Source organism: Diabrotica undecimpunctata, chromosome 11, assembly GCF_040954645.1.
Source record: "Diabrotica undecimpunctata isolate CICGRU chromosome 11, icDiaUnde3, whole genome shotgun sequence".
Taxonomy (NCBI): domain Eukaryota; kingdom Metazoa; phylum Arthropoda; class Insecta; order Coleoptera; family Chrysomelidae; genus Diabrotica; species Diabrotica undecimpunctata.
Genome location: NC_092813.1, coordinates 31,034,313 through 31,106,401, shown reverse-complemented (window position 1 = coordinate 31,106,401; position 72,089 = coordinate 31,034,313). Strand labels below are relative to the sequence as shown.

At 33.6% G+C, this 72,089-nt stretch overlaps 1 protein-coding gene across 1 annotated transcript; it reads right to left on the bottom strand.

The window, feature by feature from the left end:
* Positions 1-44,111: 44,111 nt before the first annotated feature.
* On the bottom strand, positions 44,112-61,777 carry LOC140452848 (uncharacterized). Its single transcript, XM_072547179.1, has 6 exons — positions 61,768-61,777; positions 49,849-49,941; positions 49,407-49,529; positions 46,312-48,365; positions 44,500-46,020; positions 44,112-44,201 (listed from the first exon to the last, which is right to left on the bottom strand). The coding sequence occupies exons 1-6, from the start codon at positions 61,775-61,777 to the stop codon at positions 44,112-44,114; spliced, it is 3,891 nt and encodes a 1,296-aa protein (XP_072403280.1).
* Positions 61,778-72,089: the final 10,312 nt, after the last annotated feature.

Below are 72,089 nucleotides of genomic sequence, written 5' to 3'. Positions count from 1 at the left end.
CTCTCAAGGATAAAGATTAACCATGTCAAGGATTGTGCAAACTTTCAATCAAAAATCTCATTACATGCATCGAATGAAGATGACACGGAAACTCAAGAAAACGAAGACGACGATGAAGAAAATATAGAAAAAATGTCCGAAAAACTTGACAAGTTTATCGAACTGTATAGAACTAAGTCAATAATCGATTATTCTAAAATTTAAACATCGAATACGGACTTATCAGACAAATCCAACAAAAATATTGTTACATTTTTTTGGCAAAATAAACTTGAAGATCTCCACGAGAAAATATTGAATGGCATATTCGAAAAAAACATGGAATATAGTAACGAAGAATTAATATTGTACACAGCAAAACTGTAAAAGATCGAAAATATTTTATTATACCATTACCGTTTGATCCCGAACGAGTAATATCACATTTGTTTCTTGTATTTTTTGCAAAGAAAGATCAATTCGATGAAACAAAAATATATTGTGTCGAAAATAATCTCGAACTACCTATCCTAGAAATATTTTCTTATATTTTTGCTGACAAAGAATTAAAATTAAGAATCTATCAAAATATAATTAAAACAGCCAGCGAAGACGAAATCCCTCAAATTTTAGATCATTACCATTGTGATAAAAATAATTTACATCGAGGAATAAACGAAACTGTCAGAAGAATATAGCAGAAATACAATTGAAAGAATTTAACAAAAGATGTAGATAAATTTGTAAAAACATGTGAAATTTGCCAAAAAGTTAAAATTTGCAGGAAAAACTCCAAATCACTATTCGAAAGAATAAATATGGATATATTCGAATACCCTACTAGGAACTATGCTCTAACTATTCGTGATGAATTGGCAAAATTCACGCAAGCCTATCATTTGGAAGACAAAAAGGCAGTAACAGTAGTCAAGACACTCCTACTCTTCTTTTAACACTATGGAAAACCACTAAGAATTCATTGTGACTGCGGTCGAGAATTCGAGAATGCTATAATCAAAGATCTATGCGAATTATACGACATCAAACTAACATTTTCTAGTGTTAACCATGCACAATCTAATGGATCTGTAGAAAGATTTCATGCCACACTCTCAGAAATGATTAGAGCAAATCAAGCCGAGAACCCAAACAATCATCCTTTCACTATACTTCCTTATACAATAAATGCTATAACAACACAAAAAATAAGACCCACAGTTTTACACCATATGAACTTATATTTGGGCACACTGCAGGCCGACCACCAGAAACTCTATATAATCAAAAAACACTAATGAGTAAATATATTCGATACCTGAATAATCGCATGGAATATTTTTACAAAGTAGCAGAGCAAAAACAGAAAGACAGGAAGAAAAGGCGAAAGTAAGATTCGACGAGAATATTTCAGAACGAAGACCTGATTTTAAAATTGGTGACAAAGTTTACGTAAAAGAATCCCAAATTAAATCAAAATCGGATAATCTTATTAATGGACCTTTCGAAATTCAAGAAGTTTTTACAAATTCCGCAATTATCCTTTACCAAAAAAATAAACCAAAACTCTAAAGTAAATTTTGACAGACTGAAACCTTATATTGAATAACTTTCCTTTACGATTCTATGGACTCCTTTCTATCGTCCAATCCCAAATTCTCCTCACTCCGATTAATAACACAATTGGAATATTTTTTCATGAAAAAGGAACTATACGAATATCTAACGACAAATGGACCTTACTTGTTTACAAATAATGATTCCCTATCAAAACTACAATATCCAACAATGACAGAATTTTGGAAAACCTATTAGAAAAATTTATTAACGTGGATACACCGAGAAAACTTGCCTTTCAAGCCGAAGTACAGACACATGTTAGTCTGCTAAAACAAATCTCAAACTCGATTAACTTAAAATATAAAGAAATAAACTCTGACACAGTATCTTATAATAAACGCCTAAAACGTGGTTTAGTAAATGGTATTGGAACAATCTGGAAATCTATTACTGGAAATTTAGACGCCTCTGACGGCGACTATTTTAATAAATGTAGAAACAAGATAAGGTGCAAAAGTAGTCCAAAGATGGAAGCCCCAAGGAAACAGAACAAGAGGAAGGTCCCGTAAAAGATGGATAGACGACGTAGAGAGGGATCTTAAAACCATGAACATCAGGCAGTGGCGAAGGAAAGTATCCGACAGGGCAGAATGGAAGAACATTGTTAAGCAGGCCAAGACTCACAAAGGGTTGTAGCGCCATTAGAAGAAGAAGAAGAAGATAAATAAGATAAATTCTGATGAAACTCAAATTGAAAATCTCCTAAAAAATTAAATATCTGTTACCACTTCAGTTATAAGAACTTTTAACACTACAATTCAAAAATTGCAGATAGACGAAGAAACTTTTAACAAAGACTTAAAAACTATCAAGACTACACTTCTGGACATTAATAATTACATCTTCTTTTACCAAGCCCAATTACAAATACTAGATTTATGTGAGTCCTTAAAGGAAAGCTACGTATTTTTAGAAAATTATTTAAATGATATTATACTAAATTCTATCACATTCTCTCGCCTGCAAATTCTACATAATTATATTATTTCACCCATAGACTTAATGGACGCATTAAAAGAAATCTCACAGTCATTACAAAATAACGTATTGCCTCTACCCACTTATATGTCAAATATAGCTCAGTACATTGACATAATAAAACTACAAGCTTATCAGCTTGATTCAAAAATTGTTTTCGTTCTTGAAAGTCCGTTAGTTGATCCCGAAATATTCACCTTATTATATTAATACCAATATTAGATAATCAAACTGGTTTTCATCATATACTTTCAACTGTTCATAAGTACATAGCGCGAGATGATGATTCAATTTCATATGTCTTACCTATGGACACCGAAAATGCAAACAAATCAGTCAAAAGCAAAGAATGTTTACAGACATTCTTCCGTATCCCATAGACACAGATACTATATGTGAAGCCCAGCGAAACCTCTCAGCAACTTACCAAAAACTTCCCAGATGTCCATGCCCTTGGCACAAGGTTACAATGTACAAGAAATTGACCGAAATTTATGGTTACTAACCACTTCCGATCCATTACCAGTAACAATCATGTGCAAGAAAAGACGTCACTACACAAATAATCAAAACAAATTCATCGGCAGTACCAGAATTCATGCTAGAGACCTAATTGAATAATATACAAATATCATGTATAGAAATCACCCAGTTAACATAGCCTACAGATGCTGTGACCATTTTGAGACAAAGAGTCACCTATCAAAATTGAAACCACTAAAACTCAGTAAGATCAACGTAGATGACTTAAATATTGCACAACACAAATTGGACCAATATTCAGAAGAACTGGACCATATTATGAGCCAATCATTCATTGAGGAACATCTACCCTTATTCACTATATTAACCTTATCCCTGATTATTATCCTAGTTATTTTATACCTTTTCTGCAATACCAAACCAAAATATTCCCAAAAATTGCAATCTTCTTGTCCCAGAAATTCTATTAGACAGAAACTTCAAAGCTTAACCTCCTTCAGAAGAAGACCCAATGTCCAACAACAAAGCGAAGCAGAAACACCAATTACTCTGTAAAGGTCAAAGCAATGGCATTGACTTTTCACTAATAAGGGGAGCTGTTATATGAGAAAATATTAACCTTGAACTAGTTTAAGTTCGCCGACGTTAGATTGCATCATCCCATTCCCTTAGAAACCGCTGAGCACGCAGTAGAACTTTGTACAAACCGTTGGCCAATATTCATGGGAACAGCGATTCAGCACTTCATACCAAACCTATAAATTACCATTTTCAGATGCCGGAACCACTCTTAGCTGCAACTTCGACGAGTCCAGTTATTGTAGTCATTTTAAATTAATTTAATTTTGTACTATTTAATGTATAGCAAATAAAGTTCTTTTTTTAAAAAGTTAAATACGTGATTAGTGATCTAACATATATTATATAAGTATAATTGGTAAAAACAAAATTAGAAATATACCTTAAAGTTACTGTTATGGTTCTGTTATTGAACAAATTTGGTACAGTAATAAACACATCTATTACATGTTGGTACAACGGTACAACCTAGACAGTTTAAACCATGAGTGTAAAGCTACTATATAAAAAACGATTAGACCAAAAATTAAAAATTGGTAGTTTTGAAAATTCCGAAGAACACTACGAACACATCAAAATGTCGATTCATTTAGCAGCAGAAAAAGCACAGGAGAAATGTGAGGAAAATCATAAAGGAATAAATCAGTACTGGTGAGATGAAGAAATAGAGAAGGAAATTAGAGATAAACGTCGGAAATACCAAACATTATTAACAACAAAAACAGAAAACGATAAAACAATTTACAAAGAAGCACAAGCCAAAGTAAGAAAAAAGATAACTCACAAAAAAAACGAATCATGGAAACAGAACTGCCAAAAGATCAACACCTGCATAAAGGGTAGAAGCATGGAGAGTTGGAGGTTAATTAAAAGTATAAAAAATAATAAGAAGAAAGACGTTATACACCAATAACAACAGAAAAATGGGAAGAATACTTCAAAAAATTACTAACAGAACAAAGACCAGAATTTACTAACATAGAATACAACACGACAGATATTCATAAGGACATAAATTCATCATCATTACAAAGAGTATATCAGAGATGGAAGAAATAACCAAATCCCTGAAAAATGAGAAATCCCCTGGTCCTGGTGACATCCCTGCAGAAATAGTGAAAGCCGGCAGAGACAAACTCCAGGAACAGTTAAGAATACTCATTCAAGACTGCTTGAATGGGACCGAGTTACCAAAAAAATGGAAATTATCTATCATGTCAACTATCCACAAAAAGGGCAGCAAGGATCAGTCTGAAAATTACAGAGGAATTGCGGTAAATAGCACTATAAGTAGGATGAATGGGAAACTTATTAAGAACAAAATAGTAAATGACTATAGAGATTACGAAGCAGAGGAGCAAGCTGGTTTTAAAGCTGGGCGATCCACAGTAGACCACTTGTACTCTATTACACAAGATATTGAGAAAAAAACAGCCGTCAATAAAGAAGTTCACCTGGTGTACGTAGACTTACAAAAAGCATATGACAGTGTACCCCTCAGTGAACTATGGTCAACCCTACAGCAAACCAACATTAAGCATGGTTTTATCAAAGCAGTATAATGGAACGACTGCAAAAATTAAAACTGGATCAAAGATATCTGAGGCATTTAAGGTCACGAAAGGACTAAAGCAGGGTTGCTCTATTTTGCCTACCCTTTTCAAAATTTATCTGGAACAAGCACTCAAGTTGTGGAATAGAAAATGTAATGGCATGGGAATCCCTCTCAATGACGAGACTACACTGTACACCTTATGTTTCGCTAATCACCAAATACTGATTGCTTAGGATCATGACGACTTGAGTTACATGACTCGGAAGCTAATAGAAGAATATAACAAATGGGGTCTCGAAGTCAACATTAAGAAAACTGAAACCATGTGTATTGGAGGGGCAAAGCAGTCCCTCCGATGGAGTAGAAATTAGAAATGTGATGAATACAAGTACCTGGGTATGAAGATAACTCAAGATGGAACACTCGATGCTGCTATAAAAGACAGAAACATACAGGGTAGAAACGCCATATTCATGATGAACGGCATTCTGCGGGACCAAACAATATCTAAAGCAAACAAGCAACTCATATACAACACCATACTTAAAAGTATAAGCACATATGGCAGTGAAATTTGGCCAATAAAACAAAGAACAGAAAATCCGTTACTAGCAACAGAAATGGACTTCTGGAGAAGAGCAGCAGGCAAATCAAGAAGAGATCGGATACCAAATGAGAGAATACGAGAAATGATGGGAGTCAAGCATACAATAGTTGATGACATAAAAACAAAACAGTTAATATGGTACGGCCATGTACAGAGAATGCCAGATGACAGGTTTCCGAAACAGATTTTGACGTGGACACCACAAGGAAGAAGAAAAAGAGGAAGGCCGAGAAGAAGCTGGAGAGAGGGAATTGAAAAAGAACTAGAGGATAGAGAAATCCCTCCAGGCCTATGGTTAAATAGAGGAGAATGGCGGTTGGGAGTCGGAAGGCGTCGGAGAACGCTGTAAACCGATAGTAGTAGTAGTATTAGTAGTATTACATGTTGAAAACAAAGTAAAAACCTTAAAATTACGATTATTATTTTTGAGCCTCATTTGAGCTGCTTTCTACCAAAGCCACCACATGACCTCGATGATACAAGTTTATATTATTAGTTCCATACAACACAGCAGTAAATTGCTAATTTTTATCCATGAAATTTTCCTAGCTAAAAGAGCAAAATGCATTGGCTTTTTGCTACGTACAAATAGTGCCTAAGGAAACCAATAAATTCTGCAAACTGACTCTGCAAATTAACTGGTAAAAAAGTACAGCTGACCGACAAGTAGCTGAAATTGCTAAAACCAAAAAAATATTTACCTACGCTTTAAAAATAATTTTACGATTCAGTTAGAGAACAGATTTATAACAGCAAAATAAAAAAAAAAAACAGAAATTTGAAACTATTAATTGTTTTTGCCGTATTGCACTGTTTTCTACGGTTCAAGCAAAATAAACTCGACCAAATATACAAGTTTAAATTACCAGAATCATACAACACAGCACGAAATTGCTAATTTTTATCCATAAAATATTTCTAGCCAAAGAAGCAAAATACACTGGCTTTCTCTTAAGTGCAAATAGTGCCAAGGAAATCATAATATTCTTCAAATCAACTCTGCAAATTAACTGCTAACAAATGTAGAAAACTCTAGCTGGCCGACAAATAGCTGAAATAGTTAAAAACAATTTTTTTTTAATATTGTTATGGTTCATTTATTTAACATATTTGTAACAACAATATAAAACACATAAGAGAAGAGTCAGAATGGAACAGATAGCAAAATAAAAAAAACAGAAATTTAAAAATTATTATTTATTCTTGCCGAATTTTGAACTGACAATACCAAATACAAGAATAAAAATAATTTATCTACTATAAGTTATATCTAGAACCTAACATTTGTTTGTACCATTAAAATAAGTCATTGATTTTGCGGTGTGTGAACTCTTTTCTACTGACCAAATTTAAAACAAATAGATCAAATACATGAGTTTAAATATGGTAACTAATAGAAAACAGTTCGATTAAAAGTTGATTCGACGTCTGTTCTCCTAGTTAATATAGAAAAATTTAATGGTTTAACTCACCATTCTCATAAAACACAGCTCGAAATTATTTCGATTAATATCCAGAAAATTTTTCTAACCAAACGAAAAGAATCCAATGGCATTTCCTGTCTTGCAGATAACGCGTAAAGAAACCAACAAATACTGCAATTAGATTTCGCAAATTACCTGATAAAAAGATGTAGAAAGATGTAATTGACCAAAGAGTAGTTAAATAAAATTTGTAGAAAAATGGTATCTTAAAACCACCGTAATGGTATTTTTGATTCGACTTATCCTATATCATGTAAATGATATTACAGGATGAATAAATTATAATTAATATCCAGATTTAGCCATACGGCTCACACTCTCTCTAAGGGGAAAATTTACTTATCCCAGATACCTACGGCATCAAAAGGATTGGCCTCTGGTGGGACTCTTTCCATGTTATCGAGTCCTAGGTGACTTGGTACATCGGTGTATCTCTCAAAAATTTTCGCATGCATCTGGACGTCGAAAGTAACACAGCTTTCAGCATGATCTTATATAGATGTTCATTTAGACCAAGTTTTCTAGGAGGTTCTTCGGGACGACTCCAGTGGTCCAGAAAACTGGTCCAGCTCCACAAAAAATAATAGGTATCGTCTGGGTACTTTCCATTCTCCATTGTCTCCTTATTTGTATTTCCAGATCTCTGTACTTGGAGATCTTTTTGTTGTACTTAACATGCAGATTATTGTTGTTACTTATCGCAATCGATTAGTGTTGTTTGTCTTGTTAGGTTATTAACTAGCACGATATCTGGTCTATTATGTGTTACAGTTTGATCTAAGAGTACAGTGAGATCTCAGTATAGCTTGTAGGTGTCATTCTCAAGCTTACACTCAACAACGTATTGATAACATGGGCGATGAATTGTTTATCCCAGTCCCAGTTTAAATGCTATCTCTCGATGGAGGATCTTCCCTACTGAGTCACGCCATTCCTTATATTCAGTTGCAGGGAATGCCTGATAGCCCCCGATAAGATGTTGGATAGTTTCTTGGGCTTGACATTCATATCGGCATTTGTCGTTTTGGACCTGGGGGTCTTTGACGATATATTTCAGGTAATTTTTGGTTGGTATAACATAATCCTGAATGCCGAGTAATGAACCTTCTGTTTCAGGGAACATGTTTCCTGATGTCAGCCAATAGTTACACGCTATATTGTCGACATACTCTTGACTGACTTCATTCGGATGTAGCCCGTGCAGAGGTTTACCCATCCAGATGCGCATTTTTTCGTTGTTAGTAAGATGGTTCGTGCGCATTTCTTGTTCCCTCAGTTTGATCGGTGTTGTGTCATCTACTGCACAAATCGCGCGATGAAGAGTAGATATCTCCGCCTGCACCTGAAGATAAGTTTGTAAATTAGTAATCTGTTTTTCTAATTGTTCGCTTATACCAATAAGTCCTCGTACTCCTAAATACCGCGGTAATGTCGTTCTTTTTACTGCACTTCGAGGATGGTGTTTTTGTGCCTTTGTAAGGTGTGTTCGTACTTTCCGCTGAAGAGTTTCTATATCCGTAATAATCCCAAATGGGTAGCTAAGCGCCTTAATCAAATTTTTACTATCAAAATGTGAGCGAAGTAGCTGTTTTACTCTTCGTACGAACTCTGATGTTAATTCGATTTTAATTTGTTTATGGTCAATTTTCCGCGCTTGCTTTACTCCTAGATATTTTTATACATGCCAATTTCGCCTGGAATCCTTTGGGCTGAACCTTTTCCTTGACCATATTTAGTACACGACATTTGTCTAACCCAAAGTGCATACTGATATCATTTGAAAAAGTTTCTACAGCTTTTAGCATTTGATCTAAGTGATTTCGAGTGGAAGCCATTAATTTCAACTCATCCATATACAACAGATGATTAAGCTTCGCCACTACAGTATTGTTGTTTTTAATGCCAAAACCTGGGTCAGTGGAGTTCAGTAGCTGGGATAGTGGGTTCATCGCTAGACAGAACCACAATGGACTCAGTGAGTCAACTTGGAATGGGCCGCGGTTAATTGCTATATATTCGGTTTCGATATTGCTTTCACCAGGTATTTGGAGGTGGATTTTAGTCTTAGAATCTCTCATTATATGTCTTAAAAATGGCACCATATATTTATATTATCATCGACTTTATATATTTTTAAGATATTTGCCAGCCATTCATTCGGCACTGAGTCAAAGACTTTCTTATAGTCAATAAAGGCAGTGAAAAGGTTCCTTTTTTTGGTGTATGCCTGGTGCCTGTATTTTTAATATATCTACCAGCCATTCATGCGGCACTGAGTCAAAGACTTTCTGATAGTCAATAAAGGCAGTGAAGAGGTTCCTTTCTTTGGTGTATGCCTGGTTAGAAATGACTAAGTAGATACTAAGTTGTTCTTTGCGACCTGTGGAACCCTTAGCGCATCCTTTCTGTTGAGATTCTATGATATTGTTTAGAGCGTAGTGTTGGTAGATACGTTGGGCTAGACAGGATGTGACCAATTTACACAGAGTTGGAAGACACGTAAATGGCCGGTACTTGGCTCTTTACTGATCCTTTGGTATTAAATAAGTTGTTCCCTGAGTTAGGACTGATGGTATTTCCTGCGAATTAGAAATAACACGATTAATTAGTGTTGACAAGCACTAATGAGCACTCCAGAACTTCTTAAGCTTAAAGTTTTGAACTCCGTCTGGTCCATGAAATTAAGTTTAGGGTTAGGGGAAATTAGTTAAGGGTTCGTAGACAGTTGTACAGTAGTGTTGACAGCTGTGCATCGTATCTTCTATCCATCCAGCATTGGTTTTAAGAGCAGCTGGTGTGGAAAGTTGATTTCCCCAAAACTCCTGAATTTCTTCTTCGCTTGTTTATGATTTATTGGCACTTTCGACAGTGGAATTGAGTTTCATATAGAACGCCTTCTCGACATGCGCAAAAAGCGCATTCTTACATTTCCGGCTGTTACTAACTTTGTACCTCCTTAGTCGTCCTGAATAAAAGGAGAGTTTTTGTTTTTATATATCCAGGCATTGTTGGGCTGTGTTGTTTTCTGGATCATATTGCGAGTGTCTTGCAGTGCTAGCATTATTTGATCAGTTTTTTTTAATAACTTTTCTACTTGTTGTTCCTCGTGTATATTCTATCATTTGGCCAATGTCCCTACGCAATAATTCAATCTTGTTTAGAAGCTGTTTTAGCTATTTGTATGGCAAGCTCAGGAATTTGCTCATGTATTTATTTCATTAGGAACTTGATTCATATTTACCTCTTGGTGATTAATCTCCCATTTGACTTCGCTTCTGATGGTATTGATCAGCAACTCGTTGTTTAGTTACTTTAATTTCTGGGTACTCCCTGCAAAATTCGGCATAAAGGTTTTGTCGATACCCGATCGTTTCTTGACCGAGGTTTGTCACCTGGTAATAGAAGTGCAAAATATTTTCATTTATGGACGCAGTTCATTTCATGCGCTACCTGGGTCGTCCTGCTTGGGTGAGCGTCGGCTGATGTTCCATCGAAGCACCTTCAGCGAGTCGAGGTCTTGGTGTTATTTGGCTCGCTTGTGGTTGTTCTTGTTGTTGTTGGGCTGTAGCTAATTGCATGACAGTGCAATTGTCGCATGCTGTCACGTCTTAACACAAACTATTTAACCCCATTTTTATGAGTGTGCATTTTATACCTACTGCCAGGTGTCAGTTTTTGTTCCACGACAGGTATCCCTGCTACCCGCTGGGTATCGGTTCGAAGAATACCCAGAGAGCATACCTTATTCGGACCGCGTCTGATAAAAGAACTGACAAAAAACTCCCACAGATTATTATTATTATTATTATCCCAGATTTAGCCATACGGCTCACACTCCCTCTAAGGGAAAAATTCACTCATCCCAGATACCTACGGTATTAAAAGGATTGAGCTCTGTTGGGACTCTTTTCGTGTTATCGAGACCTAGGTGACTTTATTTGCTGGAGTATCTCCCAAAAAACGTCCATTTGGACACGACGGTGGTCGCTGGTGGACGCGACGTCCATCTGGACGTCGCGAAGAGTACAGCTTTCTGCATGGCCATATAAAGATGTTCATTTAGACCCAGCTGTTTTATGTTAGCTAGGAGGCTTTTGGGAATACCACCAGTAGTAGATAGAATAATAGGTACTGTCTAGGTACTTTCCATTCTCCATTGTCTCCTGATTTGTATTTCTAGATCTCTATACTTGGCGATCTTTTTGTTGTTTTTAACACGCAAATTATTTGTGTTAGGTATCGCCACATCGATAAGTGTTGTTTGCCTGGTAAGTTTATTCACTATTATGAGATCCGGTCTATTATGTGCCACTGGTTGGTCTGTGAGCACAGTTCAATCATAGTATAGCTTGTAGTTGTCATTTTCAAGCATTCTGTCAAGGATATATTGATAATAAGGAAGATGGTCGGTTTGGAGAAGTCCTAGTTTTTCAGCTAGTTCTTGGTGGATAATTTTTCCTACTGAGTCATGGCGTTCTTTATAATTAGTTCCGATAAATGCCTGGCAGGCCCCGGTAAGATGTTGGATGGTTTCTTGGGCTTGGCATCGATATCGGCATTTGTCATTTTGGACATGATGATCTTTAACAATATACACTCATGGACAAAAATATCGAATATTTTGGAATTTTCAAATTTTTGTTTTTTCAAAATAAATTCTGGTCAAGCAAGTCGTTTATTGTAAAATAGAGTTTATTTTAACAATGTTAAATGAACAATTTTAAGTTTTTATGCTGAGAAAATTGTGAAAAAAATAAATGTTTAATATTAGGTAAATAAGGGTATTTTACTCTAAACTTAAATGATAATTTAAATTGCTTAAACAACTGGTTTAAACTGAAAGAAGTACATGATCAGTAACGAGTATTCCCCCCTCTAGCTCTTATTAATGCTTGCATCTTTCTCAGCATGCTTGCAAGTAAATTTTGGACATATTCTTAGGAAATTGCATTCCATTCATCCTGTGCAGCAAACCGAAGCTGCTCTATCGTATTTGGAACGGGATTTCTTTGTCTTATGCTGTATTTTAGGTGATCCCACATGTGCTCTATTGGATTTGAATAAAATGAATTGGACCGAAAAAACGGTCATCAATTGCAGTTGTGCACCTTGGGCGTCCTTGACCAGGTCTTCGTACAAAATTTCCTGTTTCGCGGTATTTTTTTAGAGTATTTAAAACTATAGATTCAGTTCTGGTGAGACGTCGTGCGATACCTTTTTGTGCATATCCTTCCTCGTACAAAATTACAATATGTGGTACTTGGACTTCATCGTAGTGCCGAATTGGTGGGATACTTGTTTTAAACTTAGTTAAATCAAAACAATATTTAATAAAACTTAATAAATTAAACTAAAAATAACCGAATTAGTATGATTTTTCCTTTGCGTGAAGAAGGATTTTTACGATAAAATGTACGAATGACACTAACCACTGAATAAACGTCAAAATAAACATCAAAATATTTCAAACCAGTTGAGTACATCAGTCTACTATATGAGTATTATCAGTAATCTAAAATTATTTTGAAATAATAGTGACTACAAAAAAAAATTCCAAAATATTCGATATTTTTGTCCATGAGTGTATTTCAGGTAATTGTTAGTTGAAATAACCTGATCCTGAATGACAAGTAGAAAGCCCTCAGTCTCGAGAAACACCTTTTCTGATGTCAACCAATAGTTCGACGCTATATTGTTGACATATTCTTGGCTGATCTCATTGAGCTTTGGCATTGGCTCTTATTGGCTCTCATTGGCGCTTTTTTTCGTGCTTAGTCAGATGGTTTATGCGCATTTCTTGTTCCCTCAGTTTTAGTGGAGTTGTATCATCTACTGCGCAAATTGCTCGATGTAAGGTAGATGTCTCAGCCTGCACCTGAAAATAAGTTTTTAAATTAATAATTTGTTTATCCAATGGCTCACCTATATCCATAAGTCCTCTTCCGCCTTGATACCGGTAATGTTGTTCTCTCTACTGCACTGCGTGCATGATGTTTTTGTGCCTTTGTGAGAAGTGTTCTTACTTTTCGCTGAAGACCCTTTATATCCGTTTTTGACCACTTTATTATACCAAACGAGTAGCTCAGCACGGAACACGCGTACGTATTTAATGCCTTAAAAAAATTTTTACTATTAAAATATGACCGATTTAGTTGTCTTACTCTTCGCACGAACTCCGAAGTTAGTTCAGTTTTCATTTATTTATGGTCAATTTTGCGCGCTTGTTTTACTCCGAGATATTTGTACATATCATTTTTATCCATTGTCTCGATGTTTTGGATCTTGCATATCGAAGCCTCCGGGCTGAACCTTTCTTCTGACTATATTTAGTATACGGCACTTATCTAGTCCAAAATGCCTACTGATATTATTTGAGAAATTTTCTAGTTTCTAGCATCTGATCTAGGTGGTTTCGAGTGGAAGCCATTAATTTTAAATCATCCATATACAACAGATGATTTAACTTCGCCATAACAGTGTTGTTATTTTTGATGCTAAATCCTGAGTCAGTGGAGTTCAGCAGCTGAGATAGTGGGTTCATCGCTAGACAGAACCAAAGTGGACTCAACGAGTCTCTCTGGAAAAGGCCCCGGTTAATAGGGATATCTTCAGTTTTGATATTGGTTTTATCAGGTATTTGAAGGTAAATTTTTGTCTTTCACTCTGCCATTATATGCATCAAAAAGTTTACGAGATTATCATCGACTTTATATATATATATATATATATATATATATATATATATATATATATATATATATATATATATATATATATATATATATATATATATATATATATATATATATATATGTCGATCGGATAGCCAAGCGGGCTGGGCGGCTGGCTTCTCCTTCGCTTCACTGCGAGAGATGTCAGTTCAATCCCCAGCTCGGTGTACAGAAAACAAAAAGGCTAACGCAGCAGTTTAAAATTCTAAATGAATCTGCGGCTTAGTCTAGAATATGCTGGTATCTGATCGGCCTATGGTGGAGCAGTACGGCAAGAGATAAGGGCTTGCGGCTTCGTTATACTCCTCCATAGATCCCTACCGGAAGGGCGTGTGCCGCCTAAATACCGGGTATATATATATATATATATATATATATATATATATATATATATATATATATATATATATATATATATATATATATATATATATATATATATATATAGAAAAGAAATTTAATCTTTGCAGATTAGTTAAATAGTAAACCCTTAAATATTGGGGAAATCTGCAAGAAAGACTATAATGTGTATCAATTGTTTCGCCGAACGTTTTCGCCAAAGAGAATTAATTTGGCTTCTTCAGGGCTGAAAGAGAATAAATTATAATTAGCTACCATATATTATCTATTAAAACATTATTGGTCTTACCGTAACTTAGAATTGTAGAGTTAGAATATTAAAAAACTTAGCTAGTAACATAGTGGTGTTTTTTGTTACTATGTGCAAAAAAAGTTTTTTTTAAGGTTTGAAATGTATGGTAGCTTTGAACTTGACACGTAAAGGCTTACCCAAGGTTAATCGAAAAACCCAATGTAACTACATTTAAAAGGAGGTAATTCTTTGAATTGTTGGCAATAACTAAATTTTTGATTTTTAGATAGTTTAAAAGTGAGGTTCTGTTTTAGCCAGAACGCAAGCGCTGACAACTTCATTGTTCTTATGAATCTTTATGTCGTTAAGGTTCATTGGTAAAAAACGAATGAATTTAAATCCCAGTATAGGAAAATATTATTTTGATTTACTTTATTTAATTATATTATATTGTTCATGTATTATTGCATCTTATTGAGATGTATCTAAGAAAAGCAAGGGAATGTTATATATTATTTTGTGTTAATGAAAATTAATTATACAGGTATGTTAGTTATTAATGGATATATCAATCAAGTTAGTTATCTGTGATATAGTATTGTTCTTGGTATCTGATTTAAGTAACAAGTGGTATATATCGCTTAGATTCTTGATGTCACTCTTCACATTAATGGAGAAATCGTTAAGGAAAATATAAGACATTTCAATGAACTCTCTTTTAGATTTATTGTTCTCACGGTGGAGAATTGTGGTGTTAGTATAGTCCATGAGGTGACCAGTGGAATGGACATGTTTGGCTAATGCACAACGGTCAGGGTGAAGTCGAGAATCACTTTTGTGTAGTGTAATACGTGATTTCAATAATTGAGATGTTTGACCGATGTAGGAATTGTTGCAAGAGAGACATGGAATGTTGTAGACAATATTACTAAGCCTATCTATGGGAGTCTTATCTTTTATCTTAGAATAAAGATTATTAATTGTTAGGGCTGATCTACAAGCCACATTAAGTTTAATGTTGTTATTATTATTGCCAAAGCTATTTTCAACACTTTTCAGAATCCTTGTTAACCCCGGAGTGATATCTCTGAAATATGGTAATGAAAAATATTTGTTTATAGGAGTATCCGAGACTGGGTTCCCACTTAAGACATCAGGATCAGCATTGTTAGTCGCGAAGGAAGGTGTAATATCTTCATCATGGATAGTATTAAACAAAATCTTATTAACTAATGGTGTTGGATGAGCGTTTGAAATAAAAAGTTTCTGTAGGATTTGTAGGTTTTTTGTATGAAATGAAGGATCTGAAAGTTTTGTTACTCTATTTTTCATCTGTTTGATTAAGTTGACTTTGGTAGAATTGTTATGGTATGAGTTGTAGTTAAGGTATCTACCAGAATGGGTCGGTTTTTGATACCAATCTATTTTGATGTTGTCGGTTTCCCTGATCATCCTTATGTCGAGAAAGGGGACGGACCAATTACCATCTTCCCTCTCTATAGTGAACTGGATGTAGGGGTCATAACCATTAAAAGTATTTAATAGTTCATCTACCTTGTCATTGGGTATGGCCAAAATGATATCATCAACATATTTTTTAATAAATGGAATATTAAAGGATAGTAAAGGAATGACTGAGTCTAATACATAATCCATAACGTAAGTTGCAATGATAGGAGAAATCTTAGCTCCCATAGGGGTACCGAAAGTTTGTTGATAGAATTTATCATTAAATAAGAAGTAAGTGTTGTTAAAGAGAAATTCGACGATGCTGATGAATCTGTCGTAAGATATGGAACAACAACCTCTAATACGGTACCAGTTGATCTCTATTGATGTCAAACATATTCCTAGATAAACATTGCTGAATAAGGATACAACGTCAAGGCTAACGAGGACATAATTTGATGGTAGTATGTAGCCATTATATTTATTTACCATCTTAAAGGAATCTTTAATGTAATATTGACTTTCATAATTATATGCATTAGTAAGTATGTCTATAACAAAAGCTAAGATATTTTCAGTGGGTGTTCTAATGGAAGCTACTATGGGACGAACCGATAGTGTTGGTTTGTGGATTTTTGGCAAAGCATAAAACTTTGCCATGTTCTAATTATATGTTGTTAGTTTTTTCTTTGTGTTAGGGTCAATCTCATTGGAAGAGGCTAAGGATGCGATTAATGTATTGCATTTCCTTTGCAGAGAAGAAGTGGGATTGGATGTAAGTGAAACATAAGATCTATCATTATCTATAAGAGAAGAACACAGTTGTAAGTAGTGAGTTCTTTCTAAGATAACTGTAACATTACCTTTGTCTGCTTTTGTCACTAAGAGCTCAGGATTATATTTAAGAAATTTTTTAGTTTTATTATATAAGTTATGAAAAAAAGTATTAGATGATTTAGAAGTATTCAAAATGTGATTAGTGATAATGTTAGTGGTTCTTGATCGGATTAAGTTTTGTTCTAATTCAGATGGCAATGAAGAAATTATGTATTCTAAGTCTGCTAAAAGTGTTTTTACTTGAAAATCTTTTCCTAACTTTGGTTCGATGCTAAATTTATTTCCTAATGCCAAGAAACCTAGAATATCATCAGGAATAGTTGTGGTAGATAAATTTTTAATCCATTTTGGATCAGTTTTAAGAACAGATTTACAACAGGACTGATATAGTGAGTTAATTTTTTTGATATTATCTGATTTAATTGAATAAAATATTTTATTATATCTAATAGATTGAATATGTGAAAATTGCATCCAATCATATTCCGAGGTTGATCTAATGATTTCGGTTTTTTGTTCAGTGAGTGATTTTTCTAACTGTTTGAGAACTCTATGATTGGTTGCAATCTCAACATTTAAAAGTTTGATATCTAACCTGATAATTTGTTGACATCCCTGCAATTGCCAGAAACCATTTCTGTGAATATAGTTTTGAACAGAGGAGGTGGCATGAACAATGTGTTTTGGTGTTATACCTTTAGAACGACATGACAATAAAAAAAGTCTCCGATTCCTTTCTTTTGCTAGTCTGACATTAGTTTTTTGGTAATCCCTGAGCAACCTCAACGCCTCAGCACCATAATTAACCCGTATGTTGTTATAGAACCCCATGTTCCTCTAAAAAGAAAAGAAATTTAATCTTTGCAGATTAGTTAAATAGTAAACTCTTAAATATTGGGGAAATCTGCAAGAAAGACTCTAATGTGTATCAATTGTTTCGTCGAACGTTTTCGCCAAAGAGAATTAATTTGGCTTCTTCAGGGCTGAAAGAGAATAAATTATAATTAGCTACCATATATTATCTATTAAAACATTATTGGTCTTACCGTAACTTAGAATTGTAGAGTTAGAATATTAAAAAACTTAGCTAGTAACATAGTGGTGTTTTTTGTTACTATGTGCAAAAAAAGTTTTTTTAAGGTTTGAAATGTATGGTAGCTTTGAACTTGACACGTAAAGGCTTACCCAAGGTTAATCGAAAAACCCAATGTAACTACATTTAAAAGGAGGTAACAAAAAGTAAAGAAAAGAAGAAAAGAAAAGAAAAAAAAGAAAGTTATAACACATATTAAAAATCAATGTAAAATAACATTTGGGTCCATGATAGAAAACAACTTCTCATATATTTAAAGTTAGTATATTGCAAATATTACAGGATTGATTGTTATATAAAATTTCATTAAAATAAAGGACATCTCACATATAGTTCAGTTGAAATTCTATGTATTTTATTCAGGTCATATTACCTATCCCGATTAGGAAGCCAATTGGAAAATATTTTGAATCCACGATCAAAGGTAAATAGTACAATTTAAATAGCCTGAGATTGTAATTAATTAATGCTGATTTATTGTGATTAATTGGAGATTAGATCATTTAATAAATATAGACAGGATTTTTCCTAAATAAGCAATATAATACAATTTAAATAGCATAACAAAATGGCCCCCAACGTGTAAAGCTTTGAAAAATATTTCTAGTTGGCAAATTTGAAAGGATAGGAGTAGACGAGCAGATATTTGAAAGTTTATATGCCGGGGATAAAGTGAAATATTATGTAAAAATTGAGGACATAAAGATTTATATATTTTTTTTAAGATACAATTTACCATAATTGATTTATTTGTGTGATATTTACATTTGATAATTTTACCATACTTGAATTATTTGATTGATTTTGACATTTGATATTTTACCATTTGATTTATTTGTGGGATATTGAAATTTGATACTCGTACTCAAGAGTTATTACATTTGAACAGGAAAAGTCCCGTTTGTTGCAACAGACCAGTAGAATTTTATATTTGGCGCGGATATTATTGCACAAATTTCAAAGTTTCATATTTGGCGGGGATAAATAATCTAACGAACATGTCGACCACAAGGAGTCAAAGCAAAACGCAAGAAAGGTAAGAGGATAAGATAGAAGAGGAAACAATTATTGATGAAGGATCGGATAATGAAGGAAATACTACAATAATGGAGGAAAGAAAAGAAACAGGGATGTTAGAAAAATTATTAGCTATGATGCAAATACAGACACAACAAATACAAGAATCGTCACAAAAAATGGATAAAAATCAACGGGAAACAAAACAAACAATGAGCAATATAGAGCAGCGTCTGGAAAACTATGAACAGGAAATTAAAGGATGTGTTGAGGGGATAAAGAAAGAACTGATACAACAAATAGAAGAGATTAATGAAATTAAAAATAATATGAAAGAACAAGAAATGAGAATTAAAGATAATTTGGAGGAATTAGAAATAAAATTTGAAAATGCGCTACAAGAAGACCGGAAAGAAACGGAAAGGAGATTTAAACAAATTGCAGAGATGGAGATAAGAGGAGTAGAAAGAAAGGAAGTCATCGTACATAGCACAGAAGACGTAAAAGTACGATTTGGCGGGGATATAAGGAAAATACACCCAGTGCCTTTTATAAATAACCTAAAGGAAAAAGTCAAATACATAGGACCGTTTGCAACAGCAAAGGAAACCATCAGAAACCATCTCAAAGAAGAGGCAAATCTTTGGTTTGTCAGCAAGGAAGAAGAATTGGACAATTGGCAAGATTTTGAGAGAAGATTCTTAAATTATTTCTGGGGAAAAATCCAGCAACTACAAGTAAATAAAGAGTTACAAAATGGAAAATACCATGAGAGGATGGGCGTATCAGAAAAGATGTACGCATTACAACTCTATAATAATGCAAAACATTTGCAATATAATTATTCATCAGAACAATTGGTAGAGTTGATATCGCGACATTTTGAAGATACCTTGGAAGACCACATAAATCTCCAAAATTACAAGGACATTGACAGCTTATGTCAATTTTTGCAAATGAAAGAATCACGTAGGCATGAAAGAAGAGAAAGAAGACCGCAAGAAAATTATAGACAAAGAGAAAACCAAGAATATAGAGATAGAGGTCAAAATTTTAGAAGAGATTATACAAGACGAGAATTCATACCTAGACGGGGATATGAAAATAGACCAAACGGAAGAGAGAATTATGAACCCAGAACCCAGAGATGGAATGAAAACTGGGATCGGGAAAATCAGAGTAGAAATAACCGCCCATACCAAGGAAACAGATACAATAACCCACGGAATGAACAGGAATCTCGCGGTAACCGATACGGGAATGATAGACCAAAAGAGAACAGAAGAGAAATAAATAATATGCAAAGAGAAGAAAATGAATATGAGAGAGAAGATGACGGGAGAGAAAACACAAAAGAACAACAGGCGTGTTTTCAAGAAGGCGCTCACTAAAAACGAAGAAACAAACAGGAATTTTTTGTCACCCCAAGGAATTTATTAAACTGGCAGGAAACAATGAAAAGAGAAATGGAGTTAATTTAAAATTTGTGGATGGATTTATAAATGAGAAACCAATTAAAATTATGATAGACACAGGCTCTGAAATAACACTGGTCAACAGAAAATTAATCGAAGAAGTAAATTTAACAAGTCTAATTTATAAAATACCTAGGGTGAATTTAGTGGGCGCAAATAAACGGACATTGGCAGCAATAAATGAAGGTATACGAGTAATGGTACGATTGAAAAAAAATATGTATGCACTTCAATGTGTAATAATGCCGAATATGTCACATGACATGATTGTAGGCGTTGACGAATTAACGGAAAAACATGTAGTGATCGACTTCAAAACCAATACGATGAAAATAACAAAGGAAAAAGAAGAAGAACAGGATAAGGAACAAGAGAAACAAATTACGGATGAATCAGAGAAAGAACAAACGGTGGAAATGAACCTGGCGACGAAGAAAGGAAAAGGAAGAAAGAGGGGAAAAGGTCTGAAAAAGATCAAAGAAAAAAAAACCTGGGATTCCTCAAAAGATGAGACGAGCTCAGGAGAAGAAGATGGAAAAATTTTGACAAGAAATAAAAGCAAAACTTGGGATTCCTCAAAAGAAGAGACGAGCCCAACAAAAAAAAAAACAAAGGAAAATGAAGAGGACACAATGGAGACAGTGGTGTTTGAAGAAGACACGGAGTACACGGTGAATATGTGCGAAAAATTTGATGGGAGAGACAAAAAATTGATATGTGGAGAAGGCAAAGAAAATGATTTGCGTATAATTTTAAGAGACTATGAAACGCTGATAAATGAGGAAAACCGAGTGGCCACAAAATACGAGCACTCATTTGAGGTGAAAAACTTTTCTGAAAAACTGAGGGAAATTTTCGATCGAAGACTTATCCAATTCCTTATAAGTATCGGCAAGAAGTAAAGCAAGAAATCAAAAAAATGTTGGAAGATCAAATCATTGAGAGATGTGACTCACCCTATATTAACCCAATTGTGATAGTGAAGAAGAGCAGTGGAGAGTTAAGACTCTGTTTAGATGCCCGAAATATCAACCAACACACACTATCACAATATGAATCACCGTTAAATGTCGAGGCCATTTTTGGAAGAATCACGGGATCACATATCTTCTCAAAAATTGATCTAAAGCATAGTTTTTGGTTAATACCTTTGGCTGAAAAGTGTAGAAACTACACTGCCTTTTCAATTGATGGTATAGTATACCGATTTAAAGTAGTTCCGTTTGGATTACAAAGCGCCTGTGCAGCACTTGTACGAGCTTTGCATACCATTTTGAATCACCATGAAGAGTTCATCGTCCATTACATCGACGATTTAATAATTTTTTCACAAGATATGCAGAGTCATGTGGAACATATCAAAATAATTTTGAAAGAATTGGACACAGCGGGATTAAAACTAAACATTGAAAAATGTCAATTTTTTCAAAAGGAAGTGATTTATTTGGGTTTCAAACTTGACACCGAAACTGTAAGTCTAGCCGAGGACAGAGTAAAGCTCATCGACGAATACCCAAGACCAACAAATCTAAAAACATTGCGAGGGTTTCTCGGTACGATAAATTATTTCAAGAAATTAATTCCCGATTTAAGCCAAAAAGAAATTCCTTTAATAAAATTGTTAAAGAAAGGGACAAAATGAAATTGGAAAGAAGAACAGGAGGAAGCTTTCAAAATATTGAAACAAGAATTTGTTAAAGGAACAAAAATATATCACCCTATTTACAATTTGCCGTTTATACTCCGTACGGATGCGTCGATACAGAAATTTGCAGGAGTGTTATCGCAAATACAAAACGGCCAAGAGGTTCCGATATGTTTTATATCTCGAGTGACTAAAACACATGAGAGAAAATACAGTGTCACCGAGTTGGAATTCGCCAGTGTACTATTTTGCGTAAACAAATTAAGGTTTTACTTATTGGGAGCTAAATTCACCATCGAAACGGATCATGCAGCATTGATACACATCATGAAGAATCGATTGGTAAATAACAGAATACACAGAGGCATTCTGCTCTTACAAGAGTATGATTTCCAATTTCGATACATCAAAGGGAAAGACAACATAATAACTGACGCTGTAACACGGGACGAAGATACAGGAAAAAAGGAGACAATTACATTACATGTGGGATTGAATATATTGACACAAGACGAAGGGATATTTTCGTTAAATGAGATAAGGACCGACCAGGAAGGCCTAGAAGAAAGAGAAAAGAGAAGAGCAGAGCTAGAAAACGAGATATTTTTTAAGAGAATAGACAGAAAGAATTGGCAGAAAGAATCATCAAGAAACTACACGAGGAAAATGGACATATTGGCAGTAGAAAGGTATGGCTTGTATTTAGGGAAAACTACATCAGTCGACAAGATTACCGCATTGCAAAAGAGATCACACAGAAATGCGAAGTATGCCAGAAATACAAGAGCAGGAATTTTAAAAACGAAAATATTGCAAAGAGCATTGTATCCCGGAACAACCTGGACATTATAGCCATCGACATGTTAAGCGATCTAATTGTGACCACGCAAAGGAACAAGCATATTCTGGTGATGGTGGATGTGTTCTCAAAATACGTAAAATTATATAGTTGCCGCACCACAAAAGGGGAAGAAATATTGAGAAAAATAGACAATTTCATCGCTACGGTAGGAACCCCAAGAAAAATTTTACTAGACAATGCAACGTACTTCCGAAATGATCGTTTCAAGGGACGGCTTAGAGAACGGGGAATCGAGACGAACTTTGTAAGCATCAGGCATCCCCAAAGTAATCCTTCTGAGCGATTTATACAAGAGGTAACGAAATTTCTTCGCATTGCAACGGATGGTCAACATCGGCGATGGGACAGAAAATTGGGAGAAATAGAGATGTACCTAAATTCCATGCCAAGTACAGTAACGAAAGAAACACCAGAATACATCATGAAAGGCGTCATGCCGATAAGACCGTGGGAAGATCCAGAACAAAGAGAGTATCGACAGGTTATAGAAACCGTTCAGAGGAGATTAAGAAGAAGCAATGAGAAATACATCCAGAGACAGGGTCATAATAGGAAACGAAGACCAGTAACTTTCCAAAAGGGTGACAAAGTAATGGTAAGAGCATTAAGAGTGTCAAATCTTCAGACCGGTATTTGCGCAAAATTGATGCCTGTTTTCGAAGGGCCATACATAGTAAACAACGAAGATGGAGTAAACAGCTATGAGTTGAAACATATGGATTCTGAAAAGATCAGAGGTATTTATAATATCCATGATGTATATAAATATCACGAATGAAGATGTAAATTTGTATAAAGTAGATAGTAGGATAGGATAATACGTAGCATAAGTACAGCTAGCATACAGGAAGTGCGTTTAGTTTGCCTCGAGAAAATTTAGTTGCATAAATTGATAAATTTTATCAATTACAAAGGCGGGGATTTGTTGTACTTTTGAATGTCCATAAGCAATAAAAAACCGATATACAAATTTTATTACTTAAATAAAAATTAAAATTATTGATATTTCATAAAGACACGGGCATATAAATTTTCAAACATCCTGTATAAGACAAAATATATATTTTAAGTTGTTCGAAGAATTGTTCATTAGGCCTCAGAGACAAGACTTTCAAATATTATCGATAAGAAATTTAAATAAGTCGGTTATTGTGGAATGGATTTACCCGGAATAAAAGTGTATATAGAAAGTGTTTAAACAATAGACCGGGATTTGCGGTGGTTTTTCTCCCCGAAAGATTATATCGGTAAAAGTTTATTAACAAAAGACATTGAATTGAGAAACAGGTATCGTTTGTAGCTATTAGTAAGAAATACTTGTAAAGCAGATAGATTTAGTTAGAATAATTAAAGAAGGTTGTTTTCTGGAATTACCCGAATGACGTTTTATAGAGAGAGTTGGTTGGTAACGATATACGTCACAGAGGTGGATGATTTTTATTGGTCAATTTTTGAATGCAAGGAGGTTGGTTTTGGCTATGAGATAGGAGAGAGAAAAAAAGGTTGGTTAGTCAGTTTTAGTCGTCCAAGAAGGAAGGAGCTCTGTGATTTGTGTTTGTTTGAAGTTCCGAAGACGTAATTTACCGGGTGTGTTTATTTGCTGTGTAAAAGCTGACCAGTGTGAGGAACGGGGTACAGAGAGATAGAAAACCAAAGGGTATAAGAATATTAATAGCAGACGAAGCCGGAAACATTTGGAGTTCTAAACAGGCGCGGAGATTACTTTTTTTGTATATGGCTGGTTAGAAATGACTGAGTTGATAATAAGTTGTTCTTTGCAGCCCATGGAGCCCTTAGCGCATCCTTTCTGTTGAGGCTCTATGATTATTATTATTATTATATGTTGCCGACTACTGAAAGTAGCTTGAAATATAATACTCATAATTAAACGCCTGCTTCTATGATTAGAGTTAATTATTAAATCTTCGTACTGTGAACTGCTTTCTGCGAGACCCATGAAATAAACTTGATCAAATATATAAGTTTAAATCATTGATCCTATAGAACACAGTTCGGCATTGCTACGCTTCTACCCATAAATCCATTGTCCTTGTCAACGAGGAAAGTTCAATGATTTATCTCACTCCCTCAATAATTTAAATACCTGCAAAGAACAGCGTCATATCTAACCAACATCTTACATCTTCCCATTTCCATCGAACATAGTTTGAAATTGTCTCAATTAATATCCAGATAACTTTAATAAAGAAACGAAAAAATCCAATGGCATTTTCTTTCTAGCAAATAATGCTTAAAGACACAATAATTATTGCTGCAGATTGATTTTACAAATTAACTGATAAAAAGATGAAGCGGGTCGAAGAGTAGCTAAAATTGGTATAAAAATGTGTAGTGTTTATGTTTATATCTTAAAAATACTGGAAATGGATCAGTTCTTGAACATATTTTCTACAGTTATAAAGATATCTATTAAATGTTGAAAATAGCTCACAAACTTAGATATAAAAGTTACAATCATTATTTTTGCCTTATTTCAACTGCTTTAACGCGCAATAGGAACTCAATTAGATATATGAATTAGACACTGGTTCGATTTCGAGAATTAAGTGATAGAAAAACAGTAACTCACATTGGTAAAAAAAAAAGAATCATAAATTTGCTTTAAAAATACAGTTTTGGATCCGTTATTTGAATACATTTGTAAAATATTGAAATATCCTCTTGAATAAAAATTATATCTACAATTTAACATATTTGGTAGGAATACTATTAGTCATTGACTCCGCGTTTTGTAAACTGCTTTATTCAAGTCGCACATGTTAAACTCGATCAAATAGACGAATTCAACTGGTGTGATCTTCATAAAACAAGCCGAAAATTATATCAATGCCATAATTGAAGACATGAGTTGATAAAGGTGCTATGTCCATTTTTTTCAAAAAATGACTTATTTGTATATTTGGTTACCTAAAGTCGTAATACAACCCCTGAATAACTCAAGATTCTAAAATTGTTAATAATAAGGATTATTTTAATTGATAAAGGTACTATGTCCTATGACTAAATACCCTTTTTTATTAGATAAAGGTGCTATGTCCATATTTAAGGATAAAAAAGTCTTTAAAGCTCAAAATGACTTAAAATCTGGCCAGGTAATGCCCTCACCACATAAGCAAGGGCATCACAAAAATCAAAAAAAAATATCCGATGAAGTAATAAACTGCATTGAAAATCATATCAAGCAGTTTCCTTCAGAAGAATCACATTATTCTAGGACTAAAAACCCACATAAAAAATACCTTTCCCCTTTATTAAATATTAACCGACTTCATCAACTGTATATAGAGGATTGTCAAACAAAAAAGCTCGAAACTAAATATTTCGTAAAGGCCTCTTTTTACAGACATATATTTGAAACAAGGTTTAACTTATCTTTTGGTGTACCAAAAAGTGATACTTGCAGTTTATGCGATGCTGGACAGAACTCTTTAGAGCACTCGAATAATTTTCAACTTGCTTTTGCGCAGCAGAAAGTTGACCGCGAAGCAGTAAAAATTTCCAAAGAAAAATGTTACATAACAATGGGTCTTCAACAAACGATACCTTTGCCAAAGCTATCAACGTCAAAATCTTTTTCCTTAAGACAAATGTGGCTATACAACTTTGGAGTCCACTGTTTAACCAGTTCTGGTCATAAGTCCTATTTTTTTACATGGACTGAGGATATTGCCAATAGGGGAAGTAATGAAATAGCAAGTTGTTTGCTACGATTTTGTCTGCTTCTTAAAGAAGAAAATCCCCAAATTGATCATTTAATAATTTGGTCAGATCAATGTGGGGGACAAAACAAAAACTTCTCCATTATTAACCTTTTTCAATACCTAATATTAAATAAAATATTTAAGATCATTGACCATAAATTTCCCGAAGTTGGTCACAGTTACCTTGACTCTGACAGAGACTTTGGAAGAATAGAAAAGGTTTTAGAAAACATCAGAATATTTATATACCAGACCAATATCGGGAAATTATTAGATCTGCGAGTACCAAACAAAGTGTATGCCTTAACATGGAACATTTTTTTTATTGCTTTGAAACTCTACCTGCAAAACTTCATTTAAACAAAAGACTCACTAATAGTCTTGACCAAAAAATAAATTTTTGAGATAAAGTGAAGTGGCTAAGAGTAAGTTGTTTTGGAAAATACTTTTACAAAACTAGTTTAGATCCGTTTACCCCATTTATGGAAGTTGACTTACAAAAAAAAGAGAACTGATAGTACAAAGTAATCAAGTTGTTTTACAAAAGTTACCTAAATGCGGTGGTTTGACTTCTGAAAAAATTTCAAATCTACAAGATCAACTTACGTTTATTCCAGCAGAGTATAAATGGTATTATGATATTGTTTTAGAAGAATGTTTGAAAAACCCTAAGAAAAAACGTAATTCATGTTAAATTTTAATGTTTCTGTGTCTTTGTTTATAAATTTTTAATGTATCTTACTTTGCTTTTGTTAATCTGCAAATAAAATTTAATTTCCAGATTATTTAATAGTTTTTTTTATTATTTTTTTAAAATTTAAATACAACATAGGTGACATAACACCTTTCTCTACTCAAGTTTATACCAACATCTGCATAAAATGTTGGTTGATTAAGGTGCTATGTCCATTAAAATTAAAATTACTAAAAAAGTTTAAATTCTAGAAAAACAAAAAATATTATATAAAAAAGTACAAAACGATTCTAATCTAATAAGATATTGGTAATTTTTATAAAATTTATTAAAAAAAATATATAAGTGAAAACGCGTTTCCTTCAATTACTCAATATCTGAAAAAGTGGACATGGCTTCTTTATCATCTCATGTCTTCAATTGTCTTCGTTAGAGAAAAATTTAAGAGCTTTCTCTTTTCTGTAGGTGGAGCTCAAAGGACTCAACAAGTGCTTCAAAATTAATTCTAAGATTTGAACGGAAGCGTTTGTTCGAAGAAATCGTGGCTAAGATATGTAAAAATAATGACTTTTCTTTAAAATTACTGTTATGGATCGGTTATGATGTAGGTAAAATATGTCAACTTTAAAGATACTGTCGGATTCTATGTTTGACCAGCAAGCGAGAAATATGTGTTTTAGGCACTAATTTATCGTGCTCGTTAAATAGTAATTATTGAAGTAAATTTAAAAGTAATTAAGTATAAAAGTCAAAGTAATTTGTATACTGAATATTGGAATCGTGAGTAGATAAAATATACTTTTTTCATCTATTTGAATTTAGACGTTTAAGTAAATCACTGAACTTAGTTATAAGTATTATCCAATTTCTATGAACTGGTATCACAACGAAAGTTGTAAAACAGCACCGGTTTTAGTCGAATTTTAAATCCATTCAAAAGATGTCATCTTCCAGTCAGCTACCACAAAATGCATCATACTTAAAAGCAGTTAGTCAACCACGTAGTATATTAATTCCAAACAGAGATCAAGCTATTCTATTTAACACTTTAGAGAATTGTACAATTAATGACTATCTTGAAGGATTGAGTCAGCCTATAGAACCAAAAAATATAATTTTCGCATCCCGTATATCAAACGGCAGAATATGCATATATCTATAATATAAAAACCTAGTAGATAAATTCATAGCAGAAACAAAGAAGATAATAGTAAATGGAAATATACTAGAAACGAGAAGATTAATAACGCCATGAGTCCGCTTAATTTTGTCCAATGCATGTCCAATCATACCTTCTAACTTAATAATGGACGAAATAATAAAACTAGGTTTAAATCCTCTCTCAGACATATCATACCTACGGATAGGGGTAACCAATCCTGCCTTCAGTCACATTCTAAGCTTCCGAAGACAAATTTTCGTTCCACCTTTTCCAGTCAACTTTGTACTGCCTGAATCTTTTATTATCGAGTTGGAACAAACATCGTACCGCATATTTATAGCCCAAAACGAAACATGTTTTAACTGCAAATTAACTGGACACCAGGCAGCTAATTGTCCAAATATTTCACCTTCTAATCATCCTTACAATGATAGTGCAATGCAAACAGAAATGAGAAAAAATTCATCAATAAATCATACTCAACAAGATAATCTACAAAATACTCCCACAATCTCAAATACCACTTCCTCCACACTTAGTACGTCTTCTCAAACCACATTACAAACAGTAGCAATCCCAAATTTATCAATAAATCAAACCGAACAGTGCTCACTACAAAATACATCTATACATTTGACCACTTCTTCAGTTAATACTACAATCGCAACACCTACATCGTCTGAGTCATTCCCTAATACCCAAAAACATAAATTAACCTTACCCAAAACAAGTCAACACTTACCTCCAAATAAAAATACACATATCAATTCTCACGAACCCCAGATAACTTCGAACAAAGCAAGCGGAAAAAGAACCTTAGAAGATGCAATAAAAAAACTAATAAGTATTTTTGAAAAATTTAAACGTAGAATGAAAGAATACATTATTACTGAGGGCCGAAAGTCCCTGAAAACTTCTAAAATGTTTATTTTAATGAGTTACAGGGGTGAGAAAAAAAGAGAAAATTTAGTGTGATTTTTAATTTCAAATATCTCATTCAAAAATACTTCTTGTTTATTTTAATGGAATTTCGGCCCTCGGTAATAATGTAATCTTTCATTCTGTGTTTAAATTTTTCAAAAATATTTGTTAGTTTTCTTATGATTCGAAAAAAATGATTGCATTTAAAAAGCATTGGCCCGAAATTTTGCGCATACGCTCTTAAGAGATACCAAATCTCCAAACATTACTAGAACCAGTTAGAGAATATGTAGAAAGGGAAAAGCAATTGTTAAACTTCGATCAAGTAGTGGATCTATTCGAAAAATTAATAAGGATCAAAAGACATAATCAGCGTAACAAAATTGTACTCAGAAGACTCTCATACACTTATAAAGTTTCTATCGGAATTACATCCATACTAGATCGACAAAAGAATGAAAACCAAAAGTACCTTTTGGTTTTCTAATTCTAGGTGAATTCCTTCACCTAGAATTATCGTTGGGGATCTTAACTGTCCAATACGATGTGGGGTTCCATAAAACTCAACCCGAAAGGAGGAATTATAGAAGATATTATAACATCCCAAAATCTGAATCTACTTAACGACGGAAGACCAACCAGATTCAACATACATAATGGCTCATCGGCAATTGATATTTCTCTGTGTGACCTAGTTCTGCCCACTACGTTAACATGGGACGTTCTACCCTACTTATATGGTAGTGACCACTACCCCATTATATTTTCTTTAACGCATCAGAAAACCACAAATATCGAATCGCCTATCTTAAAGTGGAATATTAAAAATGCTGATTGGACTAATTTTACCAAACAGATCAAACAGAACATTAACCAAACCAACTTTACATCATCAAACGACATTGACAAGTTTTTAAGTACATTTTTTTAAACCATCACAGCAGCCGCAGAGACGTATGTAAAAAAACAAAAATTTTAAAGAAACATAAACCTCTTCCGTAGTGGACACGGAAAAGCTATCAATAGAATAAAACATCATAAAACAAACGAAAATATAACGGACTACAAAAAACGAAGAGCTGAGGCAAGATACATTCTAAATAAGAATAGAAAAAAATCCTGGAGAAAATTCATCGCATCTCTAAATACCTCTTCAAGCATAAGTACAGTTTGGAGAAACTTAAGGAAAATCTCTGGAAAAAACCAACCATATAAGATTCCTTTTCTAGCAAAAAATAACAAAATAATTAATGATAGAAAAGAAATCGTAGATATGTTAGCAGACCAATACGAATTAAATTCCAGTGATGAAAATTACACTGATAATTTTAAAATACATAAAAACAACGTAGAAAAAAACATTTTAGAACTCGACGGACATGAGATTCACAACCTTAACGTTTTTTTTTCCTTCATAGAACTTGCTGAAGCCTTAAACTCTTCCAAAAATTCAATCCCAGGACCAGACGGTATCCCCTTAGCATTTCTACTACATCTACCAGACAATGGGAAAAATTTATTACTAGACCTTTATAATTTTATCTGGAGTAACCAGGTTTTCCCATCAGCTTGGTCCGAAGCAACAATACTACCACTTCTTAAACCTGAGAAATCCCGGACATCGCCTGAGTCATATCGACCAATATCTTTAACCAATATTATATGTAAAGTGTTAGAGAAAATAGTAAATAAAAGGCTGAGATGGTATTTAGAACAACAAAAACTCCTTATTCTACAACAAACCGGATTTAGGCAAAATAGATCCACTATAGATAACCTAATAGACTTAGAGTCAGGAATACATGAAGCATTTGCAAATAAGCAAGATTGTATCGCAGTTTTTTTTTGATATTAATAAAGCTTATGATACTGTCTGGCGATACAATATCATATCAAAATTGCATAATTGGAATATTAGAGGCAATTTGTTAAAATTTATTTCCAATTTTCTTCAATCTCGCAACATCATAGTTCGATCAGACAACGTTAACTCAGATAAAAAAGTTCAAGAGAACGGAGTACCACAAGGATCAGTTATAAGCTCAACTCTTTTTCTAATAGGCGTAAACGACATACTCCAACAATGCTCACCGATTGTTAAAGGAAGAATTTACGGTGATGATTTAGTTTTATTTGCCAAAGAAAAAAACTCTACATCTATTCAAAAACATTTACAACAGACAATCAGTTAGAATAATGGTCTAGGACTATAGGATTACAATTTTCACCGTCAAAAACTAAATTTATTTTATTCACATGAAAACATAACACACTAACTCCACATCTGAAGCTATATAATCAAACCCTCAGTTTCACAAATAATATCAGATTTTTAGGTATGGTTTTCGACCAAAAACTTTCCTGGAAAAAACATACAGAAGAACTTAAAAAATCATGCCAAGCAGGATTAAATTTTATGAAAACTATTTCCAGCAAAAACTGGGGAGCAGATCAAAATACACTATTACAGGTATATAAATCTTTAGTTAGATCCAAACTCGACTATGGTGCGATAGTTTATTCATCAAGCAAAGTATCAGTATTAAAAACATTAGAAACTGTTCAAAACACAGCTATACGAATAGCTACAGGTGCGTTTCGACGTTTCGAACGACACCAGTTGAAAGTTTACAATGCTTAACAGGAGAACCACCCCTAAGTTTACGATGCAAACACCTTTCTCTCTCATATGCTTCTAAAGTAGCTAGTAATAAAGAACACCCTACTTATGCCAATACGTTCACAGATCGATTTCAAGACACTTTCTCTACAACAAGACTAGATCCACCATTTTACGAAAGGGTTAGAAGAAACCTTTATGATCTACATCTCGAATTTCCTGAAATTCTCCCAATAAATTTCCTAACTTCTCCACCTTGGTTAATACCAATTCCCAACCTAACTAACCTTAGAATATATAAAAAACGTGAGACTATAACAGACTTGATCAAACAATCATTCTTAACAGAAATGGAGACTTATAAAAATCACTATAAGATATATACTGGCGCATTCAAATCTTCAGACGGTGTTGGTGCAGCCATTCTCACACCCATTACATCCTTAAAATTTAAATTCAATCCCATTACTTCGTCATACAATGCGGAGTTGTTTGCAATATTACAAGCACTTATCCACATAAAAGAGTCGAAACAGTCCCCGCCTCTCATAATAACCGATTCACTAAGCTCACTTCTCACTATCAAACGTTTGTGTGTGTATGTGTTGTGTGTGTGAACGAGAGATGGCATTAGACAAAAAATCTGTTTGCCACAGAAAATTGTTATAAGGATGTTTAAATTTTTTATTTTTTAATCGTTTATAAACTTAATTAGAATATTATATATAGATTTGTCAGAATAACATAACATATTGCTGATGTTAACTGGTAGGCTAATATTAAGATCAATTAAACCTAAATATAGGCTTGGAGTCTGTTCCCTATGATTAGGACAATCTAAAAATAAGTGGTTCAAATCTCCGACAGATTGACCATCACAGGGACAGAAAGGAGTTTCATAGATTCCAATCCTATGCAGATGCTCTGGAAAGAAGCCATGGTTAACTTTTAGCCGGGTTATTAACGAAGAATGTACTTTATTGTAGTTAAAATAAAATTGGGAATATTTTTTGGTAAGCATGGATGAATAGAAAAGTAATGGTTTCTTGAAGTCTTCTGAAACTCTTTATATTTTGACATCCATCTTTCCTTGCCAATATTCCTGATAATAGAAAAAGATCTTTAAAGTAGAAAAAATTTGTAATATCGGATATCTCAGATGTATTTTTACCATACCATCGACTAATTCGTTTCCAATTACTCCATTGTGTCCTTTAACCCAGAGTAAAGTAACTGTTTTTTCTGTGAATTTTAGATCATGTAATAATTTTTTGATATCAAGTATAATGGAGTTTTGAAAACTATTAAATGGATGGCTACGAATAGCTTGTAATACTTCCTGAGAATCTGATACTATTACGATGTTCTCACAATAATTAGTGACACACCAAGTTAGTGCTTTCTGTATAGCAGCAGCCTCGGCTGTAAAAATAGAACAACATTCAGAAATTCGATATTTCTCAACATAATTGCTGTTTGAAACAAAAAAAGCGAAACCAGTACTTTCAACAGTTTTTGATCCATCTGTATAAATTATTGTTAAATCTTTCCCTAATTTGCTTAGTATGGATTTGAATATCAGATTAGTTAAAGTTGGCAAGTCTGAATAAGAGGGCATTATAATGGTTGGTTTGTCTATCAGAGCTTCAAAGTCTTGTACGTAAAAAGAAAATTTTGGTAGCTGTAATATATAAGATTGAAATGATTTCGTATCGATAAAAGATTCTGCAAGAGGAGGAGAATTTTTTATTCTCCAGTAGGAATTTGTTAAATTTTCTGTCAAAAGTAAACCTATTTTGTGAACCATAGTTGTATTAAACGATCTGTATGTTATTAGACGTTTGTTGTCTAACATTTGCCTACGTATGTGTAAAGGTGGTTCCTGGGCTTCTGCTGGAACTGCTTGGTTTGGTGAAGACATCATAGCTCCTAGACAAATTTTTATTGATTTAAACTGTATTCTCTCAAGAGTTAATAGATTTGTTTTGCATGCTGAACCGTAAAGAATACAACCGTAATCCAGAATGGATCGTATGTAGGATCTATAAAACATTAAAGAAATATTTTAATCTGCACCCCATCTTTTTTTAGAAACGAAACGCAGAAGGTTAATTCCACGCTCGCATTTTTGTTTTACGTACTTTATATGGCTGGACCACAAGAGTTTTTTATCTAGGATCAAGCCTAGATACTTATACTCTTCTGCTTAGGGGAAATTATAATCACCTATCTGGCATATTTAATTATGTAAAAAGTAAGAAGACTGCATACTTGGGGCACATTATACGAGGAGAACGATACACTTTTCAGCAACTGATACTCGAAGGGAAAATAGAGGGTAGGAGAGGTCTCGGACGTAAAAAAATGTCATGGCTGCGCAATATTCGACAATGGACAGGAATCCACAGCTATGAAATGCTTCGCAATGCTGCTAAAAACAGAATTATTTAATCCTGACTATTTAACATCTCACCTGACAAGACGATGTACGGTGGACGCCTACGCAGAAATGCATGGCACCTTAAGAAGAATCTGGCATTTGCGTGTGACTTTTTGTCTACGTCTAGTGAAACATACAATCGAAGATTTTTCTTGTGATATACTAAAACCCATTTGTTTCACCCACTTATCTATGTTACTAAAGCTAAGTTTTAGATTCAACATACAAACTTCATAGAATTTATGGCTGGTATATAAACATATATCGTCTGCATATTGAATTATTTTGCATTTTTCATCCATCAAACCATGCAGATCTGCAGTATAAACATTAAATAATAAAGGACTTGGAATTGACCCCTGTGGGAGACCGTTATATAATATTCTTGGACCGTGTAATACATTTCTATGGTCCCGTAAGTATATTTTTCTATTCACATACAAATTTATTATATTTACAGATAATATTTTATTAATACCACATTCCCCCATTTTGGAATATAATATATTCAAATCAACCACGTCATATGCACCCTTTAAATCTAGAAACAAACATAGCATAAATTATTTTTTTGAGAAACAGAGTTGTATATCCCTAGCTAAATGTATGAGAGCATCAATGGCACCTCGACCTCTACGAAAGTCATACTGTGAGTAGGGAAAAACTGAACTACTTTCAATAAAATGTTCTAATCTAAATTTTATAAGTATTTCAAAGGATTTTGTCCCACATGATAAAAAAGAAATGGGTCTATAAGATGATGGAAGTTCTGGGTTTAAGTTAAATTTGAGTAAAGGGCATATGATAATATTTTTTAAAGTATCGCAATATTCTTGTTTCAACCACCAACTATTAAAGATTTGTAACAGAACATCTTTGGTATTTGACGGCAATTTGTCCAATATCTTATAAGTAAAACCGTCTAAACCGGGGGCTGTATTTCTGCTTTTTTTTTTAGTGCGAAATCTAGTTCTGAAGGAGTAAAAGGTTTTGACATGGAATCTATACCAGTATTAAAACGAAAAATTTCTTTAATCCTACCAACATTACCAGAGGCAGATGAAGGTGCAAGTTGGTCTACCATCTGTTTAATGAGATTTTCAGAAAGTTGAGGTTTTTTGTTGTACTGATAGTTATTGGAAATTGATCTGACGGTTAACCATATTTTTGAGAGAGGTGTGCTTTTATTTAGACTATTTAAAAATGTATTCAACTACTTTTTTTCTTTGTTTTAAATAATCGTCTGGTTTGGGCTGCTATATTTTTATAGTTTATGTAATTATTATGGTTACTTTGGGTTCGATACGCTTTCAAGGCTTCTGATCGTTTTTTTATTATAAATGTACATTCCTCATCCCACCAATAAGGCCTTGGTATTGAAGGAGTAAAAGGTTTTTTTATGGGCATAGATTTGGAAGCAGCTAGAGAGATAGTCTGAAAGAGTAGGGCTGTTTTCTCATCGTTCAAAACATTATTAGATGATAAAAATATGGATAATTGTTTTTCTAAATCTGTCTGAAATAGCTTCCAGTCAGCGCGGCAATCGTTCCATTTTGGTGATGGATTAATTAGGAATGAAGAAGGATTAATTTTAAGCTCTATTTTAATAGGAAAATGATCGAATCCCAATGTGTCGGGTAAAACTGACCAGTTTATACGATTTTTTAATGAGGCTGAGGTGATAGTCAAATCAACGGCAGAATGAGTACCACTCGCGGCGATTCTAGTAGGTGTTCCGTTATTTAGAGAAACTAATTCGAGAAAATCCATGCTTTCGACTAATATTCTACCATTACATTCATCCGGGATTGGACCCCACATGTAATGTTGGGCATTAAAATCACCACAAAAAACTGTTTTATTATATTCGAATTGTTTAAATAAATGTATCCAATCAGCCTTTTCTACTCTGATGTCAGATGGTTTATATATAGATGCAAAAGATATATTAATTTTGTTAAGTAAGACTGCACACACTTCTATTCCGGTATTAAAATTATAGTTAATGTTAATTATTTGATAATCAATGCCCTTTCTTTTCGTGTATAAAGCCTTCCTGGATGTAACTATAAAAATGGATTCGTTACAACCATATCCGTGTCTTGGCAGAATTTGATCACTCTTTCTCCTCTTTCGTTTCCTGTGATAAGATCATATATCTTCACAACATTTTCGACTGCCTTGTCCTATTTTGGCGTTTAAATCGCCCAAGTTAATGGTTAATTTTTTTCAGTTTTATGGAAACTTCTGGAGTCAGAAAAAAAGTTTCTATTTATTCGTCACTAGATTTGGATGTCAGTGCGTAAACTTGAATGATGTTTATATTAGAAGGGAATTAATTTAATTTTTCATGACACATCTCTGTCTGTATTTCTTGTTAAGGCATCTCCCGAATAAATGATAAGGTCTTCGTGTATAATTATTACTCCAGAATCTAGCTATCTAACTTGTAAGCATTGCAGAAAATGATTTGCTATCTTGTCTGCTTGGTACATGTTTCAAATGTTCCACTTATCGATTTTTTCACTTAAGGGACATTTATTGGCTCATCGGATGTCTCGGGGGAGTCTTATCGTCCTCTCCCAATTAGGGAGTGCTCGGTACTTATCGCCATTTCTTTTGGAATTTTTTCCTCTATCGCCAGGATTATGGTGTCCTGGAGATATCTTTACGGATCTTTTATGTGGTAGTCATCTCGTGGCTTTTAATAATTCAATGCGGTTATAAAATGTAGCTCTTCTGACTTTGGATCCAATTTGTCAACTTGAGAGTAATCGAATGCCCTTCCACTGTCCGTGCTTCCACCCGTAGCTGTTTACGAACAAGTGGGAGAATGCTTATAACAATAATTGTTTGGTTACTAGAGTTTGTAGTAAAAGTAAATGAAGTGACCCTTCTGCCCTCGGAATCCTAATAGCCATTCGGGGTCAAAAGAAACAAGAGTTAGCCAAGAGAGATCGATAGGAAAGATTAAAGACATTTTACTCAAGACAAGTTGAAAAAGAGTAAAATGTAAAGGTACTTATGATCTGCAAGGTGCGTTTTATAAGCGTATGAGTATTGATACACTTTGTGTTCCCGCTTATACCTCGGAGTGTGGACTACAGACTGTATGGCTCGTCCAGCATGTCATGGAGAGTGCACGACATTTCACTATGTATGTAGATACCCTAACGGCATAGCCTGACCTGATAGAATTACTCCTGATACCAACAACAAGACCAGCAATGCCATTACAGCATGGTACTACTATTTTTTGTAACGGCTTGGTGGTTGAATGATAATTATTAAAAATATGATTACTGACTCATAACTGGTTCTACCGATAATACAGTAAGTAATCAAAAATAAGTAATATAAACACCAGCTATCGAATATATAGATCACAATCTAGGTTAGGTATATTTCAATTTTTTTGAGTTCTGAGTAGGTTTCAGATTTTTACATAAATCAATTGAAGCAGTTCATAAAATAAAAAATATTCAAAAATTAATTACAAAAAATTTGTTTTTTCGATCTGAAAATATGGTTTAGAAAAATTATGGTAGTTTTACTACTACTGTAAAGGCATCATATTACATAGTAAAAATGAGTGTAATTATGGTATATCTACTATAATTATAGTATAGTTGCTAAAACTGGCGCCACTGCTGTTTGATTTAAATTTTATAACGCGCCAAGGCATAGGGTTTGCAGTGACAAAATCGAATATATAAATTTGAAGGTAAAAATGTGGTAAAATTTCCGAGCGCGATATTAGATCAAAAAATCATCTAAACGTCCATTTAAAACTAAGCAAATTGATATCTTTATCGATTCGAACAAAAATTATAAACCATACTGACTGAACCATGCTGTTACGTAATCTGAGAAAATACATCAAAATTATTTGAAGAACCTTTTCCTTAAAATTAAAAGCGTAACCTAGCAAGTTGAAAATTTGATTGCCATTATGCAAAAAAATTTAAAATAAACATAAAATAATTACTCTTGATAAAGGTTCGTTTTTATCCAAAGATATATAACAAATATCTTACAGTAATTACCGTCGATATCTTTCTAGTAGCACCAACTGAAATATGCCTATCAATATATACTGAGTGAGTTTTTTGTGCGACAGTGGTCTATAATTCCATTATGGTACAGACTATCCAAAAAAGATATTTAGAAAAAATTTAGGTTGATATAATAATTCATATATAAAATAATATAATATATGATTGATTTAAATAGATAGAAAAAATAAGATTCTCCAGGCTTGGAGAATATATATACTCCTATACGGTGATTAATAACTACGAGTGGGACACTTTATCTATTCTCTCATATTTCAATTCCTCTCTAATCACTGTTTTTACAATATGAAGTTTTACGCTACTATATAGGATATTTATCAAATTATGTCCATGTTTTATTTTAAACTCGCTATGAAATAAGCACCCTGTTAACAAAAAAAGCTCCTTACCAAGAAAGTTTTAATAAAACATTTTTAATTTTCGATTGTGACGAGCCATTATTAATAAGTCACTTGCAAAAATGACAGTTTTTATATTATTATCTTTTTAAGTGGTCTGTGTTACTTGTCTATTTTCTTCTACAGAATTTTATTCTCATTTTTGAAAGTAAGGACAAGATCTGGGTATTGAGAGAAAATTCAAGAAATTTTCTACTTGCTTCTAGAAACAGCGATTTTTTTAACGGAAGGGATAAAAAAAAGCTCCTGAAAAATGAATGAATCATGACGTTGGCACTGGGTCAGTTACCAACAAAGATGCAATAATTGTAACAATTAATGCGGTATAAAAGAAATAAATCTAAAGTAAATGTTCAAAATATCCACAGCCAACGTCTATGAAAATTTGTAACCGATTTTCAAATGACCGAGACGCAGTTCCTAATATTTGAAAGCAAATATTATTAAAAGCTTCTCTGATTATATTGTTTATACCATCTGGCGTTGTCGAAAGCCTCTGGTACACATGGTTTTTTATACAGCCCCATATGACAAAATAAATTTTTTCAATTCTGGTGATTGCCGTAGCCAAACAGTTGGTCCTCTATTGCCAATCCACCTGCCTAATAAGTGCAGCGTGATGAACTAGAGCACCGCCGTGTAAATACCACAATCGAATATTAAGTCGAACATTTTGCACTAGTAATGACAAATGATTATTCAGAAAATCCAGATATATAGTACCATTCACAAGGCCGTCAAAAAATATTGGCCAATGATTACTAGTTTGTCTGTGATTTTCTCCTTCATGCTACTCAAAAGTTCGTTAATTTTCACGATAAAGAACCTAAAAGGAAAAACTCATAACGGCAGATCGTGAAAACAAAAAATGTTACCTTGTAAAAGTTGTGGAAAATTCGATTTTTAGAAAAATGAACCCGGTTCAACCCGGTAATTTTCCTTTTCTTTTATCTTTCTCATATCTCCGTCTTATATGCTATTTTCAGTACACAAAAAGGCACGAGGAATTTTATTTGTTTTTTGAAATAAAATAAAGGGATTTACATTTAAAAAATATGCGAAAATCGTAATTTTTTTTGTAGTTCACCCTGTATACGGTTATTCGTCAATGATTTCTGTTAAACTTATTTGAAAACCGAAACATATAGTTTAGCTTATTATGTAAACTAATTATTTAAATACTTCTTCTATACGTTTATCTTATAACAATGTCGAAATAAAAATTGCCATAATTAGTGAAATACTCTGTATAGTACTGGGAAAACCCATAATTTAAGAAAAGGAATTTTGAATTTAAAGAGAAAGATGAGAAAATATACAAGGTAACTTATTTAAAAAATTGTGTTTGTTTTATCACGTACTTATTAACTATGCTGTCGAATTCGGCATATTATTATCCAAGCCTGGAGAATATCATAGTCTACATTTTTTCTACATTGCTTTTTGAATATTCTGTAAACCATATTATATTATACCATAATGGAATTATCGACCCAAGTCGTACTTAAAACTCACCCGTATATTCCTGCTATCACAATCTGCCGCTGAAAACATTATTAAAGTGCATAGATAATATTATTAATAAAAAGTTGACGATTTTGTAAAAGTTGTATAGTTTTTGTATTCACATTATAAGATCCAGTCTATTTTACTATTCGCATATAAAGTTAGGAAATAAACGAGAACTTTAAATTTAAATTAAACATAGTTTTGAATACAAAATATTCTAGTAAAATAGTCGACTTTCAGTAAAACGGGTTTTTATGGAAATAAATTTAGATTTCTAAACTAATTTATTTATGTATAAAATTAAACTTCAAATTGACAATGAATAATATACGGAACTCAATTAAATAAGATAATGTTCTAAAAATCCACTTACCTCCGCTGCATGTATTCTTTGTACACGAACACAAACTTCCTATACAGCGCCATCTGTCAGTTACGTTTTTAAGGATCCATTAAACCACATTATCTGAAACGGATGAACTGATATTTAATGAATCCATGGCTGTTTCCAATGCAGAAAAAAAGGTTCGTCGAATAGGTCTCTCCCTGAGTGTAGTTTCCATATACCCAATCAAGCTGCAAAAAGATAGAAAAATTATTAAAGATCATAAATATATATAAAAACATATATAGTCGGTTCAATGCCAAAGTCACGAATGTGCATATTTGATGTTTTAAGAAAAAGCCGTTTTAAACATTGGGGACATTGTTAAAAATAGAAATTTCAACTTATGAAACTAACGACTATTGAAAAATTACTTTTATACAGCATTAAATAATGACGGCTGAAAATTTTCTACATTTTTAATGTTTTTCCAAAAAATAATGCATATTCGTTGTTTTGGCCTTTCAAAATTTAAGACATATTGTGTTTCGTTAAAACAAATAAAACCATAATATTAATAAAATGAGCTAGTTTTATTGAGAATATAAGTCAATATTATAAAAGTTTAGTTTTCGTTATCATCGGACTGAACAAAATAAAAAACAAACATCAAAGTTTTCTAAGAAAAACAAAAATCCTTTCTCTATAGAAGAAAATTAAAATAAATCATAGTCGTATACTCTTTTTAAAAACAATAAGACAATAACGTTTAATCTTGGTCAGTATCGGATTCTTCACCAATATCGGGTTCCGGTAGATTGTCCCTCACCGTTTGATTTTTTTAAGGAGCCGTAAAAATCATGGTAACCTCTTGGTATTGTCAAATCCTTGCACATTTTATCTAAGTCCTTCAATTTTGCCTCGCTGATTGGTAAGTCATTTTGATAGGCCTTTTGTAACTCTGCTTGTTTTGGGCAGCCTCGTGTTTTTTGTAGTCCACTTCAATAAAATCATCGGTAAAGTTTACTTTGTATAGAACTTTTATGACATTATTTTCTTTAATATATTGAAGACAGCAAAGCTTTCTCCAAGAAATTTCACTTAATTTGAAGGGATTTTTAAAAACCCTTTAAAATCTAAAAATGCATCAAACGTCAAAGACTTTACAACAAAGGGAGATGGTGTGATACGTGCATCTCTTATAAATTGTGCCCAACCCTCGGGGTATAAACGGGTACATATTTTGCTTTCTTCTCCTTTCTTCTCTATTTTTGAATGAATGGAATCATAGAAGAAGAATCATAGAAGAAGTAGGATACACATTGTTGCAAATATTGCGTTTTTTTGCTGGCCTCCATAGCCGTCAGACATCATACGTATAGCTTCGATTTGAGAATGGCTCATAACGAAATCGAATACACAAGATGAAATTTCATTAGACCCTCGTTTTCCCTTAGTTTCGTCCCAAAGGTAGCACATAACATCTTGATTGCCTAAATTGTAAATGGTAAAATTTAACATGGCTAATTTTCTTAAATAAAATATTTGACCAGCGTAACCTATGGGCGTTGTTAATACTGCTTCTGTCGAAGTCGAAGTTGAAAGCCAAAACTTTAAGATTCGCTTTTGCAATTAACTTGTCCTCATCACGAGCTTGTCTCGCTTCATTTTTTCTTTTTAGATGTTGTTAATACGCTTCTTCTTCAATATTTTTCTGTTCTTCAGACATATTTTTGTAAGTCAAGCATTTCCTACATTGGTCTTTTTTTGTACTCGATTTATGACAATAATGCGATTCTACCGCTGGAAAGGATACTGAATAATGTTTTTATTTCTGAGCCTTCAGAAGTATTGTGGACTGTATTCCTTGTATAAAAAATATTTATTCTGACTTTAACACCTTTATTGTAATAATTTTATAAAAACTTAAAATTAACAAAACCAAAAAAAAGAATGTCTTATTTCTCCTTGACAGCTACGCGCCGTCGTTGTCGCTAATGTTCGATCCATGCGCCCTGTGCTCCGTGCAGGGACGGCTCTTGCACTGTTGACTGCTGAACATGCCGCCCCCCTTGAAAGGCTTAAGTGATGCCTTTCAAACAACGCTTCTTGTAAACCATAACCATTATTGTTCATCCATTGGCAGGACGGCTAACTTTACACAAGGCCTTTTGAATTCACCTTTAGAAGTACGCACAGTCACAACCCGCACAACATTATCTGTCCCAGCATGTAGTTGCAATATTCTACCCAATTCCCATTTAGTAGGAGGAAGACCATCCTCTTGAATAATAACCAATGATCCAATTTTCACGTTGTCAGCTGCTGTTCTCCATTTGGTTCGCTGCTGAAGTGAAGAGAGGTACTCACGTGACCAGCGTACCCAAAAACTCTGAATTATCTGAGTCAGGTGATGATACCGTTTCAACTTATTCGGATTTATTTCAGTTAGCTCTTCTTGTGGCAGTGCTACAAGTGGTGCTCCAATTAGAAAATGTCCAGGGGTGAGTACACCAAGGTCTTCTGGACTTTCCGACAGAGGTAATAAAGGACGGGAATTTAGGAGAGACTCAATTTGCGTCAACAAAGTATACATTTCGTCATATGTAAATTTATTATTACACATTACCCTCCGTATATGAAACTTTACCGATTTTACAGTTGATTCCCAGATGCCACCAAAATGTGGTGAGTGAGCTGGAATAAAATGCCAATGAATCTTATGTTCCGAAAAATAATCTAAAAAATTTGATTTTACCGTTGCATCATTCATAAATGAATATAACTCCTGCAAATGATTATTTGCCCCAACGAAGTTAGTTCCATTATCAGAATACATATTTTTACATAGACCTCTTCTAGCAATGAAACGTTTAAATGAATTTAAGAATGAATTAGTACTTAAATCATATACAAGTTCAATATGTGTCGCCCTTGTTGTAAAACATGTAAAAATACATATATAGCATTTAACTACTTTACAATTCCGTAAATAGCTTGTTTTCAATTCAAAGGGACCCCCATAATCTACACCACAATTATAAAATGGCCTTGTAGCCAGAAGTCTAGATTTAGGTAAATCTCCCATAAGAGGTACAAGCAATGTAGGTTTGACACGAAAGCAAGTAACACATTTATGCAGAATGTGCCTAACCGTGCTACGTCCAGATAATAACCAAAATTTTAAACGAATTATTGATAGCAATGCTTGTGGACCTGCATGCAAGTATTTATGATGATACGATATCACTATAAGTTTAGTTAATACATGACCGTTCGGGAGTATGATTGGATGCTTCTGGTCAAAAGACAATTCTGACTTTTGAAGACGTCCACCAACTCGTAATAGTCCTGTATCATCAAGAAAAGGATTTAATGATAAGATTTTACTCAATTTATGTATTGGTTTTGATTTTTTTATTGTTTGTATTTCCTGATGAAATACTTCATTTTGTGCCATATATACCAAACAGAAAAAACTTCTTTCTTTTTCATCTACAGTAAAAGGACCCGTTGTCTTATTATTAGATGATTTACAATTGGTGACAAACCGAAGTATATATGCAAAAACACGCTGCAATTTAGCTAAGCTGGAAAATCGGTTCCAAATTTCAGCAAATTGCACAGTTAATATAAATGTTTGAATTACCTTCTGGTCAGGTATGATAGAAATGTGTGAATTTGACAAAGCCTTAGTAGGCCAAGACAATTTATGAGAAGCTAACCATGGTGGCTCATTCCACCACAATTTTGAAGTGTTTAATAACTTTGGTTCATATCCGCGCGTAATTATGTCGGCTGGGTTATCATGCGAGTCAACATGATGCCAGCTATATCCATTAGAAAGCCTTTGTATTTCCGACACCCTATTTCCAACGAAGGTTTTCCATTGTGACGGTTCACCCAAAATCCAATGAAGAGTTATCATTGAATCAGACCAAAAATGTACCTCATCAAAGCTAACACCTATTGTTGCGATAACCGCCGATGCCAATTTGGCAGCCAATAAAGCACCACACAATTCCAATCTAGGCAAAGATATTGTTTTTAAGGGTGCTACCCTTGATTTCGCACATAATAAATAAACTAAGCAAGAACCACCTTGATCCAGTGACCGAATGTAGAGTGCTGCGCCATAAGCAGACTCTGAAGCGTCACTGAAACAATGTAATTGTCTATTAATTGGATTAGAACACAAAACTTGCCTGCTAATGTGAGTTTTCTCCAAATCTGCAATTGATTCCCTAAACTGGTTCCAAGCTGTGTGTAAATCTAAAGGTAAAGACTCATCCCAATTTAATTTTAATTGCCATAGTGATTGCATTATTAATTTAGCTTTAATTATAACTGGCCCTACTAGTCCAAGAGGATCAAATATCTGTGAAACTAAAGACAGAACTGTTCTTTTGCTAACCTTTGTGTAATTAGAAAAATTGATTTTATATTGAAGCGAATCTATCTTTGAGTTCCAATAAAGCCCTAATGTTTTTGTTGTAACATCATCTGCAAGATAATGTTCAATGTCTCCCTTTATTTGAATATCCTCATCAAAAATTTCAGGTTTGTTTGATACCCATTTTCTAAGTGAAAATCCTGCTGTGCACAAAATATTATTTAATTCATCCTTTAATGATTTTACTTCTTCAATTGAACTCCCTCCTGTAAGCAAATCATCAACATAAAAATCCTTTAAAATCACCTGGGAAGCTAGAGGCAGGTTCAATTGATTCTCATGAGCTAATTGTTGTAAGCTTCTTATAGCCAAAAATGCTGCTGGAGCGGTCCCATATGTTAGCGTTTTCAGCTTGTATGTCTCAATTGGTTGCTCATCCGAAAACCTCCATAATATTTGTTGTAGTTTTTGCTGAGTTTTGCAAACAAAAACCTGTCGATACATCTTTTCGATGTCTGAAGCTATAACTACATTATGTTTTCGAAAACGAAGAAGAATGCACATTAAATCATCTTGTAATTTTGGTCCGACCATTAGAACATCATTTAATGACAAACCACTGTCAGTTCTAGCTGACCCATCAAACACTACCCTTAATTTTGTAGTTAAAGACGTTTCTTTTAAAACTCCATGATGTGGAAGATAGTAGTTGGGTGTTTCTGAATTGAAGTCAGTTTTATCTTCAACCCTTGATATGTGACCCAACTGGATATATTCCTGCATAAACTCATGGTATTTAATTTTCATTTCCAAATTTTTATTTAATTTATTTTCCAATAATTCAAATCTTTTTAGTGCATTACTATAAGAATCTCCTAAGTCAGAAATGTTTGACCTTGTTGGTAATTTAACAACAAAATGACCGTTTTCATTTTTAATCGTGCTAGCTTCAAACAACTCTTGACAATAAATGTCCTCCTTGGACATAACCTTTTTTGCACCAAATTCTTCTATTAACCAAAATTTTTCAATTTGGTTTTCCAAAACATTAGACGAAAAATTACATACCACTGAATTGTTGCTAACCTTAATTGATTGACTAACTGGACCTGAAATAACCCATCCCAACTTAGTTTTTTGGAGAATTGGTTGATCTTTGCCAAGTTTTATCTGACCCACACATAATAATTGCCAAAAAACTGATGCTCCCAGTAATACATCAATTTGTTTTGAAACCCCAAATGTTTCATCTGCAAGTACAATGTTTTTAGGAATATTTATAAAATCCAAGTTTAAATCCGAAGTTGGTAAATTGTCAGAAATTTTATCAATTACCAATAAAAATGCATTTGTTTGATAATTGCTAAACTTTGATAAAAGTGTCCCATTTAATGCCTGAGAAATGTTTGTTATACCTTGACCTAAACCTTTAACCGGAATGTGTACCTTATCTGCCCGTAATTGTAATTTTTCAAAAAATGAACGTGATATAAAATTTGACTGTGAACCTGAGTCCAATAAAACTCTACATTCATGCAAAATTCCATATTTGTCTTGCATATATACTAAGGCCGTTGAAAGTAAAATATCAGTTTTTAATCTGTATGATATACCTTGCTTAGAATGATTTAAAAAATTAATTGAATCCTGACCTATATCACCCGAATGTGATTCTAAAAAACATGTCTGACCTATATCACCCGAATGTGATTCCAAAAAACCTGTCTGACCCAAAAAGTTTAATTGAGATGTACCTTCCATTGAATTATTATGGAATGCACCTTGTCCCTGAATATTTACTTCCTTTCCCTGATTAGATATGCCATTTCCCTGTGTGGGTGTTTCTTTCTGGGTAGATATACCACAAATTTGTGATTCAACCTTTGATCCGTTGAGTTGAGTTGCATTTGTTTGTAAATGAGAATTGTTTATAAATTTACCATCCATATGTAAAAGAGTATTGTGTCGTTTTCCACAAAGTTTACAACCTCCCCATGTACAATGTTGTACTAAGTGTCCATCCTTTAGACAGTTCCAACATGCTTTTGATTTTGTTACCTCTTGTCTTCTAGCTGACACTGATAAATTATGAAATTTTTTACATGAATAAAAATAGTGCGGTAAATTACAAAGTGCACATTGTTTGGATGTTGCAATGAATGACTTTGATAATGTCATTTTTTGCACCCTTTTTTTTGTTTCCTTTGATATTTGCTCTATATCTTGTTTATCCCCTTCTGAATTTTGTAAGTGTTGTACTTTATGATCTATAAATGCTAAGAATTCCTGTATCGTAGAAAATTCGTTAACTGGACCCTTTTCTTGCCATTCCTTATTTGTGTAATAATCAAGCTTTTTCTCTATGGTACAAAGTAAAAGAACATCCCAATGTTCAACTGGATAACCTAACATACCTAGTGACTTTAAATTTCTTTTTATACAACCTGACAATTTCTTTAATTCTAAACTATTTACCTGAGTTATTTTTGGATATTCATATATAGCTTCAATATGACCACGTGCAATAAGTTTTTTCTTTTCATATGTTTCAGATAAAAGTTGCCATGCAATAGTAAAATTTTTGCTAGTAGTTTTTAGCTGCTCCAGTTCATCCTGGGCATCCCCTATCAAAGCCCTTTTTAAATAGTGAAGCTTGTCAACATCATTTAAATCAGAATTTTCTATGACCATACTAGTAAAACTATCTCTAAATTCTAACCAATGTTGATAACAACCATTAAAAGTTGGAACCTCCAGTGGTGGTAACCATACATTTTTTAAGCTATTTCGATCTAAACTAGTATTGTGACCTGAGTTTGCTATAGTATCGTTTAAATTAACTTCATTCTTTAATATAATTTCTGCAGAGGCTATTAGTTTAAAATATGCATCCTGAAAATCTAACCTTTCTTGTAATTGTTCCTCTGATGTGTCTAATAAGTCAATTTCACTTTGTATTTGATCAAAATCATTCCACCATTCTCTGCATTTGTCAACCCTAACTTGTAATTCTACTATTTTATCGTGAGTAAAACTGCTTATAAATGAATCAAATTTTGTAATTTGTGCCTTAAAGATACCACGCTTTCTTTTTAAAACTGTTAACTGATCCATTGCATCGACTATGTATAATATTAATAAAGTTTAAAGCTTGCTATTAATAAATCCTAACAAACCGAAATTATAATAACCTTGTGACACAAATTAATATCTCTCTTATTCCAGGATAGGTATTATAGGAATGAAAAATGTGTACTCACCACATACCATGCCATATAAACTTTTTCACTTGCCGATAAAAATTTTTAACACTTGTTGCTTGTTGATAAAATCCGGCTCGAAGGACCATGAATAATGTTTTTATTTCTGAGCCTTCAGAAGTATTGTGGACTGTATTCCTTGTATAAAAAATATTTATTCTGACTTTAACACCTTTATTGTAATAATTTTATAAAAACTTAAAATTAACAAAACCAAAAAAAGAATGTCTTATTTCTCCTTGACAGCTACGCGCCGTCGTTGTCGCTAATGTTCGATCCATGCGCCCTGTGCTCCGTGCAGGGACGGCTCTTGCACTGTTGACTGCTGAACAGATACGATGTGGTTTCGTATAAATTGTTCGACATCCTGGGGTAACTTGTTTGATGGTTGGTGTTTCCCGCGCTTATCTTTTTCTAAAACTCCATTGGATGGGCGCTTGTTTATTGCACTTCGCTTAAAGGCGTTTGTCACGTTTAATGTGGTCATGAAAAATTCCCTACATACGTTAAGTTTAATACCATCAACTATAAACGTAGGTGTAATTTTTCTTCAATTTTCGATTCCTCTTGTCTTGCGTTTCTTGTCTTTTTGTTCAATGTGATTAGACACAAATTGACGTTGATCGTTATTGCAGGTAAAATTACGAAAATCATTATAAATTTTTATTCGGTTTTGCTCGGAAATAAAGGTTGCACATTTATGTTTTTGCTTATTCAGACAAGGTGCTGGCAAAAGAGGCCATGAAGGTACCTCGATTCCCCTATAGCCAACGTAAGACTCTCCTTTAAGCCTTTTCACTTTCTTAACATTTTTCTTTCACAACTTCTCGTTTCTTTTTCTCTTCATAGATTCGTTTTATGCCAGATTTTTAGGTGTTCTGTCTGTTAGTATAGTTCTCTTACGGTCAGCAATACCTTCAATATCACTTTCCATTGAACTGTGTATGTCAGACGCAGGTGAAGGTTCATAGACATCTGAAGATAAATCAGACACAATCAAATCTTCTTGTAGTGTTTGTGGCGAAGCTGGGAGTAGATTGTTCGAATGGTTAACCAGAAGAGGTGTTGCCATGTGCTGGTCAGATATATCGAATGAAATAAAAATGAACTTTTGAATGCGCGTTTCTTCAAATTCCCATTTTCATTTAAAAACGTTTTAATGTTCGTAAATTATGCAGATATAATTTTTAGACCAATTTGTTCAGAATCAACATCGAAAATTGCTGACAAGTGCATACAGCCAAACAAAAGCCAGCCATAGCATAGCTTTTAGGTTTTTTATTTTTTTGCCGGCAATGACTGAAAAAACTTGTATAGGAGTAATAAGATTTAAATGTTTTCTTACCTGTGTATGTTTGTACATTTTGCATTAAGTGGTACTGAGGTACATCTGGATGCTCGATGGTGAGTCTTAAAGGAACTTCGTTAAATAGATCATCTGAAAACAGAAAAAAGAAAAATCATAACACAGGTATCTATATAAAAAGTGTGTCTTCAAATAGCTACGTCAAATATTTCATTAAAATATATTTATTATTTTTAACAAAGTTATGAAAACTTTTATATATATATATATATATATATTCCAATGATCTTGAGGTCATGACCTTTTGACCTAATAGATACTATAATAATTATCTCAATAATTTGCTTCCAGATTTTTAGGTTTTCTTTAAGTCTTTTTTTGTCAATATTGATTACCCTGCTTGTGCTCTTGTTCTGTCTCTCTTGTTATGTTATTTGCCTAACCTTATTCTATATAGATTCTTTATTAAAGAATACCAAAAAAGCTTTAAGTGTAAGAGTGTAACTTGTGTTTGGGATAACATGAATAATAGAAACAGAACTCAAAAGGAGGAGAAAAAACTCATAGTTAATGTCAAAGATAAAAACATGTGTAACAAAATAAAGTCATTCCAATGGTTTGAAAAAAGAATTTAAATTAGAATATCTAACTAAAATTAAAACAGTTTAGATGTTAGTTAAAAAAATACTCTAAAACTAAATTTGGAACTATGAAATGAGTAAATAAAAAAATATTGTGAATATGACACGCAAAATAATATTTACGAAAAAGACATTTAAAACACAAACGGTGGCTTTAAAAATTTAGATTATGTCTGAAGATACATCACAAAAGTCTGTTACTGTTTCCTGTTAAAATTATTAATTTCACTTACATAAGTATTTTGTAGCATGATCTCAGTAGTGGTTATTACAGGCTATAAAGAAAAAGTATATAAATAAATAAACATTTATCTGTTTTACCTTATTTTATATAAATTCTTTATTAAAAGATATCAAGCAAGGTTTGAGTGTAAGACTATTAAGACTATAACTTCTGTTTGGGATACCTAGGCTTTAACATAAATAATAGAAACATAATTCAAAAGAGAGCGACAGGAACTAAAAATTAGTGCCAAAGACAAAAAATATCGGGAGAAAATATGTGTAATAAAGTTGTGACGTCCTCTCGTGGGAGTCACTATCCGGGTAGCTTTTAGACAGTCAAAGACAGAGTTCAAAATAAAAATAAAACTTTATTGTCTTCCTTAAATTAAATTGACAAAAATCTTACGTACATATTTACAATTTGGTTTAATCTTCTCAGTACCTGGCCTATTTATTCAAATTAAGTTTGACCTTGTCATATGGAACTAGTCTTATCGGTAAGTGAGTGTGTATTTGAAATTTTACGGTAACGTTGTATCGATTTAATAATAGCGGACGATAGGTACAAAGAAAGGAAAGGAACTCAACACGTCCCTTAAGTGATTCGGGTTAATAGGACACTCCTCGACAGTCTCAACACGACTGCTTCAGAGTACGGGTAGTGAAAAGCTCAACACGCTTTTCGGATAGCGGCGGTATGGGAGACGGAACAACTTGTGAACTCAACACGTCCACAAGCCGGGGAAGGGAAGAAGAGAACCTTCAGTCAACACCTGTCGATTCTCTCTCTATGAGGAAATGTTGCGGTTTATATAGCGGAGCTTTGCCCTTTCTACTGTCGATACACTCCTACTTCATGGGTTGGTTCGCGCGCACGCTGGTTTCACGGTGATGGCTTTGACTCATCGTTACAAAGTGAAGGCATTCTAATGGTTTGAAAAAAGAACTTGAATCAGAATGTCTAACTAAAATTAAAACAGATTGAATGTTAGTTAAAAAAAGTACTCTAAAACTAAATTTAAAACTGTGAAATGAATAAATAAAAAAAAATTGTGAATGGTGTACGCAAATAATATTTACAGAGAAGACATTGAAAACACAAACGATTGCTTTAAACATTTAGAGTATGTCGAAATATGCATGACAAAAGTCTGTTATTATTTAATCTTAAAATTAATGAATTTACTTACATGCGTATTTTGTGGCACGGCCTCAGTAGCGCTTATTAGAGGCTGTAAAGAAAAATTATATAAATAAATAAACATTTATCTGTTTAACCCTATTCTATATATATTCTTTATTAAAAAATATCAAAAAAGCTTTGAGTGTAAGTGTAACATGTGTTTGGGTAACATGAATAATAGAAACAAAACACAAAAGAGAGAAAAAAAGAACTTAAAATTAGTGCCAGAGATAAAAAATATCGAGAAAAACATGTGTAATAAACTGAAGCCATTCCAATGGTAAGAAAGAAGAATTTAAATCAGAATATGTAACTAAAATTAAAAAAATTTGGAAGTTATTTATAAAAAGACTCTAACACTAAGTTCAAAACCATAAAATAAAGAAATGTGTGAATATAATATTTTCAAAATAATATTTCCAAAAAAATATTTAAAAAACAAACAAAAAAAACGGGTGTGGCAGTCCATTGGGACTGCCAGTATACTTCTATACACGCGTTCGCCATCACAAATTTTTGTGGCAGTCAATCTGCACAATCATTACATATGTAATGCTATTAATGCTATAGGTATGAGAGAGCAGAATTAGGTATATAGGTATATGGTGCATCGTTTGCTGTATATAAACAACATTTGACTTGTAATAGGACAATTTCATCAAAATATTGTTACGATAAATATACTGGCCTAAATTTTATGACTAACTATTCTGTTTTGTTGTAGAAATTTCGGTGGAAGTCTAGAACCAAAATTATGGTGAATGAGCCGGCTAAGCTTCTTGATCTTTCGATGCAAGACAATGCGATCTTTCGATGCTGTTCTCGAATATCAGGATTGCTTATAAAATAACCGAACTTTGATTGAAGAGGGCAGTTAATTCTGAAGACCCGCGGCCGCGATATTTACTGTTACGCTCGCCTATATAAATTATGTGTATATTTAGTGATAAATAAATTAATATCAGTTATTGTGCTTTTTAATGAATTAAGATAAGAACAAGACATTATAAATTAAATAGACATTGAAATAAAATCATCACAGTGGTGTAAGAAGTGAGATCGAACATAAATTAGACTTTAGTGAGAAATTAGACACAGCCGAAATTTGAAGGAAGTGGAGGTTCTATTCATGTTAAAGTCCCAACTTTCGACGGAAAATCATCATGGAACAACTACATGAAACAGTTCGAATCAGCCGCAAGAGCGAATGGACGGTCTGAAAAAGAAAAGGCTGTAAACCTGACTATCGCCCTTCGAGGAGATGCCTTAGATGTGATTCAGACCATAGCCGTAGAGGAGACCGATGATTTCGAACAACTGAAGAAGAGGTTAAATATGCGATATGGCCACGAACATTTGGAGCATGTATATCAGTCGCAGCTTAAAAATCGTAGACAGAAGAAAGATGAGGCTCTTCAAGAATATGAGATAGATATTGCCAGATTAGTACGATATGCTTATCCAACAGCTCCCGAAGACATGATGGAAAAATTGGCCGTTCAAACGTTTATTGATGGTCTTCGTGATCATGAAATGCAGAGAACACTGCGATTAGCTCGTCACAAAACGCTGGTTGATGTCTTATCCGCCGCCCTCGAATACGAGTCAGCTACGCAGGCCTCTGGCGGGTACAGTAAAGTTAGAACTGTAAAAGAGGAAGGAGATGAAGATAAACTTGACCAGCTCGTTAATATGATAAAAAGCATGACATACAAGAAAACGAAGACCATCAGATGCTGGAATTGTGGCGAAATAGGACACGTACGAAGCTCCTGTAAGCACCCTAGGTACGACGCAAATCAAGAAACTCACCATCAGGAAAACTAGAACGGGTCAGCCTTAGGGGGGCAGCTTCGACCCAGAACTTTTCCAAAGACCCTCTCATACTAATAGCTTCTTTGAAATGTCGTGAAGATAGTGTATATGTAGATGGAGACATAAATGGTAAAAAGCATACGTTGTTGGTGGATACCGAAGCGACCAGAACCATTATACGCCCGACAGTTATAAACAGCCGAAAGAAACTGTTACCAACGAGGTTGCGACTTCGGACCGCTACAGGTGAAAATGCTAACATTCATGGAGAATTCCAGGTACAATTGGGAATTGGAGCAGAAAAGTTCGTCCATACTGTTATAGTTGCTGACATCGAAGAGGATGTTATATTAGGAATGGACGTAATGAATATGCATGGATTCCAATTGGATTTTAAGAATAAGGTAATCAAAGTTGGCAACGAGGAGGTATTTCTCCATCCACATAATGACAACACTGTGCAAGCAGCCATTACAGAAGATACAGTCGTGCCTGCGAAAAGCGAAACGATCATAGTAGCGCGACTACAGGGAATTGTAGACGAAGGGACACCTGTTATGATGGAGCCTTGGAACCACGACGATGAGGTTGGCCGTGGAATCATAATTGGAAAGGAATTGGTGACTTCGGCTAAAGAAATTCCTGTGAGACTTATCAATGTCAACGACTACCCAGTGACCATCAAGAAAGAGACAAAGGTAGGAACTTGTGTACCTGTGACATCCATAATCCGTCAGGCGACAACATCTGATAATTCCAACGACCAAATGGTTGCAGTTGCAGGACAGTCTCTAAATCAGATGAAGAAAAGGAAATTAAGGGAATTTCTTCGGCAGTATCGTGATATTTTCGTACCGAAAGGAGGAAAGACGGGAAGAACTACCGTTGTTAAGCATAAAATTGATACTGGTAATGCTAAGCCAATTCGTCAAACAGCTCGACGATTACCACAGGCGAAGAGAGAGGAAGCTGAAACGATTGTTCAGGAAATGAAGAAAGACGGGGTGATAGAACCTTCTACGAGCCCATGGGTCTCTCCGGTGGTCCTGGTTAAGAAGAAAGACGGAACGACGAGGTTCTGTGTGGATTACCGTTTGCTGAACAACGTTACCAAGAAAGATAGTTATCCTCTGCCTCGGATCGATGACACATTGGACACATTGGCTGGAAGTAAATTGTTTTCTACTTTAGATTTGAAGTCTGGATACTGGCAGGTAGAAATGGACCCAGTCGATAAAGAAAAGACAGCCTTCACCACAGGATCTGGATTGTGGCAATTCAACGTTATGCCATTTGGACTTTGTAATGCTCCTGCGACATTTGAGAGGCTTATGGAAAATGTGTTGAGAGGGTTATCTTGGAAAACATGCCTGGTTTATTTAGATGACATAATCGTCTTGGGGGAGACATTCGAAGATCATTTGAGGAATTTAGAAAACGTTTTTAATCGACTTAAAGCTGCCCAATTGATGCTAAACCCCAAGAAGTGCCAGCTATTTCAAGGTAAAGTCAATTATCTGGGTCATATAGTCAGTAAAGAAGGAGTGGCCGTGGATAAGGGAAAAATCGATTCCATTAAGGAATGGCCAAAACCAACTGACAAACATCAAGTGAGAAGTTTTCTTAGACTATGTACTTACTACCGGAGGTTTATTAAGAAGTTTGCAGATATTGCTAAGCCATTAACGCGACTTACGGAGGAAGCAAGAGATTACCGCTGGGATATAGACTGCCAAAATGCCTTTGAAACGTTGAAAAAGCATTTAATAACAGCACCAATTTTAGGGTATCCACTGCCAGAAGGAGAGTTCATCTTAGATACGGATGCAAGTAATGTGGGAATTGGAGGAGTGCTGTCTCAGATTCAAGGAGGACAGGAACGAGTCCTCGGATATTTTAGTAAAGTTCTTTCAAAACCTGAACGGAATCATTGCGTCACGAGAAGAGAACTTCTGGCAGTAGTGAAATCAGTAGAGCACTTCTATCAATATCTCTATGGCAGAAAGTTTCTAATCCGAACCGACCATGCCGCCCTTAAGTGGTTGATGCAGTTTAAGAATCCAGAGGGTCAGATAGCCAGGTGGATCGAACGACTCCAAGAATACGATTTTAAGATTGAGCACCGGGGCGGAGTTAGCCATAGAAACGCTGATTCTCTTTCCAGAAGGCCATGCCCAGCAGAGTGTTCCCACTGCAACAAAACGGAATCCAAGGAAGCAGCAGTGCTAAGAACGACGATTGTCGACGACGACTGGACGCCTACTAAGATAAGGGAAGAACAAGAGAGAGATCCAGTTATACAGAAAATCCGAAAATGGAAAGAGGAAAACCGTCGACCACCTTGGCAGGAAATATCAAACCTATGCTCAGTAGTTAAGACGTATTGGGCCCAGTGGGACTCCTTTATCATCGAAGATGGCTTGCTCAAACGAGTCCTGGAAAATGATGACGGTTCAGAGAAGAGAAGACAGTTGGTGATCCCAAAGAGCAGAATAGCCGAAGTACTTCGTCAGTTACACGACAGTCCATCGGGAGGGCATTTTGGTGTAAAGAAAACCCTTCAGCGAATTCGGGAACGGTTTTATTGGATGAACAGTTCCGACGATGTAAAAGACTGGTGTAAAAAATGTACTATTTGTGCCACGAGTAACGGGCCTTACCGAAAAAGGAGAGCTCCTATGAGACAATATAATGTTGGAAGCCCGTTTGAAAGAATAGCTTTGGACATCGCTGGGCCATTTCCAGAAAGTGAAAATGGAGGCAAGTACATGCTGGTAGTAATGGATTACTTCACTAAGTGGGTCGAGATTTACGCACTTCCAGACCAGAAGGCCGCCACCGTTGCAGATAAGTTAATCCAAGAATATATCAGCCGATTTGGAGTGCCTTTGGAGATCCATAGTGACCAAGGCAGGAACTTCGAAAGCGATCTATTCCAAGGAATATGTGATAGACTAGGCATGAAGAAAACAAGAACTACCGCGTATCATCCGCAATCGGATGGTATGGTAGAACGAATGAATAGGACAGTTGGCAAGTATTTGACAAAGATGGTGTCCGATCATCAGCGAGACTGGGACCAATACCTTCCGTTCTTCACAATAGCCTACAGATCTGCTGTTAACGAATCAACAGGCCAGACACCAGCCAAAGTCCTATTCGGACGCGAAATGCGACTACCTTGTGATCTCGAGTTTGGATGTCGACCTGGAGAAGATGTAGCAGGTGAAGATTATGTGATCGAATTACGAAGAAGAATGGACGATGTACATGAGTTAGTCCGTTCCTACCTTCAGATCGCTAGCGACCGAATGAAGAAACGGTACGATACACAAGCCGAAAAGGGTTGCTTTAAGAAAAACGACAAGGTCTGGCTGTATAATCCCAAGAAGCGAAAAGGTTGTTCTCCCAAATTGCAGCAGTTTTGGGAAGGTCCATACCTCGTCATGGAGAAAATCAACGATGTCATCTACCGAATAAGCAAGATTCCGAGGGGAAAGGCGATGATAGTACACCATAACCGGCTAGCGTCTTTCGAAGGTGACCACGACGTAGATGAAGAAGTGGAAGTAAACCAAGTCCAAGATGTGTCTGACCTCACGTTTGAGGAATTCATGGGTGCCTATGGAGGTACCGGTAAAGCAAGACATGGTGTTACCACTGGAGAAAAGCAAGATCTACTCGCGCTCCCCGCTGACTACTCGCTGGCCCTTACCATCCCGGCCAGTATCAAAGACGCACCAGGGTTGGCATCCGTCTTTCGAAGGAAGTTTGGTCGAGTTGCAGAACTTCAATGCCAGGTGCCAGCTCCCGGTAAAACCTTGAAACTCCAAGATGCATCGCGTTACCTTTTCTACCTGGTAACAAAAGACACTGCCCGTGACCAACCTACCTACCGAGATGTATGGGAAGCCTTACTTCAATTGAGAGAGCACGTACTAGAGTCCGACGTGCAAAAGTTAGCCATGCCAAAGTTGGAGTGCCGCCAATTAGATTGGAGGGTTATCCGAAATATGGTGGAGGAGATCTTCAAAGACACCGAAGTCCAGGTGTTAGTCTGTTGCAATCCGCTAAGTACCTTGTGCGAAGAGAAAACCGTCCCTTGTCATTTTTATACAACTGGAAGTTGTAAAAGAGGGTCCAGTTGCCGATACCAGCATACAGTTCCGGTTCCAGTCCCGACAAGGTTCCAGGAGGAACCATCTTTTAAGAGGGGGGCAATGTTACGATAAATATACTGGCCTAAATTTTATGACTAACTATTCTGTTTTGTTGTAGAAATTTCGGTGGAAGTGTAGAACCAAAATTATGGTGAATGAGCCCGGCTAAGCTTCTCGATCTTTCGATGCAAGACAATGCGATCTTTCGATGCTGTTCTCGAATATCAGGATTGCTTATAAAATAACCGAACTTTGATTGAAGAGGGCAGTTAATTCTGAAGACCCGCGGCCGCGATATTTACTGTTACGCTCGCCTATATAAATTATGTGTATATTTAGTGATAAATAAATTAATATCAGTTATTGTGCTTTTTAATAAATTAAGATAAGAACAAGACATTATAAATTAAATAGATATTGAAATAAAATCATCACAATATAATAATATTTTGATGAAAATGTATATTTTTATTTCCATATATGTATGAAAGGAGTTGAATGCAACAAAACATTTTTTACACATACTCTGCAGTGAAATTCATTGTTTATTTTGTTATTAATATAAAAATACAATACAATACACTGCAACATAATTCAATATAATATTACAATACAAATTAAAATGCAATAGTCATAAGGTCACAACGTGGAATCCGAACAACTAGTCCACTAAACTATCACGGCTAATTAGGCGATGTGTATTACGATTATAGTTCGAATATTTTAAAACTCTACCCTAAGATTCAATTAAAACAAATTTAGGTCAGTTGTTTACAAAAGAAACAATGTACTTAATAGTAATTTAATATACCATTTTATATAAATAAGTTTGCTAATAATTAGAAATAAAATCAGTGGAAATAATAACAAATAAATGTTTCCGATTCTAAAAATGTTAAGATATTAAATAAATATTATTCATCAGTATTTAACAATGACAATAGGTATACATAACTTACTTACCCATATGTTAAATTTACCATGATAATAATATTAATACAAATTTAATAAGAATGAAATATTCATAAGTATTTAAAACTTACTTAGGCATATGTTTAATTTACCATGATAACAATGTTAATAAAAAAATATTGTTTGGTGATACAACTGTCAATTTATCTGACATATTTAATTGTTGTTTGTTGTGTATATAAGTACACTTGAACTTTCTTGAGATATTTACAAGTTTTAATTTATAATTTAACATGCCTAACGAGGCTTATTACTCCCGTGCAAATTTCCGAAGTCAAACGCGCGTATAATAAAAGTATAACTTCAAAAACCAACAACTCGGATTATGTTGTAAATTTTCATTTTATTTTAAAATTTAGCATTTTAGCGTATATTACATACATTTAATAAAATTAACGTGGGGTTTTTAAATAGTTCAAAAAGGAAATTATATTGGGATTAGAACTAACATAAACCAGCGTATGAACCAAACACGTAACATATTTGCCAATTAGACATGACACAAACGTATTTTAAAATTGACTGTTCTCGGTCATACAGTGATTTATTTAGATTATTATTTTGAAATACAAAAGACTAAAATAATTATGAACATTTAATAAAAAATACAAAAAATATCATAACAATATTTATTCTTTAGTATAAAAAGTGTTGTGCATTTTTAAAATAGAAAAATTTATGTTTGGGATATTGTCTTGATTTTAAAATAATTTGTTTCCCGTATGCTCCGTAAGTCATATAATTTCTCCGTAATTCTTTTATTATATATAATTTATGGACTTCTTCTTTCAGAAAATTATAACTAAAAAGATATTTCCAAATGCTGAAATTTGATTTCAGTTGGTTTGTCGAAAGATTTAGTTTTTGAAATCATAAATAACTTTGATAAAAAAAATTATTATTGAACAGATTTCGGATAGTATAAAATATTTATTAAAAGTTCAAAATAGTTTAAACTTTAGGACCGAAATATGGATCTTATCATGTAGAACCTGTTGTAATTACAATTGGTCCACTAAAGTTCTTATTGTAAACTGCTTTCTAAGGACTCCGTACCAGCTTTTCCATTATATACAAAAGTTTGTTTTATGGTATCCTGAAAACACGTTCAAAATTAATTTGGTTTCTAGCCAGAAAATGACTTCACAGAAGAAAAATTTGTAGACTTCTTTTTCCTGAAAATTATAACTAAAGCAAAGATATTTCCAAATGTTGATATATTATTCCGATGATTGAGTGATACAATTTTTTTTTGGTCGGTAAATAGTTTAAAAACGATATCCACAATGTAACAACTGCTACTACAATTTATTAGAGTAAGTTCTATAATCTGCTTGTTGTGAAATACTTTCTAAGAAGACCTCAAAAGAAAATCGATCATATACATGACTTCATGTTCATGGCCTCCTTAAAACACAGCTTAACATAGGTTAGGTTTCCAGCCATGAAAGTTTTTCCCTGTCGCAGAAAAAATTAAGGCATTTAAGGACTTCTTCTTTCTGAAAATTATAACAAAGCAGATATATCCAAATGAAATCCTGAAACCTGATTTCGATGAAGTTTACATATTTTATGGCATTCTTAAAACACGCCCGACATTGGTTTCGTTCCTAGCCAGAAAATGACTTTCCTAATCTAAAAAAAAATTTGTGGACTTTTTTTTCCTTAAGATTATAACAGAAACAAAGATATTTCAAAATACTAATATAATATTTCGATGATTGACTGACAAAAGTAACCTTTAAAATTCTTTTCTAAAATTAATAAAAAAAATATTTGTAGTAAGTTATTGACGAGATTTTTAAACGGTTTTAAAGGTATCTATCCTAACTGTTCTTAGTTCGTTAGTTCTTTAATCTGCTTATTGTGAAGTACTTTCTAAGAAGACCATAAAACGAAATCAATTATATACATGACTTCATATTCATGGCCTCCTTAAAACACAGCTCAACATAAGTTAGGTTTCCAGTAATAAAATATTTTTCCCAGTCGCAGGAAAAATTAAGGCATTAAGGACTTCTTCTTTCTAAAAATTATAACGAAACAGATATTTTTCAATGCTGAAATCTGATTTCGGTGATTGGTTGGTTGAAAGATTTCGTTTTTAAAATCATAAATAAAATTAATAAAAAAAGTTAATTAACAGATTTTCGATACTATGATATATGTATTAAAAGTTCAAAATAGTTTATAATATAAGAACAAAATATGATCTTTATCATGTAAAACCAGTTATAATTAGAATTAGTCTTCTAATGTTATTATTGTAAACTGCTTTCTAAGGACGCCGTATAAGCATTTCCATTATATACATAAGTATATTTTATGAAATCCCTAGAACACGCTCGACATTGGTTTGCTCCCTAGCCATAAAATGACTTTCCTGGTTATAAAAGAAAAATTGTTGGACTCCTTTTTTCTGAAAATTATAATAACAACAAAGATATTTCAAAATGCAGATATAATATTCCGATGACTGACTGATAAAAGTAACCTTTAAAAATAAAATGGTGTACCTCAAGGTTCTACTTTGAGGTCTACTCTCTCTTTCTGCTAGCCGTCAGCGATATTTGCTCTCATATAAAATCTCCTGTTAAATTTGAACAATACGCAGACGACCTTATTTTATACAGGCAAGGAAAATCCACAGCTGCAACCTCATCCTTATTACAAAATTCTATCGAGTCCCTTACTACATGGTCCGAGAAAACTGGCTTCAAGTTCTCTTCCAATAAATCCAAAATAATTAAATTCACTAGGGGATACTTCTTCTTCTTCTTCTTCAGCCTTCAGTAATCCAACTTTGGACATAGGCCTCCCACAAATGAATCCAGTGTCTTCTATTTTGCGCCACTAGGAAATACAACAGCGCAGAACTAACCAAAATAACACTAAACGAAGTAAATTTAGAGTTAATAGATCATTACAAATTTTTAGGACCAACTGTCAATAACAAACTCACCTGGCGACATCCTGTCAATGAAATAAAAGGCATCTATTTAAGCAGAATGAATTTGTTAACGGCATTGTCCCACCATCAATGGGGTGCCGATAAAAGTGTACTACTTAAAATATATCGAGCTATATTGCAATCCAAATTAGACTATGGTTGTATAGTTTACTTGCCCGCATCCAATAATTTATTACAATCTTTAAACTCTGTTCACAAAACTGCTCAATTTGCTCAAGAGCTTTTCGATCCAGTCCCGCTAAAAGTCTCTATTGTGAATCTCGTGAACTCCCCCTGTACCTCCAGAGGCAGCAACTACTCTTATCTTATGCTAGCAGAATGTCGTCGATTCCGACTAACCCTGTATTTAATCTTCTGAGCTCGCCAAGACCTAGACTAGTAATCTCGCCCAGATGTATACTTTCAATCCCACAGATCCTACAACCCTTGTACCAAGACACAAAATTATCTTAAACAATTGCATCTACAAAATCAGAATCCTCGACATGGTCTAGATCACCTCCTTTTATAAACACTTTTCTCTGTAAATTTAATAAGCCATAAACAAATAATATCATTTTTTGACAAGCTTTCAAGGATATTGTGAATACATTCCACTATGATAAGGTGTTATATACCGATGCATTCCGAAACGCAGATGGAGTTGATTGTTCTGTCACTACAGTTGATACAGTGCTGCGACAATACCAAATATCTAACGAATGTAGCGTATTTTCAGGAGAACTCTTTAGTATTTCAAAAGCTCTCGATTTCCCTTTTGACAATCATCAAAGTGTAGCTCTGTGTACTGATTCCTCATCCGCAATTTATTCGCTAAAAAATATTTACAATCATCATCCTTTATTGCAAAAAATATTAGAATCGATTCATGTCCACACGTTTCGAGGGACTTCAATAACAATAATATGGGTGCCATCTCCTATCGGCATCCAAGGAAATGAGATGACTGACAGCGCTGCAAAAGAAGCATCTACATCCAACTTACCCGTCTACAATATACAGCTCCAAGAAGATTTAAAATCAAAATTCAAAAGGAATATCCAAAACAAATTGCAGGAACTTTGGATCAGCAAAAACACACAGCTCAGAGAAATACAACCTAATGTTTAGAGCTAAAAAAAATCATAAATAAAATTGATAAAAAAAATTTATATTGAACAGATTTCGGATAGTAATAAATATGCAAAAAAGTTCAAAATATTTCAAAATATAAGACCAACATACAATCCTTACCATGTAAGGCCTGTAATAATTAGAATTATACCTCTAATATTCCTATTACGAACTTCTTTCTAAGGACGCGCCGTACAAAGATTTACGTTATATACATAAGTTTATTTTATGGCATTCTTAAAACACGCTCGAAATTGGTTTGATTCCTAGCCATACAATGACTTTCCTAGTCACAGAAGAAAAAATCGAGGACTTCTTTTTCCTAAAAATTAGTATAAATAAAAAGATATTTCCAAATGCTGATATAATAGTACGATGATTGACAGATTAAAGTAACTTTTAAAATTCTAACTAAAATTGATAAAAAAAATATTTGTAGTTATTGAAAAGATTTTTGGTCGGTTTTAATGGTATTTCTTCTGGTGGAAATAATTTAAAAAACAATACTCACAATTTAACAATTGCTACTATAATTGAAGTTAGTTATTTAATCTACTTTTTGTGAATAACTCCCCAAAAAACTATAAGGAAATCGAGGATATACATGACTTTATATTCATAGCCTCCTTAAAACAGAGCTTAACATAGGTTAGGTTTCCAGATATGAAATGTTTTTCCGTCGCTGGAGGAAAATTTAAGGTCTTCTTTTTCTGAAAATTATAACGAAAAAGATATTTTCGAATGCTGAAATCCGATTTTGGTGATTGGTTGGTCGAAAGATTTAGTTTTTAAAACCAGAAATAAAATTGATAAAAAAATTAATATGGTACAGATTTCGGATAGTATCAAATATGTATTAAAAGTTTAAAATATTTTAAAATATAGGACAAAAATATGATCTTTATCATGTAAGACCTGTTATAATTAGAATTAGTCCTCTAATGTTTTTATTGTAAACTGCTTTTTAAGGACAACGTACAAGCATTTTAGTTATTTACATAAGATTATTTAATGGTATTCTGAAAACACGCTCGATATTGCTTTGGTCTCTAGTCATAAAATGACTTTCTTAGTCTCAAAACAAAAATATGAGGACTTACCATGTAAGACCTGTAAAAAGTAGAATTATACCTCTAATATTCTTATTGTGAACTGCTTTCTAAGGACGCCGTACAAGGATTTCGATTATATACATAAGTTTATTTTATGGCATTCTTAAAACATGCTCGAAATTGGTTTGTTTCCTAGCCATACAATGACTTTCCTACTTTCCTAGTTACAGAAGTATGGAATTTCCTAAAAATTATAAAAAAAACAAAGATATTTCCAAATGCTGATATAATATTCCGATAATTGACTAATAAAAGTAACTTTTAACTAAAATTGATAAAAAATATATTTGTAGTTATTGACAAGATTTTTGGTCGGTTTTGAAGGTCTCTCTCCCAACTGGCGGAAATAGTTTAAAAAATAGTTTTTTAATCTGCTTGTTGTGAACTACTTTCTAAAAAGACCATAAAGGGAAATGGATCATATACATGACTTTCTGTTCATGGCCTTCTTAAAACACAGCTCAAAATAGGTTAGGTTTCCAGATAAGAAATGTTATTTCAGCATTTTTTCCTTACATGAGGCATCAACCACGCAGGGTTATTAGCGTGTATGGATTGTGATACAGAGTTACAACTAAACAATAGAATATTAACCATAGCAGTACATAAATAGAAATAAACCTAAATCTATACTAGGTAAAATATTAAATTTTTGATAACAGCTTGCAGTCTTTGAGAAAGGCGAAAATATTTTTAGTATCACTGTCTTTTCCAAGAGCACTATTATTTAATTTTGATGGTATGTTATACATTTTGCGTTGCACATCGTACTTGAGACACTATAATAAACAATGTTTTACCGTTAAGACACTTTTACACATGTCACAGACAGGTTTGTGAGCTCGTTTTAGTATGTAGTCGTGTGTTAACCGAGTATGACCAATCCGGAGGCGAGTGAAGGTTACTTGTCTCCTATTGTTAAATTTTGGGTTTTTTTTATGATTAATATCAACTTCGTACAGCTTGGTTGGGGGGTTCTTCCATGTATCCTGTCATATTTAATTAATCTTTTCCTTAAAGGGTACTTTAAGGTCGGTGTGAAGAGATTTCGTATTATCTTCTGTGTTTGGGTTCGTAGGTGCATTTTTTTCTATTTTATCTACAACCTCGTTACCTTTGATTCCAGTATGTGACGGTACCCATATAAAATTAACTAGTAAATTGCTGCCCCAGTTTTGTGTTCGGTTTTGGAGGCATCGGTGTAAACTTTGAAAAAGCTACCATATTTGCTTAATATTTTAAGAAATTCTTGATTAATTTGACTTGCAGGCGTTTCTGATTTATTTAGGCGCAATAATCTGGTGTCAGTAGAGGGAAGTCAAATTGTCCAAGGAGGAGGGTTTTAAATTGAGGAGATATCGTAGGTGTCTGGAAAATGGATACCCACTGTTAAAAAGTAGGTATGTACGCGGTAATAGAAAGGGTGATCAGTTCGATTTAAAGTTTGAAAACAACTTTTGAAGCGGTCAGCGAATACGTTGTGTATAACTGGATTATCTTGATTTGACGATACTGCCTCGGCATGAGAAAGATTTAGATATTGTCTTCTAAACGAAAGTGGAATCTCTCTAGTTACCCAGTATAGGGATTGTATTGGACTTGTGTGGTGTGCTTCTAAGGAAATTCGAAGACCTGTATTTTGAATAACATCTATTGTTTTTAAGTACGTTTGTTTGGAGAAGTTGTAAACAATTGACCCGTAGTCCAGTTTAGAATGTACTAGGGCCTTGTAGATAGGTAGTAATCTAAAAGAGTCGGCGCCCCATTATTTGTTTGCGAGTGATTGTAACAAATTTATTTCAGGCTGGCATGTCTTTTTTAAATATTTTAAATGTATCTTCCAAGTTAGTTTTTCAGTTCGGTTGTAGCAGCGGAAGCGAATTAATAGTTCTCTGTGTGATCGAAGTGCTAATTAATAGAGTTGTTGTTGTTTTTACCAAAAAATGGAATTAAATTCAGATGGCAGAGGAAATCCAACTGACAGAGGAAGGATTGACGATGTTGCTAGTAATATGGATTATGAAGTTAATGAAAAACAAAAGCGTTCTGAGGAAATTATAAGTATTGATATTAATACACAATCAAAACAGGTACCGATAACAAATTCAAAAAACTTTATACCAGATTATCAGGTGAGCAATAAAACAAATATTAATATAGGCCACTCCATAATGTAGGAGGTGAAAAATAAATACAGTCAAGGTGACCAAGGTCCTTATTTTGTTTTTATGCAGAATAAGGAAGGTAACATTGGCCGATTGCATCGCATACCGACAGCACGATTAATTTTAGGTGCAGTACCTGCAATTAAAGATAATATTGTTAATATTAATATTATAGGAAAAAATAAAATTAAAATTGAATGTAACACATATAAAAGCGCTAATATTTTAGTGGAATGTAAAAAGGTAATAGAAAGAAATTACGATTTATATATTCCAAATTTTTTTCTCAAAAGAGTGAAGTAATTAAAGGGGTAGACAAAAATATTTCAGAAAACGAATTAAAAGGTATTATTGTTCCAAGATACGGCAATTTTAAAGTAATAAACGTTAAAAGAATAAAGCGAAAAGAAAATGATCAACTGGTGGAGACGAGTACGATAGTGGTGTCTTTCAGAGGCCAAATGATTCCAAAACAAGTAATCATTGAACGAATGATATACCAAGTGGAACCTTACGTTCCGAGAGTAATACAATGCCTTAATTGCATTAGATACGGACACGTTACGTCACAATGTCGAGGTAAGAAAAGATGCAGCAAGTGCGGGCAGAAACATGATTCAGATGTATGCGATTTAACAGATCCCACTTGTATATTATGTTTCGGAAACCATTCAGCATTAGATCGAAACAAGTGCGCTGAGTTTGAAAAACAAAAGGGTATTAAATATATAATGGCAAATGAAAATTTACCTTTTGAAGAAGCAAAATTAAAATACAGCAGTAGCTATAGGACAGCCCTGAATTCAACAAACACAGGAAATAGGTACACAGTGACAACCACAAGAAAATGAAGCGAAGGAGCTCAAAATAAATCAGTTTATCCTAATTCAAAAGAACACGAAAATAAACTGGACACTGCAAGCGCTTCTGCTTACCCGTCGCTACCAATTATAAACAACCCATTATACCAAAATCAAACAAAAATAGTCCAACAAAACTCACTAACTAGTAAACAAATTACTGATAATATAGTAACAATATTTCAAAATTTCTTAGACATAAACTTAATTCCAATAGCAAACAAACAAATTTTAGACGACATTAAAAGTAATATAGAAAAAGTTTTAAATGGCCCTAGTAAATAATAAGATTTTACAATGGAATTCACGATCAATAGTGAACAATAAAGGCCATTTTGAAAAGTACATTTTCGAAAATAATTTCTTAGCTCTTCTTTTAAGTGAAACTTGGTTAAAACCGAATTCAAAGATAAGCTTTTCCCAATATAACATCTTCCGTGAAGATAGATCAGATGGTTATGCAGGAGTGGTGATATTATTAAGAAAAAATATCAATTTTCAGAACAATTTAAATTTTTATAAAATAAATAATGTCATGTGCGTTGCAGTACAGATTAAAATAAATAATAAAAACTTAAATTTATATTCCATTTATGCAAAACCCAAATTATGTGTGTCAAAACACGAATGGGTTAAATTTTTTAATAGTTTACAAAAACCTTTTTTAATAGGGGGAGATTTCAACTGCCATAATAAAATGTGGGGCTGTGATGTCACCGATCAAGAAGGTATTTATCTTTTTGAGGCTATGGAGGAATGTGGACTTAATTTCCTAAATAATGGGTCAGAAACATTAATTCGTAGACCTATGAATTTAAATAGATCTGCTATAGACTTAACAATTTGCTCTAGGGATATCTATTACAAATTTAATTGGCAAACAGAAACTTTGAGTCTGGGTTCTGATCACTACCCAATAGTAAGTGGAAAACCTTTTGTAATAGTTTACATAAAAATACACCCATTAGCAAAATATGGAATGAAATAAGAAAATTTAAAAACGTTTATAATCCTCCCAATAATCCAAAAGTTGTAAATGAGTGGACAGATATATTTTTTAATAAAATTGCTAGACCTTGGGTTATAGAAGGAGAAATTAATCACAGGAACCCTACGGATAATAGACATGACAATGACGAAGCAAACAAAGACAACATATTTCTCACACAAGCATTTAGTCTGGAAGAATTAAAGAACTGCCTAAAAGGACATAATAATTCAGCCCCAGGATTAGATGGTATACAATATAGTATGTTGTATAATTTACCCATACATAAGAAAGTTCAACTACTAAATGTAATAAACAATATCTGGATGAGTATGGATATACCACGTGCATGGAAAGAGTACATCATAGTTCCAATTCTTAAGGCACACAAATCACGAAACTGTCCGGATTCGTATAGAGGCATTTCACTATCATCATGTGTGTTAAAAACAATGAAAAGAATGATTAAATGTAGACTAGAATTCTGGTTAGAAAAAAATTCTAGAATACCTGCAACACAATTCGGCTTTAGAAAATCATGTTCTACGATGGAAAATTTAACGCACTTAATACTGCATATATATAACTCATTTTCCGTCAACAAGTCGGTATTTACTACATTCATAGACATAAAAAATGCATATGAAAATGTGAACCTACAACTCCTATACCACAAAATGAAAGAAATCGGACTGCCAGATATACTCTGCTGGAAACTTCATCAACTTTACATCAATAGAACTCTTTATCTTCAAATTAATAACAAACTAATAGGACCGAGAGTTTCAAACATCGGGTTACCTCAAGGGAGCATCTTAAGTCCAATATTATACCTTATTTACACAGCTCATATAGGTCAAAGCATAATTACTAGCAACCAAGATAAAATATTACAATTCACAGATGATATATGCATATATGTAGATCAATTGGAAATAGAACAAGGCAGTAGAAAAATAAATACAGTATTTAAACATCTACAAGAAGACCTAGATCAAATAGCATTAAACATATCAACCAAAAAAATACAAGCTTGCATATTCTCCCGAAAACGAAACATCCCAGAAGTAGTGGAGTTGCAAAATGTCTCGTTTAAAGTTCAACCTAAAGTTAAATATTTGGGTATTATACTGGATAGGAAAATGATTTGAAAACCTGGGGATCAGATCCCAACATAGCATTACTAATATATAGATCATACATAAGATCAATATTAGATTACGGATGTTACTTTTACAATCAAGCCGCCAAAACCCATCTTCAAAAAATAGACATCCTTTCAAATAAATGCCTCAGATTATGTAAAGGAGCTTTGATAAGTACTCCAATATCAAACCTAAGCGTAGAGTGTAATGAACTACCACTATAGTTAAGAAGGAAAACTATGTGTTAAAAATTTATAACTAAAATGATAACTAAAGAGAGCATAATATGTAACGACTGCCACAAACTTTATGTAAATGACCTAACAACTGAATACTGGAGGAAAAAGCCAACATCACTACTTGCCGAAAGTTACAATAGAATAAGACAATTTAAAAATAAACTATACACACCAAATCTGCCATCCATGTTTCAGATAAATCTAAACAATATACCAAACATACAACCAACCTACATGAGAGATTACTCGAAATTTCCAGTTTACTTAAGGAATGCCATATTTAATGTGGATATAGAAACTTTATTTCCGGAACATTACCAAATTTATACCGATGCCTCAAAAATGAATTCGAGAGTGGCCGCTGCCGTGTGGGACCCTGGGACAAAGTATAAAGAGGGTATACGACTTAATGAAAATTTTACAACATTTTCAGCGGAACTTATTGCAATACTGAGAGCAATGCAGTATATAAGCAGTATAAACAATAACGAAGAGAAACTTCTAATCCTTACAGACAGCAAAAGTGCTTTACTTAAACTGAAAAGTTTGAAGGACATATCAAACTACATATATATTGACATTATTAAAGCATATATCGCACTTAAGGCTAAGGGGAAACAAATATCATTTTGTTTTACTTTAGCTAAGAAGGCCACCGAACAAGAAAATGAAAGTAAATATAAATTAACATTAAATGATGTTTACGCTAATATTACCAGCAATAAAACCAAAACCTGGCAACAATAGTATAACAACTCAACTAAAGGGCTATTCTACAAAAACATACAATTAAATATTCCATCTAAATCATGGTTTAATCATTACCACGGCGAAAAAATCGTTGTTTCATACATATGCAGACTTAGATTTGGACACTGCCTAGTTCCAGAACACAAATTTAAAATAGGTCTTAGTGATAGTAATCTTTGTGAATGTGGTGAGTTAGGATCTGCAGAAGACATGATACTAAACTGAAAACTAAAGATAATAGAAATAAATCAATTTATGAATCAAGTATATAGAGAAACCAATATTACAAGATCTTTTAATTTAAAAACAATATTATCTAGTTTAGACGAACGTGTATATGAGATTCTAATTACACACATACTTAATATAAAATTAAAATTGTGAACTATTAATACCTGTGTTTATCCCATTTGTCTACCTATCTTTCCGTGGTCTAGTCTTGTGTGTGTGCATAGCTCTGAAAGACCCCTGAGCAGAAGTACTCCTTGTTGACATTCCTTATAATGTAATTCAAAAACAAAAAAAAAGAATATATAACTAGAATATATTTTATGATATAGATATATCTATATACAGTCCATCTAATTTACAAACCGGTCGAAGTTGACATAGTTGCCAAAGTATAAAAAAAATCCTGAATCCATTTTAAATCAAATAGGTCACATAATTATTATTATACTCTTTACAACGACTATTTAAATTCTTACGTGACATTTTTGAAATAAAACACACTAATTTTGTTCTAAAAAGAACAGATTTTATTAAATTGGTAAATAAATAAATAAACAAAAAATATAAAACAAGAGGTATTCACTTTAAAATTTAAAATAATAAAGTACAAAAAGTGTCAACACCGCAACTGTCAAATAAGTGTTACCAATTTATGCCAAAATTTCATCTTCGTTCGATTACAGTTACAGTGTGTTCCGAACAAATGTTCTTCATAAAAACGCTTTATAATGCATTTATACAAATTAAATGAAACATATTGTTGTCTATTTCTTTAAGTTTAGTGTTAATAGAAATCTTTAAATATTAGTTCTACGCATATATAATAAAAAATGTCTAGTGGCTGTAATGCCAGTGTACTCGGCAAAGTGATTCTAAAAAAGAACACTCCTACCGCCTAAATATTTCGTGTTGGTATCATGTGACGTCACGGGCTATGATGCCGATGACGTGCAACGGTTTGTAAATTAGATGGACTGTAAATGTGTAATATTGTATGATTGTAGCTGAAGATTAAATTATCCATTTATTGTTATAGAATCTAGGTATATCTTTAAAATACAAAATCTTATTTTAATGTATAGTAGAAACCCTCAATTCAGAAGAGTGATATCATAGTTTAAACGCCGAATATCCTCAAATTTAAATGTACACAGCGGCCCTCAAAAACTGCTTGTTTTCTCGATTGCAATTTGCGTTTTCTCATAAGAAATTACAGAATATATAAAGTAGTATATTTATTTGTGCTTCTCTATAGAAAAACTAACCAGGAGTTGTCGTACAGTGTAGCCAAATCTTGTTCACAAGTAGTAATTATGGTCATACAAAACCTGTATTCTTCCACGCAGCGATTATTACCGTCATAAAAATACCAAAAAACATGATTTTTTCAATAGTAAAAATTAAGCACAAACTTGTAATAAAATAAATTTTCCGTTTCGTTACGTATTTAAATTTATAAAATAAAAATCGATAATTTAAAACATTATTTTTCAATCGTTTGGCAATGTTGGAATTAGCGAGGGAACTCGGTTTTACAATTCGGATCCAGACATGCAGTAAAACTAGTTTTTACTATTTTTTTGCCGAAGAAATGAACGAAGGAAACATTGATGTTTCTATGGGTAAATAGTGCATGTGTTTTTGTGAGTATATTTTATGTGATAAGTTTGTAAACTTATTGTTGTCAATATTGTTTTATCAATACTGTAT

Bases quoted from the DNA above. Each gene is read 5' to 3' on its own strand.
- LOC140452848 (XM_072547179.1), bottom strand. The intron at 49,530-49,848 runs GTAAGAAAACAT...ATCTACTCCCAG, and splicing joins AAATGTACAAACATACACAG to CTTCGCCACAAACACTACAA. The intron at 46,021-46,311 runs GTATGTAATTTT...GAGTTTATGCAG, and splicing joins AGGTTAGCAACAATTCAGTG to GAATATATCCAGTTGGGTCA.